The sequence below is a fragment of the Crocuta crocuta genome, unplaced genomic scaffold (genome assembly GCF_008692635.1).
Source record: "Crocuta crocuta isolate KB4526 unplaced genomic scaffold, BGI_CrCroc_1.0 scaffold128, whole genome shotgun sequence".
Classification (NCBI taxonomy): domain Eukaryota; kingdom Metazoa; phylum Chordata; class Mammalia; order Carnivora; family Hyaenidae; genus Crocuta; species Crocuta crocuta.
This window is the reverse complement of record NW_027532232.1, coordinates 513,574-585,662: the sequence shown is the minus strand read 5'-3', so window position 1 is coordinate 585,662 and position 72,089 is coordinate 513,574. Positions and strand designations below refer to the sequence as shown.

General features: G+C 40.8%; 3 protein-coding genes, 1 long non-coding RNA gene and 1 pseudogene across 4 annotated transcripts in view; all 5 read right to left on the bottom strand.

The window, feature by feature from the left end:
• Positions 1-7,024: 7,024 nt before the first annotated feature.
• On the bottom strand, positions 7,025-8,024 carry LOC144242962 (olfactory receptor-like protein OLF3). Its single transcript, XM_077777997.1, has one exon. The coding sequence runs from the start codon at positions 7,976-7,978 to the stop codon at positions 7,025-7,027; it is 954 nt and encodes a 317-aa protein (XP_077634123.1). The 5' UTR covers positions 7,979-8,024.
• Positions 8,025-23,977: 15,953 nt separating this feature from the next.
• LOC144242955 (olfactory receptor-like protein OLF3) lies at positions 23,978-66,947 on the bottom strand. Its single transcript, XM_077777989.1, has 3 exons — positions 66,899-66,947; positions 56,919-56,984; positions 23,978-25,213 (listed from the first exon to the last, which is right to left on the bottom strand). Exon 3 carries the CDS (start codon positions 25,189-25,191, stop codon positions 24,238-24,240), a length of 954 nt encoding a protein of 317 aa, XP_077634115.1. The 5' UTR covers positions 25,192-25,213; positions 56,919-56,984; positions 66,899-66,947; the 3' UTR covers positions 23,978-24,237.
• LOC144242997 (olfactory receptor-like protein OLF3) lies at positions 30,454-30,973 on the bottom strand (annotated as a pseudogene).
• Positions 44,418-45,505, bottom strand: LOC144242960 (olfactory receptor-like protein OLF3). Its single transcript, XM_077777996.1, has one exon. It carries the CDS (start codon positions 45,488-45,490, stop codon positions 44,537-44,539), a length of 954 nt encoding a protein of 317 aa, XP_077634122.1. The 5' UTR covers positions 45,491-45,505; the 3' UTR covers positions 44,418-44,536.
• A 2,187-nt stretch (positions 66,948-69,134) lies between the features above and the next one.
• The window catches only part of LOC144242943 (uncharacterized), a 4,644-nt gene continuing 1,689 nt past the window's right edge, over positions 69,135-72,089 (bottom strand). The window contains exon 3 of the long non-coding RNA XR_013338503.1: positions 69,135-69,239. This is a non-coding gene — a long non-coding RNA (uncharacterized LOC144242943). The remainder of the gene's footprint in view (positions 69,240-72,089) is intronic.

Here is a 72,089-nt window from a genome sequence, read left to right as displayed (position 1 = left end):
GTTCCAGTCTCCTTCAAAAGCTGATTTGCTTCTGATCCAAGAAATGAGTAGTACAAAGTCTATATATAGTTCATATAAACACTGATTTCACTGCAGCACATGCAGTGGGATATCAAGTCAATATCCACAATCATATAGGGAAATAACTTCTCTAATCAATGAACTATGTCATCAAGGCCTAATGTCTGGGTATCCAGTCTTGAAGCTTCTATTGTGATCACACCAGTGCAAACTACTCTTTATCTGTACCTTTGTTCTTCAAGACTCGGTGTTTTCCATATTTGTCCATTTTGGGCTTACCATTATAAGGCCAATCAGATTAGGGTGCCATGAATGCCAATTTCAAGAGCAGCCCAAGAGAAACTCTCCAGATGGTTTATCTACAGTGTAAACAATCTTGCACGTGGTCTTTATGACCCCATGTTTCCACTGACCCATGAACTACCTATGGTAGATTGAAATGCTGAATACAGCCTGTGGGATGACTTGATTGGAGAATCAAAGTGCTGGTCCATAGGTTTGGGGAGGACATACCTTTATCAGGTTATCTGTTCTTTTTTAAAAAGATTTTATTTTTAAAAAATCTCCACACCCAAAATGGGGCTCAAACTCATGATTCCAAGATCAAGAGTTACATGCTCTTTTGACTAAGCCAGTCAGGTGCCCCAAGTTAGCTGTTCTTTTGAGAAACAATTCTTACTTGCTATTGGGACCTAGCAGATCACAGGAATTCCTGGCTATGGGAAACCAGGTCACCATGAACTTGGAGCTGTCCATCAAAACTGGCTTTGAGGAACAAATCCTAAAGCAGTATATGTGAGACTAGCCTGAGCAGATCCTGAAGACTTAAGCAACTGTAATAAACAGTTGACTTATACTCCCATCATGCTTGTTCCTGTCATCCTGGCACTGAGCCGTCAACCCATAATATGGTCTTCTATGTAATCCCTATGACTATTTAACTGAGAAGGTGTGGCCCTAAAAGACCATGGGAAAAAGAGCTCTTCCTAAAGGGGAGAATTTTATATAGTACATTTCAGCATAAATTTGCATAGAAGAAAAATAATTGGAAGACAGGATTTAAAGGCACTGATTTAAAGGCCATGCATAATCTTCTACCTCAAAATAAAAGACAACTTTTGGAGGATTGGGACACAGAGCTTTAAGGAAGAAATAGGAATACACTTGTGTGTTCCATAGGATTTCTCATGACAAAGGAATTTCTCTGTTTCCATGTGGACAAGAATACTGGCCCACCTCAGGAATCAATCAGCTTCATTTCCCAAGCACACCAGTGTTCATGGTGATAATGAGGATGACTATCTATGGGTTAAACACATTGGATTTCATTTAGCCAAGACTAGTTCAATTACAACAATTACTGACTAGCCATCTTGCCTACAGCAGAACCAATCATAAACCTCCAGTAGAACACAGTTCTCAGACTGGGCTCTCTAAATTCCATTTTCCAGGGCCCCTGGGTGGCTCAGTCAGTCAAGTGTCTGACTTTGGCTCAGGTCATGATCTCGCGGTCCGTGGGTTTGCGCCCCACATCGGGCTCTGTGCTAACAGCTCAGAGCCTGCAGCTTGCTTTGGATTCTGTGTCTCCCTCTCTCTTTGCCCCTTCCTTTCTCATGCTCTGTCTCTCAAAAATAAATAAATGTTAAAAATTTTTTTAAAAATAATAAATTCCATTTCCCACCAAAAGGAACCAGTGCTTCTTGGAGAAATAATTCCAATTACAATGCAAGAAAGGCAAAATATGGGCCTGTGATATTGTATCACAGCAAAAATAAGGAGCTATTGAAGATACTAGAGACATGTGGGGAAAAAACTAGGTAGCCAATCTGAATACATTCTTTGGTAACCAGAGTAATGACCCCCTAAAGATACCCATGTCCTAACCTTCAGAATCTAGCATTCAGAACATGAATATGTTATTCACATTCACAGCCTTACATGTTAAAAGGAAACCATAGATGTATTTAGATCAAGGGGGGAGATTATCTTGGATAATCATGTGATCCCAGACAAGGGTCTGTATGGGAACAAGGAGAAAAATCTCAGAGTCAGGAGAAAGACATGTGAGGATAGAAGTACAATCAGAGTCAGAGAGAGGTTTAAAGGTGCTGACCCTTCAGGGTGGAAAAAATGGGTATGAGTCAAGGAGTGGAAGCTCCCATAGGAAGATGAAACAAGCAAGAAGTCAGATTCTTCTCAAGGCCTCCCGAAAAGGTCACAGCCCCTGGGCACCTAGATTTTGGCCTAGTAAAGCCCATTTCAGACTTTTGACTTCCAGAACTCTTAGATAATAATTTTGTGGGTTTTTTTACACTACAAAACTTGTGATTTGTTACCAAGAGGAAATTAGACTCCCGCTCAGTAAATATGGGATTATTTGAATGCCAATAAGGATAAAAATTGCAACAAATAACAACACAGCAAATAAGTTTACACTGATGAGTTCATCGTGATTTTTTTAAATATCTCTTTTGTTGTATTTTTTAAAAGTGGTAAAGAAAAGAAAAAAATAAAATGCTTTACGAACTATATCTCAGGAAGGTGAAATAATGGTGAGGAGGAAGTCTCTGTAAGTATTACAAATAATAAAGAGAAAGGAATGATAGAATATCGCCACCCTGACACCCCTAATAAATTAATGGAGAGAGATCAGTAGTTTTCTCCTAGGGGTGATATAGCCATCCCAGGGGACATACGGTAATATCTGGAGATTTTTCTGATTGTCAAAACTGAAAGTAGGTGGGAAGAGAGCACAACTACCATTTAGTGGGTAGGCGTCAGGAATGTTGAAAACTACCCTACAATGTAGAGAATAGTCCCCACAGGAAAAACTATCTAGCCCAAAATGTCAATAGACATTGAGAAACCCTGCTAATGAGAAACCCTGAGCTAGGCAATGCAATAATTGTAATAAACCCCAAAAAGAGAAACTGAATACTGTCCTTCTTGACAGAAGTACATGCCACCATCTGAAAAGTCTTGCCAGAAAAGGAAAATACATTTAAATCTGATCAAGCCTTCAGATCTAACAGGAGATACAAGGTCAATGGAACAATAAAAAACACACTTAAAAAAAATCCAAACTGCGTGGAAATGCAACTGGGAAAAACAGCATTGTTTTATTCAACAAATAATTCCAAGGGGAAAAAGGGAAACGTAGGATGAACCTAAAGATTAAGTGGTCTTCAGAGACATAGTAGAAAATGGCAAGGTACAGATCTCATTTGGATTCTTTTTGAACTATGTTTTATCTACATTAGGGTTTTGTTTGTTTTTTACAAAATACCTCAGTGATATTTTTATGGTTATTAAACAATGAACAGGATTTTAATTCTCAAATATTTTTTAGCATCCAAATTTTTTAAAGTTTTATTTAATGGCTTTATTATTTAGAACATCATCTTATTTTGCTCCTGAATCAACAGTACTCTCCTCCCTTATACTGAGAATGTCATTCATAAAGAGCCACTAATGAGGAATGTCTGTTGTCTCAAGGCATTCACTTATATTAATTGATGAGAATTTAAATTTCTGAGAAAAGACAATCTTAAGGGGGAAAAAGTCTACAAAATGTAAAAGATAGAAGTGAAACGTAACACCTGGGATATAAAACTATACTTGTCTCTTTCTACATATCTGAGAAGTCAGGTGTCAACCTTTCTTCTTCCTGAAAAATGAAGGTCTGGAAAACCCTTCAGGTGGACCCAAGCAAGCTAAGTTTCTGGATGAGAGCAAAGGGGTCACAGGATGGGAAGTGGGGGAAAGTCACACTAAGACCACACACTGGTCACAGAACTGAGAACAGCATCGTATATTCTCCTCCTTGAAATGTCCTGTGCTCAATTTGACTAAGTTCCTTCTTCTTTTATATCTCTTTCCTACAGTCTATATAGGATGTGTTCATAGTGGTCAATTTTTCAGCTGACTCCACAATTTACAGAATATTTAGAGAGGATAATGATATTTTAGAAGACGGATGAGATCCATATGGGAATTCCACAGTGGGAGAAGATTAAGTGTTTCTCTGAAATCTCTTTTAAATCAAGGGACTTGACATTTTTCTTTCCCTACTGCCACTATCTTGGTTCAGATTCCTCTAATGTTTCTTTTTTTTAAAGTTTATTTATTTGATTAAAGTTTATTTATTTATTTTTGAGAGAAAGCACGAGTGAGGGATGCACGGTGGTGGTGGGGAGAGAATCCCAAGCTGGCTTCCACTTTGTCAGCATGGAGCCTGATGCAGCGCTTGAATTCACAAACTGGAAGTTCATGACTTGAGCTGAAGATGGACACTTTACTGACTGAGCCACCCAGGCACCCCAGTTTACTTATGTGTTTTGAGAGAAAAGGGGAGGAGTAGAAAGAGGGAGAGAATCCCAAGCAGGTTCCACACCCTCAGTGCAGAGCCCAATGGGGCTTCAACCCATGAACCATCGGTTTATGACCTGAACTAAAAGCAAGAGTGAACCACCCAGGCAACCCCCTCGAACCCTGTGTAATGTTTCCATAGTGATTGTGAAGCAGTCCCCTAGCTAGTCTCCTCTGTTCCATTCTTTTCTTCCTCTGACTTGTTTGCCAGAGTGATATCTCAAGAATGTAATTTTCATCAAGTCATGTGCTGCCTTAAAAATCATTAATGGCTTGAATTTGGCATTCAGTGCCCTCCAAGGCCAGGCCCCTCTCCATCACCTGCCTTATCTTCACTGCTTTCTCATCTTCTCTTTCCTATAAGCCCAGCTTTGGGATACTTTTTAACTTTTGTGCTCTCTTCCAGCTCAGCACACTTCACAAGGTGCCCCTCTGCTTGGGTTGTTATTGGGATCACTAGTTCTCACTTTCTTGGTCTCCAACAGGACATTTTCTGGTCCTTGTATACAAGAAGTCCTCTGCAATCACCTCCAAAGTTTTATTCTCTGTGACCTTTCTCACCCTGCATTTTAATTTTAATACGCATTGTCATCCTTGCGATGCCATTATATCGTCAGGATTGACTCATATTGACCACTGTGTTTCAATGATTCAGTGTCACCGATCCACGGTAGATATTCCACTGACACACCTGACTATGCAACAAGGGAAATTTAGCCCCGTACCACTGACTTCTATTGGGACACACGCCAATTTTGAAAAATTTAGGATTGACTCTTTTAGGTAGATTCAGGGATGTCAAATAAGCTTTGGATTATATGAAACTTCAACTCTTCTTGGGCACTGAGATTGTGTGATAATGTGTTCACAAACGGGAGACGTGCGAATCCAAAGACTTAGAGAAGACACAGGAACAAAGGACTTAGAGTCTTCTTTAAGGGAGTGAGAAATGAGTTACTATCCATTCTTTCTCTTCATTCCCCTTCTTTCCCCACTGTACAATATTTCTTCCCCCTTCGGTTTCTTACTAAGGTGTTTTCTCAGAGAAGGGTCCAGTTCAGATATTCCACCTCACTAGTTTACAGAGGTCACCCAGGACCCGGATGCTTGTGGGAGGCGGGAAGGAAGAAGGTGTACAATACAGAGATGAGGGGGACACACTGCACAGCCGGCTCAACTAGCCTGATTCCCAAAATACATATTGAAATTGTCTTTATCGGGGCGCCTGGGTTGCTTAGTCGGTTAAGCGTCCGACTTTGGCTTAGGTCATGATCTCGCGGTTCGTGGGTTCAAGCCCCGCGTCGGGCTCTGTGTTGACTGCCAGCTCAGAGCCTGGAGCCTGTTTCAGAGTCTGTGCCTCCCTCTCTCTCTGACCCTCCCCTGCTCACGCTGTTTCTCTCTCCTAGAAATTAAAAAAAAAAAAAATTTTTTTTTAAGAAATTGTCTTTATCATTCGGTGGCTTTGGCTCAGGAATCTGTCCTTTCTAAGATTAACTACATCTTTTTTTTTTTTAATAGAGTAGAACATGTGCTGATAAGCAGCAATGTTAATAAACTTTTTTTTTAATATTTTTTATTTATTTCTAGGAGAGAGAGAGAGAGAGAGACAGCGTGAGCAGGGGAGGGTCAGAGAGAGAGGGAGTCACAGGTTGAAACAGGCTCCAGGCTCTGAGCTGACAGTCAGCACAGAGCCCGACGCGGGGCTCGAACCCACGAACCGCGAGATCATGACCCAAGCGAAAGTCGGACGCTTAACCGACTAAGCCACCCAGGCGCCCCATAAGATTAACTACATCTTTTATATTTTATATATGAATTCATTTTTATGTGTTTGTTGCTAAAGTCTAAAGAAGCTATGAATTTTTCAGAAAGTGGACAGTTTTAACATTTAAATGGTACCCCTTACATATGCAGTAAAATTCCTCTCAAACTGCTCATATGCTATCAAGCAGTACTCCAAACATGGCTTTTCCTTGGCTGGTACTAGTCTTGTACAAACACCTTTTGTTACATACCTATCACTGTAAAACAAGACCTTCAGCTGATGCTCCTCCACTGAGTGCCTCCAGCAGGCAGACAGGCTGCTGTGTGCACAGGAAGTGAGTCCAGCACAAAGTTATCCTAACAGCCTTGCTAGCACTCTCTTCTCAGAACAGCAATTCACACAGTTACTGGATGTGGCTTTATACATCACACATTATTATTGAGTCTAAAGTATGAAAATGTTTTAGTTCCCAGTGTAAACACAATTGCCTTGCACAAAATTTGGATAAATAAGAACCAGTAGACCAAGGTAAGATCCAGGATTATGTCCATGATTACAAACAATATGACGAATCAAAACAGTAAATGTTTCTTCTTATCACCCTCAGGCCACATGAATGGAGACCGAGGAGGTGTGGGAAGTTCTGTTACTGTAGTGCTTAACTCCACTGTACATGCTGCTGTGACATAAAAATACACCCTCAGCCCACACCCAAACCTAGCCACTCAACTGCCTACCCAGCATCACCAGGGCATGTATCAGCATCTCCTTCCTGGTTGCCAGGGCAATGCAGGTGATGCCTGCCGTATCTGAGTTAAGTGGGAGGAAACACAGGCAAAACTCCTTTCTCTAGGTGATGTACAGGATTCATCAAGTTGCCAGCTTCGACGTTAATCCAGAAAATTGCCCTAGTAGTTTCTGCCAGGCCCCCTTCACCTCCTTATTCCTTACGCTATAAATCATGGGATTCAACATGGGTGTCAAAACAGCATAGAAAAGAGAGATCAACTTCTCCTGAAGGACAGAGGGGTTGGAGCGGGGTTGGATGTAAGTGAAAATGGCCATGCCATAGCACAGGACAACCACTGTGAGGTGAGACGCACAGGTGTGGAAGGCTTTCTTTCTGCCCTCTGTGGACTGGATCTTCAGGATGGTGGAGATGATCCGGATGTAGGACAGGAGAACCAGGCAGAAGGGTGTCATCAGCAAGACGATGCTAGAAACCATGATCGCGATCTCATTGGAGGAGGTGTCCACACAGGCCAGTCTGATCACAGCTAGGAGTTCACAGGATATGTGATCAATATACTTGTTTGTGCACATGGGCAGCTGAAAGGTGATGATGGTCTGCATGAGAGAGTTGATTGAACCACTGGCCCAGGATGTGATGGCCAACCTCGTACAGAGCCCTCCATGCATGATGACCGAGTATCGCAGGGGGTCACACACAGCCACATAGCGGTCATAGGCCATCACTGCCAGTAGAGCAAACTCTATCCCACCCAAGCCCAGGGAGAAAAATAATTGGGCTGCACAGCTCACAAACGGGATTGCTTTATGTTCTGCAAGAAAATGCGCCAGCATCTGAGGAACAATGCTTGTGGCATAAGAGATGTCAACAAGGGAGAGGTTGGTGAGAAAGAAGTACATGGGGGTGTGGAGTCGGCTGTCCAGTCTGATCAGAAGAACAATAAGGAAGTTCCCCAGTACTGTCACCATGTATATGATCATGAAGAGGACAAAGAAGAAGACCTGTGTGTCCCAGTCACTGGACAGGCCGAGGAGAATAAACTCTCTCACCCATGTCTGGTTACCTGTTCCCATTCAAAATTGTGAAGATTATTAATCTGCAGAGAGAGTCAGAAACAACAGAAATGAATCCAAGAAGTATAAAGATAACTTTTTATGAGTTAATATTATATACAATTGGTCAGCCTTATCTAGATGTTTCAGACCATTTGTGGGCCAAGACGACAGGCTTTACTCCAACATAAATCTATTCTGTACCAGAGACAGTCCAGCACCTTTATAAAAAGATGTGAGGTGGTCTCAGAAATACCCAGTTAAATCCTCGAGATAATGCAGTGCAATTTTAGGAGCTCACAGCTTTACCAACTTACCTCAGACTGAGAGTCAGGGTAGCTTGGTAGGTGATAGTAGTGGGTAAAATGGCAAACAATGAAAAAAAAGTCTGAAAAGTTACAAAAANAATAGTTGGGAAGAGGGAGGGAGGCAAACCATGAGAGACTCTTGAATGATGAGAACAAACTGAGCGTTGATGGGGGTTGGGGGGGGTGATGGGCATGGAGGAGGGCACTTGGGGGGATGAGCACTGGGTGTTATATGGAAACCAACTTGACAATAGACTATTAAAAATTAAAAAATAAAATAATGAAGTTACAAAAACTACCTTAAATATATCAACTAGCTTCATCATGATAAAGAGGCAGGAACTCACTCTTTGGGAAGAAGCAGGGACAGTAGAAAGATCTAGAAGCAGAGAAGCTAGGTTTGCAATCTGATTACAGCTTTGTTACTATGGTTTAGTGACAAATTTTGTATACAAAAAAGGGTAATATTATACAACTCTCAAGTACTTTCAAGCTGAAATGTAGGTAACTTTGGAGAGAGAGATTTATGGACTGTACTGGTAATATTAGTTCCATAGTAGTCTGAATATTAGTAGTAACATGACCTCTACCTTGGAGTAGAGAGAATAGCAAACAGGATTTTCCTGTGATAACCTCCTCAAACTCAGACATGAATGAAATTGGAGGCATTCTTATTTGAACTGAGGGCTTTGGGATGACTGGTCATACTGAGGACTTGGGGACCCTTTGTCTTTTTTATAGCCTTGATCTCTTCAGTCTTCAGTGGGATGAGAAAGGAAAGGGAATTGTGATCATATCTTGTTCTTTTTGTTTTTCTCTTTTTAACTTGATGTTCTTAAGAATCTATCCTTTGCATATTGGCTCAAAATAGAGGAAATGAGAGTATGGGTATTTGGCTTTCAATTTATGAGAGAGAAAGGGGAGCAAATGTTCATCATTGACCAAGGCAGAGTAGAGCAGATGCACAAATATACATAGGTGTATGCCACAACGGGGTTTCTTTTGTGTTTCCTTTCATCCCAGAAGGGCTCTTTAAGTAGAATTATATTACAATATCAACTTTAAACATTAAACAATTTTTAATTTCTAATAGGATCGATTCATGCTCATTATTATTCCATGTCTGCCCATTCCCGAACTTTCCTTTCCTTGCAGCATACGTAATAAGAGGAAGTAAAGAATAAAGGCAGTTAGAGGACGTGAGGGCAAAAACAGAATCCATAGGGGTCTTGCCAGGGTCTGTGAGCAGGAGGGCAAGACTGTCTATGCCTCTGCTCTCTTACCTGATAAAGGATGAAACGAAAGCAAGCAGTTCTCCAAATGCCCATCTCTTTCATGGTTCAGCCACATCCATTTTTATAAACTCTGCTGACATCTTCCTCTAAACCCGATCTCCCTTTCAACTGTTCCTCCTCTTCAGCTCGATCATGATCTTTCCACCACCGCCCCTCACCTTACTTTCCTTCCATCATCTACTTACATCCATCATCAACAACATCTACTTGCCTCAAAGATGACATTCAAATTTAATTCTAAAATCTCAAGAAAAAGAAATCTCTTAGCTGTGTTGAGTTTGAACAAATCTCCAAGGGAAAGTAGACATTTCTTCTTCCATTCATTTGGCAAACATCTGTAAAGTGCCATTGCTGCTAGATGCTGGGATGTCAAAGTAAATAGTATGTTTCCCTACACTTAGAGCTCATGTGGATGACAAAGACACAGACGGATTGTCATCGCATCACTGTCCCCCATTGCAATTACAAGCGAACCAGAGAACAAGCCAGCCCATGACTCGCTCTGTGCCTCTCACCCACCCTGCACATCTCTCTACTACAGCCCTTGTCTAGTGACAAATGAAGGCCAGTATCGCATCTCACCACAGGTGCAAGTTTCAAGACTAACAGTTTCTGCTCTGAATCCGTTCCCTTTTGCTTCCTGGGACCTGAAATAAGCCACGCAGACACCCCTGAGGGTCATGGTTCTTCAATGGCACAGTGTGGATAATACTGGCCAGCTGAAAGGAAGCTAATACTAATGACTGAATTTGGGTAGGTATCCATTATTTGGTGATAATGGTGGATCTAGCCTTGATTTTATACTCTGTATCTCTTTCATCTATCTCTTTCAATAAGGATCTTATTCCTTCATCTCTTCCCTCTCTTTGCCAGACAGGGGTTTCTCTTGCTCTTCATTGACCACTTTTCCCTTGTTAAAAAAATATACAACTTCTCAATATGGGGAGAGAAACCTTTGCTATTTATCATTCTAATTATTTCCTCTTTCTCATCCAGAGTTCTCAAATGACTGATGTCCATTTGCTGGAATTATTTCCTCATAACATTCATCCTTTAAGCCGTCAAAATGTGTTTTTCACCTGTACTGAGCCATAGAAATTGTACTCTTAAAGGTCACTGGTAGCTTTCTAATTATCAAATACATGAGCTTTCATTTGATTTTCACTTTTAACATCACCTATTTTGTTCCTTCAAACTCTTGACTCTATCCTGTGCTGCTGTCCTGATTGGCTCCGATCTGTTATCTCTCATCTGCATTCTTGGAGGGGGTTTCTCCAAACTTTCCCACCCCACTGCCCTGAGAATATCATCAGTTCTGTGCTCACCAACTCACTCTTCTCTGTATTTTTCCCCTGAAGGGTTTGTAATTTCCAGCTAAAATAACTGTGATCAGCTGTGTGCAGTTCAGCCTCAATTCTACATTTACCCCCTGGACTCCCCTCCAGAAGGCCCAGATGCTTTCCCCAACAGCATGATAAATGTCTTATAAATGGCTCACCAAGGCCTCCACTCATCTTCCCTTACACAGGATCCTTCCTGACTCCCTCATTTCTATCAGTGCAACAAAAATTTTCCCACTCTCCAAAATCATCTTTCTGGACTTTTCCCTCATCCTCCCCACTCCATAAAAGAAATTCTTTCTTCATTTCCTTTATTACATATCCTCCATTTTCCCATAGTGTCGTTCACACTTACACTTGCCCTCATCACCCACCTCATGGAGTGCAGGGCGTCCTTGTAAGTTTCCCTGACTCCACCTCCTACCTGCTACACCCAAATTAATTAGGAGATACAAGTGTTTCCCCATCACTTCCCTCCACAAACAGATCGTGATGTCTACATGTCCACAGATCTAAGTTTTTCCTAGATGGGAGAATTGCCACATAATCCTCAATCTGGTCCTGTTCTATTTCTAACTTTTATTTTATTATCTCTAGCAGTTATTATCATACCGTGTGTTTTACAACAAAGTATTTTATTAAAATAAGCTGATTAAAATAATACTGAAATCGGGGCACCTTGGTGTCTCAGTCGATTGAGCATCTAACTTCAGCTCAGGTCATGATCTCACGGTCTGTGGGTTCGAGTCCCACATCAGGCTCTGTGCTGACCGCTCAGAGCCTGGAACTGTTTCAGATTCTGTGTCTCCCTCTCTCTCTGCCCCTCCCCTTCTCGCTCGCTCTCTCTCTCAAAAATAAATACACATTTAAATTTTTTTAAATAATACTGAATTAGCTTTCAGTGATACTTTAGCTGGTTATTTTAATCCACCAAAGGCTACTATTCATTCCCAAAGACCATTGCCTTATTTCAAAATCATTAATACCCAAATACACCTTTTGTCCACACTCATATAGTCCTTTTAGGGACTCACAGTAGAAAAAGAAAATAGAACAGCCTTTGGAAAGACAAGTGCAGGAGGAAACATGTGCTCATCAGGTGCTAAATTAACACAACCTGCAGTTAATACCATCACCTTATTACTTTGGGATCAGCTCCACTTAAATACAGCTGGGTTTCTATCATGGCCTAGGATGGGAAATGAACTCAGTGCCAGATGAGGGATTTCGGATCTTACCACTCCAATCAAGAAGCCAGAGCTTGGTCTTCTCAGATCTAACTAATTTATAGGATCTGTAGCTATCCCTAAATGCGCGTTTTTCACTGAAGTCAAAAAACAAAGGGGAAATGTGAGAATATTTGTTCCATTTGTCTGTATAAACAAGCCAACAAAAACCTTTTAGTACGAGGTTAGACAGGCAGCTGATGTCCAAAAGCAGTACTGAACAACAACCACAGTTAAGAGCCACATCTATTTAGTCCTTCCTCCTGCATGGTGTGTTTTGTGTTCTCTTCTGAGAATCTGTCCTACTTCTAGAGAATTTACCTTTTTTCCAGAATATTGATAATATTCTGTCAATAAACAACAGAATCCTTTTTTATGTATTTTCTCAACAAATCTCAAACCATTCTATGTTTTGAGCTATCATGGTCTGCTCACAAATAAATAATCCATGCTGTCTGCTCAGAATATAGTACTAAGGAATGACAGACCCCTTGGTTTATCTCCTTGGACTGGAGCACCATGAAGGAAGAAATCCATGCCTGTGTTTTATGAATTATGGTGGATGTAGGGTAATTACTGTGGCCATAAAAAATAGAGCACGCTATGTGACTTCGTATGAAAGATGCCTTAGAAATACTCTATGAAAAAATCTCTTTATAGTACTGTTACTAATGCCTGAAATCTGTTATTTTTATGGGTAGCATCTCCTTTGGATGACATATTTTAATCTTAAAAATATGAAATGGAAAGTTTAAAATATAAAGTAGCTAATCTTTTTGTGAACTGCCATATGAATGACCCTGACACTGAAGAAAAAGTCAAGATGGAGTATAGACAGCAACATCAAATTTTCCCAGTTAAAATATCACCTTTTTATACCTCAGCAAAAACTAGCTCCAAGTGCCTCCTCCCATTATCCAGTAATTATTAGTTGCACAAATATGAGGCCTAAAATGTTCTCTCCATGATAAAGAAATAAAAACATGGAGCAGGTGAACGAATTTCTCACACACCTTTTATGTGACACAATACACCTAATTTAAAAGTTAAATTTTAGCCAACCATTATGATCTTTTTAAAAATAAAATCTATTCATTGATTCCATGGAAACGGTTATTTTTTCTGTTATAAACGTCATGTAAATTGTAACAAGTTAAGTGTTATTTTTCAATCCTGTTCCACTTCTATCTCCTTAAATTCAATCACAGTTCTTTTTCTTACTGTTTCAATCTCCTACTACCTGGTGACATCTTTGGCTGAAAGTATATGACATCTGAGCAAGAAGATGAACAGTGAACAATTGAGTGCTTGCCAGTGTTAAAGCCAGGATTGGCCTTTATCTCCATGGGGCAGATAAAATTTGGCTTTTACTTATTCCTGCCTCCCCTCATCCGATTCTCACTTCTTACCTTTCATTTATAAGCCAAATAGTTTCATGTCAAATCTGTAACTCCCTACACCAAGGTCTGCCTTCCAATAAAATGGTCCATTCTCTAAGCTGCCCTTTCCTCTCCCTATCTTAAAAAGAATGTCAGCAAAGTCAAGGATTTAAGTCAAGCTAAATCCATTTCTAATGGTAAATTCTCAGGCAGTGATTTTTGGTAAAATTTGTAAACACATTTGGGAATCATGGAAGTGAGGCATCTCCAACTCATCTGTCATAATTTAAACTCTGACCAGTAGACCACCCAGATGGGAGCCCCTTCCATGTTTAGCTCCCTACAGCTTTGCAAGAGGCCTAAGAGGAAGGGTACCATCCCTCATCACAACATGTGCCTTCTCAACACAGAGTGCCCTACTGGCCTTTTACTACATCCTCCCATTTTCCTGCTCTACTAGAACTGATAAGGCCTTGGAGAACTATGAGCAACTGTTCATCAAGAAAAATGAGAAACTTGACCCAGAGACACAATCTAACAAGCACTAACAGAATTTTTACCATGCGTGTGCCACCCAGACCGGACTATTTCTTGTGGTTCTCTGGAGATGTCTTCAGTTGCCGCTGCTCACATTTTAAAATTAATTTTAATTGCATGTCGTTTCCATTGCAACTCTAAAATACTTGATTAAATTTTGTAACGATGGAAATATTCGAAGCTTCGCAAATGGGTGAAAGGTTTCACATGTCTCTTCTTCTCCCAACATTCATTACCAAATTTACATTCCTACGCTTGTGTGTAAACATTTAAAACTAAAAACATTTTCCAGATCTCTTGGCTGGCTGCTTCAATAAATTACCTTCTTCCTCTGCCCGTACATTAGGAAGAGCGAAGTACTGATTTGAACAGACTCAAGAGGTATATGGACAGTATAGAAGGATTCCTCAGAATCTCATTTCTTTCCAGAATTTTATTTCAGAACAATATTTCTTTCCAGTATTCATTGCCAATTCAAAGAGTGCATCAATGGACAAAACGTTGAATCAGTCTTAAAAAACCAATCTGAAACACAGTGAGGCTTATCGGTAAGCCTACTTATCCATATTGCCCCATTCATTACAACAATAATACTCTACAGAAAAGGGGGGAAACTCATAAGCTTTATCTTCTCTGAAAGTTTTTATGCATCACCTTTTTAAACAGTCCATTGAGTCTTAATCTTACTTGGCCTTTTTATTGGAGCTCTCTACAATTTTACTGTGACAGAAATCCTGAACACAGAAACAAGCACATGAGGATAAATCCCACAACCTACAGACATGTTTTGTCTCATGCTGATCAAAATAAGCCAGAATCATACATTTACATACTTGAATCATCTATAGAAGTAGCAAGTTATTTAGAGGAAGATCCAGTGGACCTAAGGCTAGACATTTGGATGCTGTATATATTTAATGCATCCATGATGGGCAGAAATATTTGCAACAACCTAACGTTTGGAACATAAAACTCAAGGACCAATTGGGAGGGTCCCAAAAAGCTTTTATATCCTCAGAAGGCAACCAGTTTTCTACTTCCCATCTGGATTTGGTGCCTGGCATTTCACATAATCAATAATTACTGAGCCTCAGTTTCTCTAATATGTGCGATCCCCAAATAACCTGGATGACATATGTTACCATGATTTCATTCGGTAAATGCTCAGCTTCTTTGTAGGTCTTGGCCCCAGTGGGAAGACTATGGCAGCACAATTCCCTCAGTATGTCGTGTCCCTGCAGGGCAATCCCTACAGCCCAATCTAGAGGAACTAACCCCAAAACTAAGGGTCAAGAGACCTCAGTTCCAGTCCCAGTTCACACTCTGAGTGCTGGAGGACTTTGAACAATCCACTTACTCATCTTACATTTCCATTTTCTAACACTGAAAGGGAAATCAAAATACCTGATATATACACACTTTGGGAAGATTGGGAAAAGAGATGTATTATCAATAATATTATTAATTTGTCTTTTTTGGAAATCTAATAAACTCCTACTACATGTTATTGAATGTAAAACATAACTATTATTTTACAGATCTGGGCTTTTCCCTTAGGTCCTCCCCAAATATGATGCAGAATTCATCCCTAGTATCTTCAGTTTCTAAATATGAATCATCCCCTTCTGCATCCCCACCTTTACATTCTCTCTTTCTCTCTGTCAGTATGTATATTCAGAATCAAGAACCTCTGGAGNCCCCAAATATGATGCAGAATTCATCCCTAGTATCTTCAGTTTCTAAATATGAATCATCCCCTTCTGCATCCCCACCTTTACATTCTCTCTTTCTCTGTCAGTATGTATATTCAGAATCAAGAACCTCTGGAACAGAAATGTATCTGAGCCTGCAGCTTCAGGAAGGCAGAGCCACTTTACTAAAGTTTTTTAATTTTTATTTATTTTGAGAGAGAGAGCGTGCATGCATGAGCAGGAGAGGGGCGGAGAGAGAGGGATGGAGAGAATCCCAAGCAGGTTCCATGGTGTCAGCAAGGAGCCCGATGCAGAGCTCGATCCCACAAAACCACGAGATCATGACCTAAGCTGAAATCAAGAGTCAGACACTCAACCAAATGAGCTGCCCAGGCACTCCCCACCCACAATTTATTATATTTGCCATACTATTTAGGATGAAAAGATTGGAGCATCCATGGGTCACATCCCTGATCCAAAGTCCTAACAAGTCAGATCTGTTCTACTACTGCCCGTCTAGACACCTCTGTATGCACCCACCCTCTGTTGGTGCCTCCATTAGAGCTCAAGAGTTGATTAGCGCCTGACATACAGATGTGTCCACTTTAGTCTAAGTTTATGTTGGTTTCTAAAGAATGCTTCCCTCCGGCAAAGTCATGGGCTACAGAGATGAAGAGTCCCAGACTCCTCAGGCCCCTGGCTACGGTCTTACCTGTGACTAGATTAGATGTGAGGGAAATAGCTGCTAGAAAATTCACAAATGCCCACAATTAGTGCCAATGCAAACCTAATAAGGTGCAGCGGTGTCTGCACCAGCAACATGGGTGCTGACAGACTCCCCTCAGCAGCTTTATGCATTAGAGCATCCATGGCAGACAGCGCTCCCAGTTCTGAAGGTCAGGGCCTCTATGCTGCCCTTCTTCTCCCCATAAAGCCTGTTCTTCTCTATCCTCTTCAAACTCCAAAAATCCCCTAAAGCCAAAGGTCATTCTAAAAAGCCAGAGATGCCAGCTTACTGAGGGTTCATAATATTCTCCTGTAGCCCAAACCTGACATTGAGCATTCATGTCCCCATGTTACTCAGCAGTGACTAGATCTACAACCACACCTAGTGGAAAAAAAAAAACAGTTATCCCCTTTGGCTCCAAGATACCCTTCATCTCTCCTTCTGAACACAGGAGCAGTGTCCTCACTCCCCTGACATGTGTGCAAAGAGCCCACTGGGCCTTTGCAGGGATGGGCGCACACCTGAGTACACCTCTCATGGTACTATTCAAGTTCCAAAACTAATAGCACTGTATAAAAAGATTGAATACTCCAAATAGGATCCACAAAAATAGAGTCTTAGGGTCTCCAGGGAGAAAAAATTAAGGGGATCCAAAATCATTAATAATCAATTTTCTATACCTCTTCAGATTGTTAGTATTTATTAAAATAAAAAACTGAATGCGATTTTGACAGAATGCCATCCCACTGCATCTCTGATCTTCGCTTCCGACATCTTGCTTCTTGTAGGGGACTCCTTTGTCCCTTCATCCTCCAAAGACCCAGTCACTCTCAGCACCACCATTTACAGATCCACGCACTTGCTCGCTGTCCATAACCACCTCAACGCTCACTCAGCCACCTGCTTATCTGCTCAACCTCCCACTTACGCGTCCCCCCAGCATCTACACACCACAGCATCTATTTCCCTGATGTCCAGTAATTACCTCCCACATCCTCTCATTTTACCAATGTGAGCGTCACCCTGCTTGTCTGCTCATTCCTTCTGCCATGTTATTATAACATCTAACACCACAGCACCCGTGACTTTGACAATGTTGCTGTGATAGAAAGGGACAATAGAGATGCTTAGATAGAAGCATTTAGAAAGGGAAAATAGAGATGCTTTCTCCTTCCTCACCTGAATTTCTGAACTCCCAAAGAACTGGCAGAATTGGTTGGATACTTTGAGGAAAGCTGGAAACATTCCATGGTTGAGAGAGTTGTAGTCACCATATCCAGAAGTTCACATCATGGCTGTTTCTCCACTCATCTGCAGACAACAAAGGAAACTCCAAATTCCAAGCATTGATAAGGACACCACAGCACTCTCAGTCACTCTGGCTCCAAAGCTTCCTTGCAATTCAACCTCCATCACTCAGCAAGTTAGATCAACTCTGACTCAAAACATGTGTAGTATGGATCCTTCCTTTCCATTGTTAATGCTGCTGACTTCTATCGTCTTAGTGTTTGTACCAAAGTCCCAAGTAATTCAGAGAATTTCAAAGTGATAGGCTTCGTTCTACCCAGGCTCACTGAATCACAAATTACGCAGGAAGATCAGCAAACTGTAGCTTAATGAGCCTTTCAGGTGTTTCAAATAGAATAAATTTGAGAACGCCTGGAACAATTTATTTGTAAACTACTGTCTCATTAATCCTTCATTGTAACACTTTAATTTACCATTACCCACTTCCCGAGTATTTGGTCTATATAGTCTCCAGTGACTTCAATGCCACATCTCAACCAACTTCATCTCTAGGGTCTGGCTAGGAACTGAAATAGTCCTTTCAAGAAGCATTTGTGATAGACATAATAATATATACTATCAACGCGTAGGCTTGGTTTGCAAGGTAAACATGATTATAACAAATTATTTGCTCCAAACACTATGCGTATAATTTGGGTAAGCTGCTTTCAGAGAAGCAGTTTATTTGACTTACATTCATTGGCTTAAAAATCATTATTTGCCATTTTATATTTTACCTGTAAATTATCACTCCCATCTCCCATTTATATTGTCTATTAAAATGCACCTTTAAAAGTGAGAATGCACCACTCTGGTGCAGGATTTTCTAGGGGCCTTACTCACCTGGGCCAGAACCTGGGAGGAAGACAAGCCAGCGACAATTGCTTTCACAAAGGCCTCAAGTTCGGCAGTGAGTTACTAGAAGCACAGAATGGCTGAAGCCACNTGACATACAATATCCATTTTCTTTCAGGCATATATCATAGTGAATCAATCTTTTCATATAATATGAAATGACCCACACAATAAATCCAGTTACCATTGAACAGAAGTATTACATTATTGATTTTCTTCCCTATGCCAAACACTACATCCTTATGACTTCTTTTATAGTTGAAAAGTTTGTACCTGTTAATGCCCTTCACCTACCCTCCAAGCCTTCCTGACTTTGGTAACCATCAGTTTGTTCCCTATATGAGTCTGTTTTTGTTTGTTCATTTGCCACGTTTTTTTAGATTCCAAATGTAAGTAAAATCATGGTATTTTTCTTTCTCTGACTTACTTTACCTAGCACAATACCCTCTAGTTCCATCCATGTTGTCACAAATGGCAAGATTTCATTCTTTTTTACGGTTGACTAACACCCATTGAGTGTATATATCATGTCTTCTTTACCATTCATCTATCCATGAACACGTAGGTAGCATCCATGTCTTGGCTATTATAAATAATGCTGCAATGACATAGGGGAGCATTTATCTCTTCAAACTTTTTGATTTCTTAGGATAAATACCCAGAAGTAGAACTGCTGGGTCATATGATATTTCTAGTTTTAAGTTTTTGAAAATTCTCCGTATTGTCTTTCATAGTGGCTGCACAAATTTATATTCCCACCAGCAGTGTGGGAGGGTTTCTGTTTTTCCACATCTTTTCCAGCACTTGTTATTTTCTGTCTTTCTGATAATAGCTAATCTGACCATTGTGAGGTGATATCTCACTGTGGTTTTGATTTGCATTTCCCTGATAATAAGTGATGTTGAACATCTTTTCATGTGCCTGTTTGACATCTTTTTTTCTTCTTTGATAAAATGTCCAATCAAATCTTCTGCCAGTTTTTATATGGGTTGTTTTTTTTATATTAAGTTGGATAAATTATTTATATACTTTTGGATATCAAACCCTTATCAGATGTATGATTGTAAATATTTTTCCCATTAAGTAGACTGTCTTTTTGTTTTGTTGATGGGTTCTTTTGATGTACAAAAGTAAACTAGAAAACTTCTGTTATTATTGTACTTTGTTATTATTGTACTTGCCTGAGGAGACTGATCCACAAAAATATTGCCAAAACCAATATAAAAGAGCTTGTTGAATTTGGAAGCATTCCTTCCACTCAATGCTTTGGGGATATTTTGAGTAGAGTAAGTACTAACTCTTTTTTAAATATTTGGTAGAATTCACCTGTGAAGCTGTCTGGCTCTGGAATTTTGGGGTTTTTTTTTAATAACACTAATTTTAATTACTTGTAATTGTCTATTCAGATTACTTATTTCTTTTTGATTCAGTCTTAGAAGATTGTGTTTCTAGGAATTACCCATTTCTTCTAGGTTTTCCAATTTGTTAGCATATAATTGTTTGTAGTAGTCTTTCGGGATCCTTTGCATTTCTGTGGGGTCAGTTGTAACTTGTCTTTCAATTCTGATTTAATTTATTTGAGTCCTCTTTTTTCTTGATGAGTCTGGTTAGAGGTTGATCAATTTTGTTTATCTTTTCAAAGAATCAGATTGTGGTTTCATTGATTTTTTTAACGCTTATTTATTTTTGAGAGACGGAGTGGGGGAGGGGAGAGATGAGGGACAGAGGATCCAAAGTGGTCTCTATACTGACAGCAGAGAACCCAATATGGAGCTCAAACTCATGGACCATGAGGTCATGACCTGGGCCAAAGTCAGATGCTTGACTGACTGAGACACCCAGGCACTTCTTCGTTTATATTTTTAATTGACTTTTTGTTTCTTTTTTTCTCTGATCCATATTATTTCCTTCCTTCTACTAACTTTGGGCTTTGTTGTTGTTCTTTTTCTAGTTCCTTTAGGTGTAAATTTAGATGGAGGGAGGGGTTCTTGTTTCTTTTTTTTTTTTTTTTTAATTTTTAATGTTTTTTATTTATTTCTAGGAGAGAGAGGGAGAGACAGCGTGAGCAGGGGAGGGTCAGAGAGAGAGGGAGCCACAGACTGAAGCAGGCTCCAGGCTCTGAGCTGGCAGTCAGCACAGAGCCCCACACGGGGCTCGAACCCACGAACCGCGAGATCATGACCTAAGCGAAAGTCGGATGCTTAACCGACTAAGCCACCCAGGCGCCCCTGAGGGATTCTTGTTTCTTAAGGTATACCTATATTGCTAAGAACTTCCCTCTTAGAACTGCTTTTGTTGCATCCCATTAATTTTGGAAAGTTGCACTTCCATTTTTATTTTTTGCAAGAAATTTTTTGTTTTCTTCTCTGATTTCTTCATTGACCCATTAGTTGTTTACGAGCATGCTGTTTAGTGTCCACATGTTTGTGTTTCTCCAGTTTTCTTGTAACTGATTTCTAATCTCACATTATAATCAGAAAAAAAATGTTTGACATTATTTAAATCTTTTTGAATTTAATAAGACTTGCTTTTTAATTAATTTTTTTTAATTTTTATTTTTTAAGTAGGCTCCACACCCAGCACAAAGCCCAAGGTGGCTTGAACTCACAACCCTGAGAACAAGACCTGTGCTGAAATCAAGACTTGGATTTCTAACTGAGCCACCCAGGCACTCCTATGAGTGAGGCTTGTTTTATGACCTAACACGTGATCTATACTGGAGGATGTTCCATGTGTACTTGAGAAGAATGTGTATTCTGCTGCTTGTGAGTAGAATGTTCTGTATGTATCTATTAAGTTCATATGGTCTAATATATTGTTTTAGGTCAATGCATCCTTATTGATTTTCTGTCTGGATGATCTATCCATTGATATAAGTGGGTTTTAGAGTCCCCTACTATTAGTGTATAAATGTTTTGATTTCTCCCTTTATGTCTATTAATATCGACCTTATATATTTAAGTGCTTCTGTTGGGAGCATAACTATTTACAGATGTTATAGTCTCTTCTTGGATCGACATCCTTATTATTATTTAATGTCCTTCTTTGTCTTTTGTTACAGTCTTGGTTTTAAAATCTATTTCTTTATATGACTATTACTAGAGCTTTCTTTTCATTCCATTTGCATGGAATCTCTTTTCCTATCCCATCATCTTTAGTCTGTATGTGCCCTTAGATTTGAGGTCAGTCTCTTGTAGGCAACATATAGATGGGTCTTGTTTTTTTTGTTTTTTTTGTTTTTATCTATTCAGCCACCCCATGTCCTTTGATTGGAGCATTTAGTAATTACTTTACATTTAAGGTATTTATTGATAGATATGTATGTGTTGCCATTTTGTTAATTATTTCCTGGTTGTTTATATCATACTTTTCAGCACCTTTTGTCTTCTGTTTGTCTCTTTCCTTGTGGTTTGATGGTTTTCTTCAGTGATATGTTTGGATTCCTTTCTCTTTATTCTTTGTGTATCTATTATAGGTAGTGGGTTTGTTGCTACCATGAGATATATATATGTATGTGTGTATATATGTATGTTTGTGTGTATATAAAATCAGTTGATAGCAAATTAACTCTGAACACATTCTAAACCAATTTTGAACACTGTTAAATCATGTAATTTGACTTGACTTTTCTCTTCCCCTTGCCACAAGTTTAGTTCAGATTCTTCTAATGTCTCTGTAGTATCACTGGAGCAGTCAGACTGCTGGACTTCTTGCCTCTAATCTCTTCTTCCTCTGAATCATTTTCAAGAATGATAATTCTCAAATGTAAGCTTTATCAGGCCCTAGTCCTGCTTAAAAATCTTTACTACATCCATAATGCTATTAAAGTTAAAAGACAGTTTGGCATTCGGTGATGAGACCCTTCTTTCCCTGCCTGTTTCATCCTTACTGCTTCCTCAACTTCTCTCCCCTGTAATTAAGCTTAAGGACATTTTTTAAGTCTTGTGCTTTCTTCCAGCTCTGCACCTTTCACTGGTTGTTACTTTGCTTGAGTTGTTATCAGTTCAATACCTTTTTATCTCTTTCCTGATTTCCACAAGGATCATTTCTGATCCTTTCATACAGGAAGACTTCAGCAATCACCCCCAAAGACTTACTCACTGAGAAACTTATCATACTGCATTTTAGTTGCTTCATCATCTATCATCCCTGCTATGTAGTTATATTATGATCAGCAATGATTCATATTGATTATTGTGTCTCAAAAACCATTCAAGGTTACCAACACATAGTAGACTCTTCATTAACTTTTCTTGAATTAACAACAGGAGAAATTTAACCCACTAGCACTGACATCTTTTGACAACCTGCCTATATCACACATTTAGGACCAGATTGTTTTAGAGTAAATTAAAATATCAAATGGGCTGTGGATTACATGAGACTCCAACCTTTGAACACTTAATTGTGTGATAATGTGTTCACCAATGGGAGAACTACAAATCTACTGACTTACAGAAGACACAGCAAGAAAAGACTATGAGCCTTCTTCAAGGGAGTGAGAAGATGAGTTACTATCACATTCTTTCCCTTCTCCCCCCTCCCTTACCCACTATACAATATTTCTTCACCTTCTTTTTCCTTATTGAGGAAATCCAGTCTCATATAGTCCACTTCTTAGTTTAAAAAAGATCAGCCAGGACCCTGCTGTGTGTGGGAAGAAGGATGGGAGAAGATGTTCAATATCTAGAGGAATACACCACACAGCTGACTCAACTATCCTGATTCCCAGAATACATATTGAAATTGTCTTACCTTTCACTGGCTTTGGCTCAGCAATCTGTCCTTTCTCAGATTAACTGTATCTTTCATATTTTATGCATTAATTAATATTTTACATGCTTATTATTTCTGAAGTCTCAAAAAAAAGGTTATGGATTTTTCAGAGATTGGACAGTTTTAACATTTAAATGGTACCCCTTATATATGCCATAAAATTCCTCTCAAACTGTTCATATGCTATCAAGCAGTATTCCAAACATGGCTTTTCCTTGACTGGTACTAGTCTTGTACGAACACCTTTCATTACACACCTATCACTGTAAAACAAGACCTTCAGCTGATGCTCCTCCACTGAGGTACCTCCAGCAGGCAGATGGGCTGCTGTGTGCACAGGAAGCGGGTCCGGCACAAAGCCATCCTAACAGCCTTGATAGCACTCTCTTCTCAGAACAGCGACTCACACTGTTATGGGAGGTAGATACATATGCTGTGAACTATTTTGAGACTAAAATATAAAATATGCTTTAGTTCTCAATGGAACCATAACTTTTATAAAATTTGGATGATTAAGAATTAGTGGCCACGATTAGGTCCATGAATACAATGTGACACATCAAAATAGCAAATTGTACTTTTTGTTTATTACTCTCAGGACATATGAATGGAGATTGAAGGAGGGTGGGAAGTTCTATTACCTCTGTGCTCAACTCCACTGTACATGCTGCTGTGACATAAAAATACACCCATAGCCCACACCCAGTCCAACTTCCAGCCTCCTACCCAGCATCACCAGGGCATGTGTCAGCATCTCCTTCCTGGTTGCCAGGGCAATGTAGGTGATGCCTGCCGTATCTGAGTTAAGTGGGAGGAAACACAGGCAAAGCTCCTTTCTCTAAGTGATGTTCAGGATTCATCAAGTTGCCAGTTTTGATGTTAATCCGGATAATTGTCCCAGTAGTTTCTGCCAGGCCCCCTTCACCTCCTTATTTCTTACACTGTAAATCGTGGGGTTCAGCACAGGCATCAGAATGGCATAGAAGACAGAAATCAGCTTCTCCTGAAGGACAGAGGGGTTGGAGCGGGGCTGGATGTAAGTGAAAATGGTCATGCCATAGCACAGGACAACCACTGTGAGGTGAGACGCACAGGTGTGGAAGGCTTTCTTTCTGCCCTCTGTGGACTGGATCTTCAAGATGGTGGAGATGATCCGGATGTAGGACAGGAGAACCAGGAAGAAGGGTGTCATCAGCAAGACGATGCTAGAAACCATGATCGCGATCTCATTGGAGGAGACGTCTACACAGGCCAACCTGATCACAGCTAGGATTTCACAAGATATGTGATCAATATACTTGTTTGTGCACATGGGCAGCTGAAAGGTGATGATGGTCTGCATGAGAGAGTTGATTGAACCACTGGCCCAGGATGTGATGGCCAACCTCGTACAGAGCCCTCCATGCATGATGACCGAGTATCGCAGGGGGTCACACACAGCCACATAGCGGTCATAGGCCATCACTGCCAGTAGAGCAAACTCTATCCCACCCAAGCCCAGGGAGAAAAATAACTGGGCTGCACAGCTCACAAATGGGATTGCTTTATGTTCTGTAAGAAAATTCACCAGCATCTGAGGAACAATGCTTGTGGCATAAGAGACGTCAACAAGGGAGAGGTTGGTGAGAAAGAAGTACATGGGGGTGTGGAGTCGGCTGTCCAGTCTGATCAGAAGAACAATGAGGAAGTTCCCCAGCACTGTCACCAAGTACATGATCAAGAAGAGGACAAAGAGGGAGACCCGTGTGTCCCAGTCACTGGACAGGCCGAGGAGAATAAACTCTCTTACCCACGTCTGGTTATCTGTGTCCATTAAAAAATGTAGGATTATTAACCTGCAGAAGGAGAGAGAAATAGCAGAAAATATTGAATTAAAGAACCATAAAAATAAATTCTTCAAAGATTGTTGTACACAAATATTGTATACAACCTGTCAGCCTTAGCCAGATGTTTCTGATCATGTGTGCACCACAATGACAAGTTTGATCCTAATATGCATTATATCTATTCTCCATAAGAGAGACAAGCCACTCCTTCAAAATGACAAGATAGCCTTAGTGATTTCATGGAGCCTAGAGATAATGCAGTGCAATTTTAGGAGCTCTGTGTCTTTTCAACTTGCCATAGTTTCCAAGGCAAGAGAGGATTAGAGTTTACAATGGGGGATGAAGTGATAGACAACAAAGACAAACGTGATTCAACCTTACATTATCTACTACGCCAAACATAATAAAAGGAATAAACAACAAAAAGAGAGAAAGACTCAGATGTGGCAGATGTATAGTACAAAACTGGCTACTGTCCCATGCACAGATCTGGAATTTGAGAAGCTGGAAATGAATCTTATGATATACCAGATATGTGATTTGGGTTAGAGACTTAAACTTTTACATACAAAATGTGATTACACTGCATAACCCACAGGTAGATTTAAGGTAATATAGATAACTTATAAGGAATTTCTACACTGTTACCAGTAGTTGGACTTCAGCAGGATTCAGCAGTAGGTATCACAACATGAACTCCTCCCCAGAAGAGACAGAGAAACAAATGTACTTTCCTTCACACCCCCTCCACCCTATACTCAGTGCGAGAGTAATCCTCCTAAAACACAAATTGAATCATACCACTTCCATGCACATACAGATTTGGGATATCTAACTGCCTACAGAATTAAGAACATCATGGATGGGGGAGTGTCCAAATACTCATTAAGGCGACGTGCTCTATCTTTTATTTTATTAATTTTAGCATTTCTTATTATCCGGGTGCTTTAGAGCAAAGTGTATTACTAAAGTATCTTGTTAATATTTAAACACCTTGCATGGCTATCTTAGCTAACTATTTTTAATCCATCAAAAGTATATTTATTTCTAAAGTCAATCGCCTTGATTTTTAAAATAATTTAAATTCAAAATAATTGATGTCCCAATATGACTGTTTTCTACAGGCAGAGTCTCCTTTTAGACCCCTGGTCAATTAAGAAAATAGAAATAGCATCTATGCTTATTTTTGTTTGTTTGTTTTGAGAGAGAGAGAGAGAGTTTGTGTGCACATGCATATGCATGCGGATGGGGGCAAAGAGAGAGAGAGAATGTCAAGCAGGTTCCACATCCAACGTGGAGCTCAATCTCATGACCCTGAGAATCACAACCTGAGCTGAAATCAAGAGTTGGATGCTCAACTGATGGAGCCTCCCATGCACCCCAAAAAAGCATCTATATTTTAAAAGCCCAATGAAGGAGGAGATATGGGTTGATCAGGTGATTTTACCACCTGCAGTGAAACCATTTCTATATTATTTTGGAACAGCTTTCAGCTAACTAGAGCTGAATTCCTAGTCTGTCCTCAGACACACAATGAAATAACGAATAGACAGTGCACTGCACATCTAAACATTCTGTGTTAGAAAAACATAGTTTAGTCTTCTCACCTCTAATGGATTTGGGGAATTTCATGCTATCCCCAAACTGTGCTAATTCATTGGTGTCCATAAGTAAGACAGACTTTTGAGATTATTTGTTCCATTTTTCTCAGTAAAAATGAGATGTCCAAATCCTTCTCATGTAGGACTAGGGACACAGCTCTTGTTTAAAGCCAGGTGTGAACAATTAACACAGGAACCATTCTGGTTAACTCCTCCTCCTGTACAAGACCATTTTGCGTTTTCTTCTCATTATGCACCTCATCTCTGGCTGCTCTTTGTGTACATATTTACTGTTCCTTTAATAAATGACAATAAATCAATAATAGCAAAATCCTGTTTTACCTCTTTTGGGTCATATCTTTCTCATACTCAGCAATCCTCCAACCACACCTATGTATGTCTGGAGATTTGTTTACCCAAAACTGAACAACGTATGCTGCCTGCTCAGAACATGGCATTAAAAAATGATATATTAGTGTAGTTCATCCCTTCGACATGAGCACTATGCAGGAAAAACTTTCAGATTCTTTTGCTCTATGAATTGTGCAGGGTAGGACAATTATTGAGACTATAACAAATAGAACACAAAACAATATGATATGAAGATGCCATTGAAATACTCTTTTACAAGTTTTCTCCTTCTTGACGCATCACGAAACTTTGAAACTCAAAAATAGCTATTTATCTCTTTTACAATGAAATTGNGATATATTAGTGTAGTTCATCCCTTCGACATGAGCACTATGCAGGAAAAACTTTCAGATTCTTTTGCTCTATGAATTGTGCAGGGTAGGACAATTATTGAGACTATAACAAATAGAACACAAAACAATATGATATGAAGATGCCATTGAAATACTCTTTTACAAGTTTTCTCCTTCTTGACGCATCACGAAACTTTGAAACTCCAATAATAGCTATTTATCTCTTTTACAATGAAATTGCTCTCTTTGTCGATTTTATACATGTAATTATTCTAAATGGGATTTTTAAAGCATGAATCACCTAACCTTATTGTGACCTTTAAAACAGGTCATATAGAACACAGCCTTACAGATGATCAGGAATGACACTGAAAATACACAAAAAATCAGGTCTGAGGCATGGATACAGACATCAACTCTTCATTATTAAAATAGAACTTTGACCCCAGTTAAGGTATCTTGATGTACCTTCTCCCATAATTCAATTATTAATATAAACAGCTAATAGAAGCAAATGTTCTCTCTATAGGACAGAGATATGCAAAAAAAAAAATTCTGAGACTCCTCACACATTTGATCTATCTTTTAAAATAAATTTTTAATGTTTATTNTCTTGATGTACCTTCTCCCATAATTCAATTATTAATATAAACAGCTAATAGAAGCAAATGTTCTCTCTATAGGACAGAGATATGCAAAAAAAAAAAAAAATTCTGAGACTCCTAACACATTTGATCTATCTTTTAAAATAAATTTTTAATGTTTATTTATTTATTTTGAGAGGGAGAGTGAGAGAGATAGAGCATGAGCAGGTGAAGGGCAGAGAAAGAGGGAGACATGGGATCTCAAGCAGTCTCCGCACTGACAGCGGAGAGTCCAAGGTGGGGCTTGAACTCACAAACTGTGAGATCATGACCTGAGCCAAAGTCGGACACTTAACCAACTGAGCCACCCAGGTGCCCCAATTTTATCTTAAAATAAGTGTTTAGAAAGCTCAACTTTAGCCAGTCATGTATTTTTTTTTTAATTTAAATAAAGAAAACTGTCCATTTCTTTGAAACCTATGTGGCATTATGCTTTGGGGAGCTAGCCAATCTTGGCTGGGACAACGGAAGTCCGGAACACAGAAGGAGAACACAGNATTTTTAATGTTTATTTATTTATTTTGAGAGGGAGAGTGAGAGAGATAGAGCATGAGCAGGTGAAGGGCAGAGAAAGAGGGAGACATGGGATCTCAAGCAGTCTCCGCACTGACAGCGGAGAGTNGTAAGTCTGGTGGACGCACCAATTCTGCCCTTTTGACTCCAGATGCCCCCACTTCTCCTTCTGGAGACAGAGGAGATGTGTTTCACTCCCCGGATGTACGTGCAGAGCCCACTGGGCTTCTGTGAGCACTGCCAGTAGGATGGACGTCCTAGTACATCCTCGTGGTGCTATTTAAGCTCCGAAATTAACAGCATCACATAAACAGACTTAAAATCTACATGTACAAAAAGCTGATGAAGGAAGTATTAGCAATTACTGAAAAAAAATAATTAAGATCATCCAGGATCTTGAACACAGAAGGGTGAACCTTCTACCCCTCTTCAAACTTTTTTTAAGTTTAATTTTGTGCTTTTAGAGATTGTAGACTTATATCTTGTTGAATGAAAGGGTACAGAAGTGACTTTTGTGCCCTTTGCCCAGTTTCCCCCAATGTTAACAACTTACAAAGCTATAGTGCAATATCATAAGATAACATGATTTTTAATAGGCTATAATTACATAAATTATTATGCGATTTAATGCGATACTGTGATATTACAGGATCACAAGATACTGGCATTGATATGGTCAAGGTACCTAATGTCCCATCACCACGAGAATCCATCATGTGGTCCTTTCACAGTCATGCCCACTGGTGTGCGACCCCTGCCCTCTCCTGGACTTCTGATCATCCCTACCTGTTCTCCATAATTTTGGCAATTGAAGAGTTAAATGTTAATAGAATCAAACAGAATATTGTTTCTGGGACTGGCTTTTTCACTCAGTGTAATCCTCTAGAGAGTCGTGCAGGGTGTTGGGTATATCAACAGTTCAATCCCTTTTACTGGGGATGAGTATTCTATGGTGTGTACATACCCTTTTTGCTTAATGATTCCCAGGTTGAAAGACATCCAGAACGTTTCTGTTCTGGAACTATTATCAACAAAGCTGTTATAAACACTCATATTTAGATTTTTGGATGAGTGTAGTGTTCATGTGAATAGGAAAAATGCCCAGGAGTACAATGGCAGCATTGCATGGTAGTTGTATAGTTAGGCGTGTTATTTTGTGGGGTGTTTTTTTTTTGTTTGTTTTCTGTTTTTATGAAACTACCAATCCGTTTTCCAAAATGTCTGCATCACTTTACATTCCTATCATCAATGTAAGGGTGTCCAGTTTGTCTTCCTCCTCGTCAACATTTGGTATTGTTGCTACTTTTATCTAATTTGCATTCTCCTAATGTTTATAAATGTTGAAAGTTTTTCTACGTGCTTATTTACCATCTGTCCATCTGCTTCAGTAAAATGGATCTTTATGTCCCTGGATTGTTTGTTTTTCTACTGTTGAACTTTGAGAATTCCTTGTGTACTCTAGAGACTAGTCCACAGTTGAATATGTGCTTTGCAAATATGTTCTTCAGCCTGTACCTTAACCTTTTATCTTCTTAACACAGTCTTTCTCAAGATAGAGTTTTATAAGCTTGGTGAAATTCAATTAATCATTTTTCATCTTATAACACATACTTGTGTCACATCTAAGAGAACTTTGCCAATCCCTAGATCACAACCTTATTCTCCTATGTTTTTTCTAAAAATATATAGACTTATATTTTATAAGCCTATAATTCTTTGGGGGGGGGTAGCTTTCATAAGGTGTGAGATGAAGCTATTCCCGGCATACAAATTATATACATGTTTTGTTAGGTGTTGCACAAAGTTATTTTGAGTTCTTGCATAAGTGTGTTTGTGGAGACACTGACCCAGGATGTGATGGCCAGCCTAGTACAGAGCCCTCCATGCATGATGACTGAGTATGGCAGAGGGTCACACACAGCCACATAGCAGTCATAGGCCTTCACTGCCTGTAGAACAGACTCAATCCCACCCAAGCCCAGGGAGAAAAATAATTGGGCTGCACAGCTCACAAACGGGATTGCTTTATGTTCTGCAAGAAAATGCGCCAGCATCTGAGGAACAATGCTTGTGGCATAAGAGACGTCAACAAGGGAGAGGTTGGTGAGAAAGAAGTACATGGGGGTGTGGAGTCGGCTGTCCAGTCTGATCAGAAGAACAATGAGGAAGGTCCCCCCCGCCCAGCACCATCACCAAGCACGTGATCAAGAAGAGGACAAAGAGGGAGACCTGTGTGGCCCAAACACTGGACAGGCCGAGGAGAATAAACCCTATGACATATGTCTGGTTTTCCATCCCATTAAACATTGTGATAATTATTAATCTGTAGAGAGAGTCAGATATAACAGAAGCTGCTGAATGAAAGAACCATAAAAGCAACTTCTTGTGAATACATATTGTACACCTCTGGCTAGGCTTAGTCTGAGGTTTCATATAATGCATGATCCCAAATGGCAGGTGTAATCCCAACAGGCGCTACATTCACTCTGCATCGGAGTCAGGCTGACACCTTCATTAAGGACATAAGGTGGTCTCAGGGAGACCCTGTGAAAGTCTGAAGATAATACCTTACAATTCCAGGAGCTCACATCTTACAAACTTAACCTCAGATTCCAGGGCCAGGAGAGGATGGTAGGTGATAATCACAGGTACAGTGATAAACGATGAAGAAAACTGGTTGGAGAGTTTTCATAAACTACCTGATTATATCAACTAGGACCATCATGATAACATGGGTGAACTTATTACAAAAGGAAATATTGGGAAAAGTCAGGTTCTTGTAGAAAGATCTCGAATCAGAGAACCTAGATTTAAAATCTGATTTTATTAAGCAACTCTGTTGTTTGGTTCAGTGACAAATTTTATGTATGAAGCAGATAATATTACATGACTCACAAGTACATTTAAGCGAAATGTAGGAAATGTATGGGGAATGCCCTTGTGAAATAGTAGTGACAGTATGCTGTAATAGTATGGGTATGAGCATTAACATGACCTAATTTAAAGTTAAATATTGGTCGACCTTTATGAACTACTTTTTAGAAAAAGAAATGTGGGATTCTTGCATGGTTCAGTTGACTAAGCCTCTGACTCTCGGTTTTGGCTCAGGTCATGATCTCACAGTTTGTGAGTTCAAGCCCAGCATAGGACTCTGTGCAGACAGCACAGACCCTGCTCGGGATTCTCTGTCTCCTTCACTCTCTGCTCCTTCCTCAGTCACACGAACTCTCTCTCTCAAAAATAAATAAATAAACATTAAAAAAAATTTTTTTAAAGGAAATGTAGGGGCACCTGGGTGGCTCAGTTGGTTAAGTGTCTGACTTCAGCTCAGGTCATGATCTCACGGTTTGTGAGTTCAAGCCCTGCATCAGGTTCTGTGCTGACAACTAAGAGCCTGCTTCAGATTCTGTGTCTCCTTCTTTCTCTGCTCCTCCTCAGCTCACAATAAGTCTCTGTCTCTCTCTGTCTCTCTCTCAAATATAAATAAACATTAAAAATTTTTTAAAAAGGAAATGTATTCACTGATTCCATGGATATATTTTCTGGATTATAAACTGATGTAAACTATAACAAGTGAAACATCAGTTTTCAAAATACTCTACTTCTATAAATTCAACCATAATAATTTTTCCTATGGTTTCCATCTCCTACCACCTAACAACATTTTCAGGTGAAAGTATATGTCGCCTGAACAAGAAGATGAACAGTGAAAAATTCAGACAGTGCTGCCTGCTGATTTTAAAACCAGGACTGGCTTTTATATCTATGGCGTAGATAGAATTTAGCCTTAGCTTGTTCCTGCCTCCCTTCATCTATGGCTGTCTTCAACACCTCATCTCTGAACAAATACCTTCACACCATCTCTGTAACTCCCTACCCCAAGGTCTGCCTTCCAGTAAAATGGCCCATGCTCTAAAACTGCCCTTTCCTCTGCCCATCTTAAAAAGAATGTCAGCAAAGTCAAGACCTTAAGTCAAATTGAATAGATTTCTATTGATAAATTCTGAGGCAGTAATTTTTGGTAAAATTTGTGAACACATGGTAGTTGGGAGTCATGGAAATGAGGCATCTCCAACTCATCTGTCAAAATTTACTTAAACTCTGACCAGAAGACCTCCCAGACGGGAGCTCCTTCCAAGAGTTTCCTACAACCCTGCAGGAGGCCTGAGAGGAAGGGTACCACCCCCAAGTAACAACATGGCCTTTCAAGGTAGTAAAGTATTGGCCTTCTACCACATCCTCCCCATATTCCTGCTCTAATAGAACTGAGAAGGTGTTGAACAACTACGAGCAACTACTCATCAAGTAAGACGAGAAACCCAACCCACAGAAAATCAAACAAGCAATTTTCACATAGTGACAGAATTTTCACTATGTTGGTTCTACATAGATGAGATTATTGCTGAACAGTTCCCCGGAAATGTCTTCAGTTTCTGTTGTTCCCATTTTAAAATCATTTTTAAAAATCTCTTTCAGAGGGTGGGGGGTTGGGTTAAATAGGTGATGGGGATTTAGGAGGGCACTTGTGATGAGCACTGACTGACCTGTGGAATCACTATATTGTACACCTGAAACTAGTATTACACTGTATGCAGACTACTGGAATTTAAAATTAAATTTAAATTTTTAAAAATCTCTTTTAATTTTTATTTATATTTGAGGGAGAGAGAGAGAGAGAGAGAGACAGTGCCTGAATGGGGGAGGGACACAGAGAGATGGAAACAAAATCCAAAGCAGGTTCAGGCTCTAAGCTGTCAGCACAGAGCCCGAGGCGGGGCTCAAACTTGTGATCCTCAAGATCATGACCTGATCTGAAGCCAGATGCTTAACCAACTGAGCCACCCTGGCTCCCCTAAAATCTTTTTAACAATGTTTTTATTGTTTGTTTATTTTTGACAGAGAGACAGAGCATGAGTGGGGGAGGAGCAGAGAGAGAGGGAGACAAAGAATTCAAAGCAGGCTCCAGGCTTTGAGCTGTCAGCACAGAGCCCAACGGGGGGCTGGAACTCACAAACCACAAGATCATGACCTGAGCTGAAATCGGATGCTTAACGACTGAGCCACCCAGGTGCCCCTAAATTCATTCTAATTGCATTTAGCTTCCATTGCTACTCTCTGGACAAACACTCCATACTCGATTAAACTTGCAAACCTGGAAGGGTTTAGGGTTTAACACAGGGTTACCTTTCTACTTGCAACATTCATTGCCACATCTTACTTGTCTACCCCAGTGAGCGCTTTATTCATTTAAAACTATCTTTTTCCACTTCTTTTGTCTGGCTGCTTCACTAAAGTATCTTCGACTTTTTTCATCTACATTATGAAGGGAGAATTCTTGATTTGAACAGACTCAGGAGGTATGCACACTACAGAAGTTTTCCTTAAAGAAGAATCCTTTCCAGAATTACATTTCAGAGTAATAATTCTTTCCACTTTTCATGCCAATTCAAAGACTGCAGAGATGGACAAAAACTTGAATCAGCTCCCCCCCCAAATCCAATCTGAAACATAGTGAGCCTTGAGAGTGAGCCCACTGCCCATAATTTCCTCCACGAATTACAGAAACGATGCCCTGTACCTATTCTCTGAAAGTCTATGCACATCTTTTGCAATCCTCCATCAAGTCTAAATCATATTGGCTTCCTATCTGGAGTCCTCTACAGTCTTAGCTCAGACAAATAAAGTCCTGAATACAAAAGCAGAGAACATGAAGGTGAGCCCTACAACCTACAGATGTGTTTTATCTAAGACTAGTTAAGAACCATAACTTCACACACTTGATTATCAATAGAAATGGCACTTTCATTTATAGGAAGATTCACCTGAGCTGTGGCTAAGAATTTAGCTGTTGTATATACTACATGTAGCCATTGTGAGCAGGAATATTGGTACCAACCTAATGTTTTCTGTTAATGGTTTTATATCCTCAGAAGGCAACCCGTTTTCTACTTCCCATCTGGATTTGGTGCCTGGCATTTCACATAGTCAGCAATTACTGAGCCTCAGTTTCTCGATATATGCGATCCTTAAACTACCTGGATGACCTGTTACCATGATTTCATTCGATAAATTCTCAGCTTCTTTGTAGGTCTTGGCCCCAGTGGGGAGAATATGACAGCACAATTCTCTCAGTCTGCCGTGTCCCCGCAGGGCAATCCCTACAGCCCAATCTAGAGGAACTAACCCCAAAAATAAGGGTCAAGAGACCTCAGTTCCAGTCCCAGTTCACACTGAGTGCTGGAGGACTTTGAACAATCCACTTACTCATCTTACATTTCCATTTTCCAACATTGAAAGGAAAATCACATTTCTTGGTAACATACACTTTGGGAAGATTGAGAAAAGAGATTTTTATTATCATTAATGATATTATTAATAATTTATCCTTTTTGGAAATTTAGTAAACTCCTACTACATGTTCATGACTGTCAGACCTATCATTTTACAAATCTGGGCTTTTCCCTTCGGTCCTCCCCAAATATGATGCAGAATTCATCCCTAGTCTCTTCAGTTTCTAAATGTGATTCATTCCCTTCTCCATCCCCACCTTTAACCTCTTCCTCATTGTCAGTATATCATGCAGAATAGAAATGTACCTGAGTCCCCAGGATCAGGAAGGCAGAAACATTTTACTACATTTGCCATCTGATTCAGGGTGACGAGATTAGAGCATCCGTATGTCACATGCCTGATCCAAAGTCCCTAACAAGTCAGATCTGTTCCACTTCTGCCCCTCTAGACACCTCTGTGGGCACCCACCCTCTGCTGGTGCCTCCATTATAGCTCTCAAGGATTGCTAGTGCCTGACATCCAGACATGTCCACTATAGTCTAAGTTTATGTCGCTTCCTAAAGAATGCTTCCCTCCAACCAAGTAATGGCCCAGAGAGATAAAGAGCCCCAGCCTCCTCGGGCTCCTAGCTAAGGTCTCACCTGGGACTAGTTTAGATTGTGAGGGGAACAGCTACTAGAACATTCCCAGGTGTCCCACAATTGTCCCACAATTGCATTGGCTCCAATGCAAACCTAATGAGGTGCAGCAGTGTCTGAACTAGCAACGTGGGGCTGACAGACTCCCCTCAGCAGCTTTATGCATTAGAGTGTCCATGGCTGACAGCACTCCCAGTTCTGAAGGTCAGGGCCTCTATGCTGCCCTTCTGCTCCCCATAAAGCCTGTTCTTCTTCATCCTCATCAACCACAGCAACCCCCTGAAGCTTCAGGTCATCCTGAAAAGCCAGAGATGCCAGATGTCTGAGCTTTTAGGATAGTCTCCTATAGCCCAAACCTGACATTAAGCACTCACACCCCATTTTCATTGAGCAGTGACTAGGTCTGCAACTAAACCTAGTGAGGGAAAAATGCAGTTATCCCCATTGGCTCTGGGATACCCTTGTCTCTCCTGACCACAGGAGCACGGACCTCACTCCCCTCACATGTGTGCAAAGAGCCCACTGGGCCTTTGCAGGGATGGGCGCACACCCGAGTACACCTCTCATGGTACTATTCAAGTTTTAAGAGTACTAACATCACATACAAAGGGTAAGATTAAAAAAAAAGTATGTAGAAAATCTTAAGCTTTACAGGGGAAAACAAGGAGAGGAAAATATTATCTGAAATTCTCAAGGCACAAATACAGAAGTGTTAGCTTTCTATACCTTTCCAAGTCTTTGATTTTTATGCATAGTTTAAATGTAAATATTCACAGAATGCCATCCCACTGCGTCTCTGATCTATGCTTCAGGCATCATGCTCCCTGTAAGGGACTCCTTTGTCCCTTCATCCTCCAGTTAAGTACCGAGTCATGCTCAGCACCACCATTTACAGATCCAAGCACTTACCCGCTGTCCATAACCACCTCGATGCTCACTCAGCCACCTGCTTATCCGCTCAGCCGCCCACTTATGCGTCCTCATCTCTTTCCCTATTGCCAGTAATTACCTCCCACAACCTCTCATTTCACCAACGTGAGCGTCACCCTGCTTATCCAGTCATTCATTCTGCCATGTCATTATAACCTCTGACACCACAGCACCCGTGACTTTGACAATGTTTCTGTGATAATCCAAGCAAGTGACAGGGAAAGCGATGCTTCTCCTTCCTCACCTGAATTTCTGAACTCTCGTCGATTGACAGAATTGGTTAGATATTTTCTCTGAGGGAAGTTGGAAAATTTCCATGGTTGAGAGAGGTGTTGTCACTGTATGCAGACGTTCACATCACTGCTGTTTTTCTCCACTCATCTGCAGACATCAAAGGGAAACTCCCAAATTCCAGGCTTTGGTAAGGACCCCACCGCACTCTCAGTCACCCCTGCTCCAAACCTAGGGGACCTTCCTAGTCATTCAATCTCCATCACTCAGTAAGTTATACCAACTCTGACTCAAAACATGTGTGGCATGGAGGCACCTGGGTGGCTCAGTTGGTTAAGCATCCCTCTCTTGGTTTTCGGCTCAGGTCATGATCTCACTGTTTGTTGAGTTCAAGGCCCAAGTCGGGCTCTGTGATGCTGGTGCAGACCCTGCTTGGGACTCTCTTTCTCCCTTTCTCTCTGCCTCTCTCCAGTTCATACTCTCTCTCTTTCTTTCTCTCTTTCTATCGCAAAATAAATAAACATTTTTTTAAATGTTTTATTTATTTCTAGGAGAGAGAGAGACAGCGTGAACAGGTGAGGGTCAGAGAGAGAGGGAGTCACAGACTGAAACAGGCTCCAGGCTCTGAGCTGGCAGTCAGCACAGAGCCCGACGCGGGGCTCGAACCCACGAACCGCGAGATCATGACCTAAGCCAAAGTCGGACGCTTAACCGACTAAGCCACCCAGGCGCCCCAAATAAACATTTTTAAAAACTGCGGCATGGATTCTTCCTTTCCATTCTTAATGCTGCTGACTTCTATTGTCTTAGNCCCCCCGCCCCCCCCCCATCCTACAACCCCTGCGTTTCTACAAAGAAGAAATGCTCTCTTCTTCCCAGGAAGGTCATCTCTAGGGTCTGGCTAGGAATTGAAATAGTTCTTTCAAGAAGCATTTGTGATAGACATAATAATATATACTATCAACGTGTAGGTTTGTTTGCAAGGTAAACATGAATATAACAAATTATTTGCTCCAAACGTTATGGATAAAATTTAGGTAAGCTGCTTTCAGAGAAGTAGTTTATTTGACTTAAGTTCCTTGGCTTAAAAATCGTTATTTGCCATTTTATATTTTACTTACCTATAAATTATCACTCACATCTCCCACTTATACTTTTCCTTTAAAACAGACCTTTAAAAGTAAGTGAGTATGACTACAGCTTCATAATATAGCTTGAAGTCCAGAATTATGATGCCTCCAGCTTCACGTTTCTGTTTCAGGATTGCTTTGGCAATTCAGGGTCTTTTGTGGTTTTATACAAATTTTAGGATTGTTTGTTCTAGCTCTGTAAAAAATGCTTGTGGTATTTTGATCGGGATTGTATTAAATGGGTAGAGTGCCTTGGGAAGTATAGACATTTTAACAATATTTGTTCTCCTAATCCATGAAGATGGAATGTTTTTTCATTTCTTTGTATCCTCTTGAACTTCTTTCATAAGTGTTCTATAGTTTTCAGAGCACAGCCCTTTTACCTCTTTGGTTAGGTTTATTCCTAGGAATCTTATGATTTTTGATGCAGTTGTAAACAGGACCAATTCCCTGATTTTTCTTTCTGCTACTTCATTATGGTAGACAAAAATGCAACAGATTTCTGCACATTGATTTTATATCCTACAACTTTGCTATATTTGTGTTCTAGTAATTTTTTGGTGTAGTCTTTTGGGTCTTCCACATAGAGTATCTTGTTGTCTGTGAATAGTGAAAGCTTGACTTCTTCCTTGCCGATTTGGATGCCTTTTATTTCTTTCTGTTGTCTGATTGCTATGTTAAATAGTAATGGTGAGGATGGATATCCCTTCATGTTCCTGACCTTAGAGGAAAGCTCTGTTTTTCCCCATTTAGGATGTTATTAGCTGTGGGTCTTTCATATATGACCATTATGATGTTGATGTATGTTCCCTCTATCGCTACTTTGTTGAGGGTTATCAAGATGAATGCTGTATTTTATCAAATGCTTTATCTGCATAGGAACATATGGTTCTTATGCTTTCTTTTATTAATGTGCTGTATCACGCCAATTGATTTGTGAATATTGGACCAGCCCTACAACCCAGGAATAAATTCAACTTGATTGTGCTGAATAAGTCTTTTAATGTACTGTTGGATTTGATTTGCTGATATCTTATTGAGAATTTTTGCTTCCATGTTCATCAGGGATAAGGCCTGGACTTCTCTTCTTCAGTGGGGTCTTCATTTAGTTTTTGAATTAAGGTAATGCTGACCTCAAATAATGAATTTGGAAATTTACCTTCCATTTCTATTTTTTGGAACAGTGTGAGAAGAATAGATTGATCCCAGGACCATGGGATCAAGAGTTGGATGCTTAACAGACTAACAGCCACCCAGGTGCCCCAACTCTACTTTAAGTGTCTAGTAGAATTCCCCTGGGAAGCCATCTGGACCTGGACTTTTGTTTGTTGGGAGATTTTTGGTTACTGATTCAATTTTTTTGCTGGTTATCAGTCTACTCAAATTTTCTATTTCTTCTTGTTTCAGTTTTGGTAGTTTGTATGTTTTTAGGAATTTATCCATTTCTTCCAGATTGCCTATTTTGTTGGCATATAATTTTTCATAATATTTTCTTATAATTGTTTGTATTTCCATGGTGTTGGTTGTGATCTCTCCTCTCTCATTTGTGATTTTATTTATTTGGGTCTTTTCTCTTTTCTTTTTGATAAGTACAGCTAGGGAGTTATCAATCTTATTAATTCGTGGAGCATCTGGCTGGCTCAGTCAGTGGAGCATGCAACTCTTGACCTCAGGGTTGTGAGTATGAACCCCACATTGGGTGTGGAGATTACTTAAAAATAAAATCTTTTTAGAAAATTTTCACTAATTCTTTCAAAGAACCAGCTCTTAGTTTCCTTGATCTTTTCTACTGTTTTTTGTTTGTTTTTCCTATATCTGCTCTAATCGTTATTATTTCTGCTCTAATCTTTATTATTTCCCTTCTTCTGCTGGCATTAGATCTTATTTGCTGTTCCTTTTATAGATCCTTTAGGTGTAAGGTTAAATTGTGTACTTAAGACTTTTCTGGCTTCTCCAGGTAGGCCTGTGTTGCTATGTACTTCCATCTTATTACCACCTTTGCCACATGCCAAAGGTTTTGGACTGTTGTGTTTTCACTATCACTTGCTCCCATATATATTTTTTAATTTTTCTGTTTAATCCATTCATTCTTTAGTCTACTAAATACAGAGCCTCCATGTATTTGTGGCCTTTCCAAATTTTTTCTTATGGTTGACTTCATATTTCATAATGTTGTGGTCTGAAAATATTCATGGTATGATCTCAGTCTTTTTGTACTTGTTGAGGCCTGATCTGTGACCCAGTATGTGATCTATTGTGGAGAATGTTCCATGTGCACTCAAAAAGAATGTGTATTTTGCTGCCTTAGGATGAAATATTCTGAATATATCTGTTGAGTCCATCTGGTCCGGTGAGTCATTCAAAGCCATTGTTTCCTTACTGATTTTCTGATTAGATGATCTGTCCATTGCTGTAGGTGGGGTGGTAAAGTCCCCTACATTATTATATTATTATCAATGAGTTTCTTTATATTTGTTATTAATTGACTTATATATTGGAGTGCTCCCAAGTTGGTGGCATAGACATTTACAATTGTTAGATATTCTTTTTTCTTTCTTTTTTTTTTCTTTTCTTTTTTTTTTTTTTTACAAATAGTTTATTGCAATTGTTAGATATTCTTGTTGGGTTGTCTCCTTAATTATGATATAGGGACCTTCTTCATCTCATTACAGTCTTTGGTTTAAAATCTAGTGTGTCTGGGGGCACCTGGGTGGCTTAGTCGGTTAAGCGTCCGACTTTCACTCAGGTCATGATCTCGCGGTTCGTGGGTTCGAGCCCCGCGTCGGGCTCTGTGCTGACTGCCAGCTCAGAGCCTGGAGCCTGTTTCAGTCTGTGACTCCCTCTCTCTCTGACCCTCCCCTGCTCACGATGTTTCTCTCTCTCTCTCTCTCCTAGAAATAAATAAAACATTAAAAAAAATAAAATAAAATAAAATAAAATCTAGTGTGTCTGATATGGGTATGACTACCCTGGCTTTCTTTTGACATCCATTACCATCATAGATGGTCCTCCATCCTCTCACTTTCAACCTGGAGGTGTCTTTAGGTCTAAAATAAGTCTCTTTTAAGCAGCATATAGAGAGATCTTGGGTTTTCTTAATCTATTCTGATATCCTGTGTATTTTTATTGGAGAAATTAGTTCATTTACATGCAGAGTAATTATTGACAGCCAAGAATTTAATGCCATTGTGTTACCTGTAAAGTGATTTGTTTCTGGAGATTTTCTGTCCCTTTCGAGTCTATGTTGCTTTTGTCTTTCTTCCCCACTCAAAGGTTTCTCTTTAGTACTTAATGCAGAGCTGGTTTAGTCATCATAAACTTGTTTAGTTTTTGTTGGTCTGAGAAATTCTTTACCTCTCCTTCTATTCTGAATGACAGCCTTGCTGGATAAAGTATTCTTGGTAGCATATTTTTCCTCTTCAGCACTTTGAATATATCATGCCACTCCTTCTGGCCTGCTAGGTTTCTGTGGAAAAATTTGTTGCTAACTTGATTTGTCTTCTCTTGTCAGTTAAGGATTTCTTGTCCCTTGCTACTTTCAGGATTCTTTCCTTACGTCTGTATTTTGCAGATTTTACTACACATAGATCAATGGAACAGAATAGAAAACCCAGAAATGTACCCACAACTATATGATTAACTAATATTCAACAAAGGTTAGTTGAATATCCAATGGGAAAGAAATAATCTCTTCAACAAATGGTGTTGGGAAAACTTGACAGCAACATGCAGAAGAATAAAACTGGACCACTTTCTTACCATACACAAAAATAAATTCAAAATGGAGGAAAGACCTAAATGTGAGACCGGAAACCATCAAAATTCTTAGAGGAGAACACAGGCAACAGCCTCTTTGACCTCAGCCATAGCAACTTGTTACCAGACACGTCTGCAGAGGCAAGGGAAACAAAAGTAAAAATGAACTATTGAGATTTCATCAAGATTAAAAGCTTCTGCACAGAAAGGAAACAAAATCAAAACTAAAAGACCACCTACTGAATAGAAGATATTCGCAAATGATGTATCTCATAATGGGGTAGTTTTGTTACTTGCCATTTTATATTTTACTTACATGTTAATTATCAATCGCATCTCCCATTAATACTTTGTCTTTGATAACACCTTTAAAAGTGAGAATGTACCACTCTGCTGCAGGATGTTTCTAGGGGCAAAGTGGGGAGGAAGACAAGGAATACATGGACACTCTCTGGTTACTTCGTGCTCAATTGTGCTATGGATCTAAAACTGCTCTAAAACACACAGTCTCCTTTAAAGGAAATAATATACAGTATTAGAGCTTATTCTAGTTTCCCGTTAGGCTAGGAAAAAAAAAAAAACATTGGTTTCCATCCTAAAACAAGAGAGGGTAAACTACAGAGGCATAATTATTCCTGAAATCACCAGAAAGCTGAGATGCAGAGCAACCCAATAGCATGAAATCTCAGGAAAGACCAGCACATGCAGACAGAGACAGAGACAGGATGTGAGCTCTTCCTCACCTGGGCCAGAGACCGGGAGGAAGACAATCCCATGGGAATTGCTTTCACGAAGGGCTCAAGTTCACAGTGGGTGACTAGAAGCACATAATGGTTGAGAGCGGCGGAGGGGGATGGGGGGACTGGGTGGCTCAGTCAGTTGAGCACCCACTCTTGATTTTGGCTCAGGTCATGATCTCAATGGTTCATGATTTCGAGCCCTGCATTGGGCTCTGTGCTGACAGTGCAGAGCTTACTTGGGATTCTCTCTCTCTCTCTCTCTCTGTCTCTCTCTCTCTCACGCTCTTACTCTAACTCTCCCCTGCTTGCTTTCTGGCTTTCTCCCTCTTTCTCTCTCAAAAATAAATAAATAAATAAACTTAAATTTAAAAACTTAAAAAAATAAAAAGAATGGCTGAAGCCAGNAGGCATATATCATAGTGAATCAATCTTTTCATATAATATGAAATGACCCACACAATAATTTCCTACTATTTTATGTAGGGCTGTCCATGGTGGTAAATTTTACACTTCACTCCATGATTTACATAATATTTAGACCAGGATAATGACATTTTAGAGGGATTATAGGGTCTACATAGGAACTGCAATCTGGGAGAAGATGTACTGTCCCTCTGCAATCTCTTTTACATCATGTGACTTGGCTTGACGTTTCTTCTTCATTCAGATTCCTCTAATGTCAACAGTATCCCTGGAGAGGTCAGCCAGCTGGTTCCCTGGCCTCTAATCTCGTTTTCCTCTGAATCATTGCCATAGCGATAATTCTAAAATGTAAATTTTATCAAGTCATATCCCTGCTTTAAAATATTTGCCAGCTCCACATTGCTATTGAGTAAAATTTAAATATAATTTGGCATTCAATGTCCTCTATGATCTGACCCTTCTTCACCTACCTGCTTCACCCTCACCATTTCCTCATCTTCTCTGCCCTGCAAGCATGGCTCCAGGGAATTTTTGAACTCTGTGTTCTTGTCCAGCTCTGTATTTTTCACTGGTTGCCCTCTGTTTCGGTTGTTATCATTTCGATAACTTGTACCCAGTTTCTTGATCTAAACAAGGACCTTATCTTGTCCTTTCATACAGGAAGACTTCTGCAATCACCCCAAAGTCTTATTCTTCTTGACTATTCCACCTCACTAGTATACAAAGACCAACTAGGGTCCTGCTGTGCATGGGAGGAGGGATAGGAGAAAGTGTTCAAAACGAAGACCAGAGGGAAACACTGCACGGCTATCCTGATTCACCCAACACATATACACTTGTCTTATCAAGCACTGGCTTTGGCTGAGGAATCTGTCCTAAGATTAACTACAATTTTTATATTTTATACATGATCTAAAATTTTTGTGGGCTATTTCTGTGTTTAAAGTCTAGGAAAAGAGTTAATCCTTATTTCAGAAATGGGATGGCTTTAACAGTTAAATGGTACCCTTGTATATGTAGTCAAACTCCTCTCAAACTCTGCACTGTCAGCCGGTGCCCCAGATGTGGCTTATCCTTGGCCAGTAGTAGCCTCATCCAAATACATTAGTTACATTCCTATCGCTGCAAAAGAAGACCTTCAGCTGATGCTCCTCACTGAGGTGCCTCCAGCAGGCGGACGGGCTGCTGTGTGCACAGGTAGGGGTCCAGCACAAAGCCATCCTAACAGCCTTGATAGCACTCTCTTCTCAGAACAGCGATTCACAGAGTTACTGGATGTGGGTACATATGCTGTGCAGTATTTTGAGTCTAATATGTGAAAATGCTCTTGTCCCCAATGGAAACACAATAACTTTATACAAAATTTGAACAAATAAGGACCAATGGCCCAAAGTAAAATTCATGAATAGGTCCACAATTACAAGCAATGTGACACATCAAAACAGCAAGCTGTACTTTTTGTTCATTACTCTTAGGACATATGAATAGAGATCGAAGAAGGGTGGGAAGTTCTATTACCTCAATGCTCCACTGTACATGATGCTGTGACATAAATGTACACCCACAGCCCACACCCAGCCCAACTTCCAGTCTCCTACCCAGCATCACCAGGGCATGTGTCAGCATCTCCTTCCTGGTTGCCAGGGCAATGCAGGTGATGCCTGCCGTATCTGAGTTAAGTGGGAGGAAACACAGGCAAAGCTCCTTTCTCTAAGTGATGTTCAGGATTCATCAAGTTGCCAGTTTTGATGTTAATCCAGATAATTGTCCCAGTAGTTTCTGCCAGGCCCCCTTCACCTCCTTATTCCTTACACTATAAATCGTGGGGTTCAGCACAGGCATCAGAATGGCATAGAAGACAGAAATCAGCTTCTCCTGAAGGACAGAGGGGTTGGAGCGGGGCTGGATGTAAGTGAAAATGGTCATGCCATAGCACAGGACAACCACTGTGAGGTGAGACGCACAGGTGTGGAAGGCTTTCTTTCTGCCCTCTGTGGACTGGATCTTCAAGATGGTGGAGATGATCCGGATGTAGGACAGGAGAACCAGGAAGAAGGGTGTCATCAGCAAGACGATGCTAGAAACCATGATCGCGATCTCATTGGAGGAGGTGTCCACACAGGCCAGTCTGACCACAGCTAGGAGTTCACAGGATATGTGATCAATATACTTGTTTGTGCACATGGGCAGCTGAAAGGTGATGATGGTCTGCATGAGAGAGTTGATTGAACCACTGGCCCAGGATGTGATGGCCAACCTCGTACAGAGCCCTCCATGCATGATGACCGAGTATCGCAGGGGGTCACACACAGCCACATAGCGGTCGTAGGCCATCACTGCCAGTAGAGCAAACTCTATCCCACCCAAGCCCAGGGAGAAAAATAACTGGGCTGCACAGCTCACAAATGGGATTGCTTTATGTTCTGTAAGAAAATTCACCAGCATCTGAGGAACAATGCTTGTGGCATAAGAGACGTCAACAAGGGAGAGGTTGGTGAGAAAGAAGTACATGGGGGTGTGGAGTCGGCTGTCCAGTCTGATCAGAAGAATAATGAGGAAGTTCCCCAGCACTGTCACCAAGTACATGATTAAGAAGAGGACAAAGAGGGAGACCCGTGTGTCCCAGTCACTGGACAGGCCGAGGAGAATAAACTCTCTCACCCATGTCTGGTTTTCTGTTTCCATTAAAAAATGTGAAGATTATTAGTCTGCAGAGAGTCAGAAAGAACAGAAGCTATTGAGTGAAAGAGCCATAAGAACAACTCCTTCTTAAAAGAATGCAATTTTAATGACATGCATAACTAGATATTTTCAATCATATGGGCCAAGATGATAATCTTGATCCACTGTATCTATTCTATGTACGAGAGGAAACTAGCACTTTCATAAGGATATGATGTGGACTCAGGGAGTCAGTTAAAGCCTGGAGATAAAGCAGTGCAAATTTTGGAAGTTCTGTGTCTCTCCCTCTTATTTGAGTTTCCAGGGCAGGGGAGAACTGTAGATGACCAGGGGAGGTAAAATAAGCAATGATAGTAAGCATGGGTCAACATTCAAGGACAACCCTCCATGTATCTAGTGCACAAAACATTTTGAAATGTATAAATAAATTATAAAAGAAAAAAGATTTTGAGGAGGCAGATACAGATTGCAAATAAGGCTGGTGTCTCATGGAAAAATCTGGAATAAAAAACCTTGAATGTGAATCCTGTTTTCATGAAGATTGCGTCAGACGTTTAAACTTTGACATACAAATGGGCAACGTTGCATAACATACAAGTATGTTTGAGCACAAGTGTGAGTCACTGTGGGGAAAGCACTTCATAACCTCTTCCTGGTAGTAGTACAGTACTCTGTTTATCAGTGTAAGTTGAAGCAGGAGCTCCACGCTGGGAGAAACAGAGGAACAAGAGCTGTGCTCTCCTCTCTTTTCCGATCCACAGTTTCAGACATAAAAAAAAGGAAGCAAAACCTTTAGTAGATTGAAATCTGCAAGGTGGGAAAATATGGCTCTTTTCAGAATTTGGTATCTTAGGTCTCTGAAAAAAGAAGGAGAGTGGTCACTTAATCCTGTTCTTTTTATTTTGCTACCCTTTTTTGCCTACTCGTTCTGACTTGCTCTTTTTATTTTTCACAACTCTAGCCCTTGTGTATGGTCTCAGTGAAAAGGACAGTACAGAAATGGCTGCTTTGGCTTTCTAGTATAACAAGAGGAAGAGAAAGCAAATCTATTAACTTTAGTTGACTCTTTAGCAGATCTGCATAGGAAGTAGACATTTGTTTTTGACTAACGTGGCGAATATCTCTAAGTGCCATCTTGGCCAGATGTTGAGATTTCAGGGGCAGTATTATACTTCCCCATGCTCCGGATGCTCAAGGGGAAGAAAAAGACACAGAAAAGATTGGCATTCCATCACCGTACCCCTGTTGCATGTGCGAGCTGCCTGGACAACAAGCCTGCCCATGACTCACTCTGCTCCTCTCGCCCACCCGGCACCTCTCCCTACTACAACTCTTGTCTTGTGGCAAATGATTGATAGTGTTGCATCCTAGAGAAAGTGGGACCTGGAGAGCCCAGAAGTTTTTACTTTAAATGTGTTCTCTTCTGCTTCCTGAAGGCTAGAGCAAGCTACTTAGATCTCTTAGCTTTATATTTTTTAATTTGTAAACTGTGGGAAATTTTTGCCAGCTGAAAGGATCATTGGTGAACTCAAATGTTTGGAAGATCTGCAGTCAGTCCAATAGTGACTGAATAGGCAGGTGCCCATCAGTTAGTGAGGACAGTTGGTCGACCTTTCATTTCACATTGATGACATTTGGGATCTTATTCTGCAATCATTCCCCTTTCTCCCAACCCGAGTTTCTCTTGCTTCTGGTTGATTCCTTTTCACTCATTATAAAAACCCAATTTGGGGGAGAGAATCTGTGCTACATAATTTACCATTCTGATTCTCTCTTCCTTTCACATCCAGAGTTCGGAAGCAATTGGTATCCACTTGCAGGGTTTATTTCCTCATAACATCCATCCTTTAGGCCATGAAGTCTGGTTTCCATCTTCACAAATCCATAGATGTTGCCCTCTTGAACACCACACATGGCTTTATTTTTTAAAATTTAATTAAAGTCTGTTACCATGCAGTGTTGTCTTGGTTTCAGGAATGGAACTCTTCGCTTTCTAATCATTGGATTGAGACAATTTATTCTACTTTACTCCTTTATTGTTTAAATACTTGAACTATTTGTTCTTCAAACTCTCAACATCCATGATGCTCTTCTGTCCTGGTTTTCTCCCAATCTAATGTTTTTGTCTGTAGTCTTGGCTACATATTTTAAGTTCTCCTGCTGCATTACTATAAGGATCTTCCAAGATTCTGTGAACAGAATAGGCTTTTCTCCCTACAGTTGTTCTTGGAGGACTGGTCTATAACTATAATCATTATCATCAATGTAGGATCTTCCACCTCAAGCCCACGATGATCTCCTAGACATCTGCAAAGTCCAGATGCTTCTCCAACAGCTTAATGAAGGATTCCAAAATATCCCACCAATGATTTAGCTCATCTCCCCACAACCTGTACGCCATCCTGACTCCTTTACCTCAAGCATTAGACTAAAATTCTCTCTCTCTCTCCCAGGACATCATGTTTAGTTTTTTCTTCTTCCTTACACCCCACAGAACAAATCCTCTTCTTTCATTGTTTATTTACGAATCTCTCACTTTTCCCTTCAACTTCATTCACACTAAAAATATACCACCACTGTGTTATCACCCTCCATCTGCTAAGTGCATAACTTCTTTTGAATCTCACTGATCCAGCCTGCACCCAGTCCTGTTCATACTTAAATAATTTTCATGGATACATCAGCTAATTACTTTTAACTCATCAAACAGTATGTATATTACAGAAGTCCGTTGCCTTTGTTTTAAATCATTTTTTAAATTTTAATGAATTGATATCCAAATATGTCTGCTTCCTACAATGATAGAGTCCATTTTTGGACACCTGATAGATTAAGAAAATAGAAACAGCATCTGTATTTATTACGTCTGAGTGGAAATTATCCTTTTTGTACATCGTTTGGATGTAATTATTCTAAATGGAATTTTTAAAACATAAATTACCTGACCATATTGTGAATTTTAAAATAAGTCACAGAAAAAACTGAGGCCCCTACAGATGGAGGAGGGTTCAGTAATGACACTGAAATTACAGGGAAGTTCCGGTCTGAGGTATGGATGGAGACATCAACTCTTTGTTGTTAAAAAAGGACTCTGATCCAGTTAAAGTACCTCCATGTGCCTTCCCCCATTATCCAGTTACTAATATAAACAGCAAACAGAAGCGAAATGTTTTCTCTATAGAACAAAGATATGCAATCAAAAAACAAGTTTTTAGATTCTCAACACAACACATTCTATATATATAACATAACATATTATATATTTAACTTAATATATCCAATTAGAAAGCTCAACTTTAGCCAATCATGTATTTAATGACAGGAAATCTGTCCATTTCCCTGAAATCTACCTGACCTTGTGTGTTCGGGAGCTAANAAGGCCCCAATCTAGGAAGCAGTGACTGGAGCTGCATGTAAGTCTGGTGGACGCACCAATTCTGCCTTTTGGGCTCCAGATGCCCCTACTTCCTTCTGGAGACAGAGATGTGCTTCACTCCCCGGATGTACGTGCAGAGCCCACTGGGCTTCTGTGAGCACTGCCAGTAGGATGGACGTCCTAGTACATCCTCGTGGTGCTATTTAAGCTCCGAAATTAACAGCATCACATAAACAGACTTAAAATCTACATGTACAAAAAACTAATGAAGGAAGTATTAGCAACTACTGATTAAAAAAAAAAAGGAAAATAATTAAGATCATCCAAGATCTTGCACACAGAAGGGTGAAACTTCTACCCCTCTTCAATCTTTTTTTTCAGGTTTATAAACAAATAACTGACAAACAAAATTGCAAAATTTTTAAAGTGCACTACATGATCATTTCATGTGTGTGTACATTGTGGAAGGATTGAAATTTTATTTTTAATTAAACATTGTAGTTTAATATCATTGTGAGTGTACATGCTATTGGAGGAAATAATATAGAAATATTCTTTGTAACTTTGCTCAGTGTCCCCCATAGTAAGGAACACCCTGCAAAGTTATACTGCCTGCCATAAGGTAACATAATATATAAGAGGATATAATCATATAAATATTAAATAATAATCATATGATATGTGAGGTGATATTATAATATCATAAGATATTGGCATTGATACAGTCAAGGAACAGAATGTTCCATCACCACAAGAATCCGTCATGTGGTCCTTCCATAACCACACCCACTTCTGGGCAGCCCCTTATATCATTTTACCCTCTCCTGGACCTCTGGTAATCACCAGCTGTTCTCCATATTTATCATTTTGGCAGTTCAAAAATTATATATAAATGGAATCATACAGTACATCCTTTCTATGACTGGCTTTTTCACTCAGCATAATTCTCTGGAGATTCATCCAGCTTTTGTCAATTATTCAATTCCTGAATAAAGACAGGAGATCTTTTCATAAATAATGAAATATATCAAAGCATAGATATGAGAAGCTCAGAGGATAAGTACAAAAGCAAGCAAATAAATAAAAACAACTAGAGATATCATAGCCCAACTGCTTGAAAGAAAAAAGGCGAAAATCTTGGAAGCAATGAAAAAACAGATACGTGCAGAAAAACAAAGATATGAATGAAAAGACTTCTCTTTAAAACTATGTAGGCTGGGGGTGCCTGGGTGGCTCAGTCAATTAAGTGTCTGACTTCAGTTCAGGTCATGATCTTGTGGTTCCTAAATTCAATCCCCACATTGGGCTCACTGTTGTCAGACTGGAACCCACTTCAGATCCTCTATCTCCCTCTCTCTCTCTGCCCCTCCATCCCCCCTCTCAAAAATGAATAAATATTTAAAATAAATAAAGAAAGAGAGGATGGGCCAACATGGTGGAGAAGTAGGGGATCTGTACTTCCTGTGCCTCTCAAACAAAGAAAGGCTGAATCCAAAGGACTCTGAACTCCAAGAGTCTGGGAGGAAAAGAGACTGAGTCTACCAGGGAGACAGTAGGAAGACAGGCCATAGGGTTACTTCAAGGAAGAAATCAATGCACAACTGGTGAAAGGTCCAAAACATCACTACAAGTAGGGAAAAAAAATAACCAAGGTCACAACAACATAGACCAAGTAACAAACTCCAAAAAACACCTCCTAAAAGGCCAGGCCCTAGACAGTGTATGACCCCCTTTAATAAAGCAGTGCTCACAGGTGCAGAGCATATAACAAGATTTAAAACTCATTACGGACAGAAAACTAGCCAAAATGATGAAATGGAAGAATTCTCCTCAAAAGAAATTCTAGGAAGAAATGACAGCTAAAGAATTGACCAAAACAGATGTAAGCAACATAACTGGAAAAGAATTCAAAATAAGTCGTAAGATTAATTGCTGGGCTTGAAAAAAGTGGAGAAGACAGCAGAGAATCTATTGCTGTAGAGATTAAGGAACTAAAAAATAGTTATGATGAATTTTAAAATGCTATAAGTGAGGTGCAAAATAATATGGCGGCAGCCACAGCACAGATTGAAGAGGCAGAGGGGAGAATAAGTGAATTAGAAGATAAAATTATGGAAAAAGAGGAAGCTGAGAAAAAGACAGGTTTAAAAAATCCAGGATCACAAGGGGAGAATTAGAGAACTAACTGACTGAATCAAATGGAACAATATCCATATCATAGAAATTCCAAAAGAAGAAGAGAGAGAGGGGGCCTGAAGGTACATTTGAACAAATCATAGCTAAGATCTTCCCAAATCTGGGGAGGAAAGAGACATTGAAATCCAAGAGGCACAGAGAACTCCCTTCAGATGTAACTTGAATCAATCTTCTGCATGACATATCATGGTGAAACTGGCAAAATACAAGGATAAGGAGAGAATTCTGAAAGCAGCTAGGCATAAACGGGCCTTAACATACAAAGAGAGACATATCAGGATGGTTGAAGACCTATCTACTGAAACTTGGCAGGCCAGAAAGGAATGGCAGGAAATCTTTAGTATGATGAACAGGAAAAATATGCAGCCAAGAATCCTTTATCCAGCATGCCTGTCATTCAGAATAGAAGGAGAGATAAAGGTTTTCCCAAACAAACAAAAACTGAAGGAATTCATCACCACTAAACCAGCCCGACAAGAGATCCTAAGGGGGACTCTTTGAGTGAAATGTAGCAAGGACCACAAAGTACCAGAGACATCACTACAACTATGAAAACTACAGAGAACACAATGACTCTAAACCCATATCTTTCAACAATAACACTGAATGTAAATGGACTGAATGCTCCAATCAAAAGACACAAGGTGGATTAAAGAATGGATTAAAAACAAAACAAAAACAAGATCCATCAATTTGCTGTCTACAGAGACTCATTTTAGACCTGAGGACACCTCCAGATTGAAAGTGAGGGGATGGAGAAATATCTATCATGGTACTGGAAGTCAAAAGAAAGCTGGAGTAGCCATACTTACATCGGACAAACTAGACTTTAAATTAAAGCCTGTAACAAGAGATAAAGAAGATCATTATATAATAATTACAGGGTCTAACCATCAGGAAGAGCTAACAATTATAAATGTATCTGCACTGAATTCAGAAACACCCAAATATATAAAACAATTAATCACGAACATAAGCAACCATACTGATAAGAATGTGGTAATTGCAAGGGACTTTAACACTCCACTTACAACAATGGACAGATCATCTAGACAGAAAATCAGTAAAGGAGCAATGGCCCTGAATGATACACTGGACCAGATGGACTTGACAGATATATTTAGAACTCCACATCCTAAGGCAGAAGACTATACTTTCTTCTCAAGTGCGCATGAAACTTTCTCCAAGATAGATCACATACTGGGTCACAAAACAGCCATCAATAAATATAAAAGAATTGAGATCATACCATGCATACTTTCAGATCACAATGCTATGAAACTTGAAATCAACCACGGGAAAAAGTCTGGAAAACCTCCAAAAGCATGGAGGTTATAGAACATCCTACTAAAGAATGAATGGGCCAACCAGGCAATTAGAGAAGAAATTTAAAAATACATAGAAACAAATGAAAATGAAAACACAACAATCCAAACCCTTTGGGATGCAGCAAAGGCAGTCCTAAGAGGAAAATAAATCGCAATACAAGCCTATCTCAAGAAACAAAAAAATTCCCAAATACAAAATCCAACAGCACACCTAAAGGAACTAGAAGCAGAACAGCAGAGATAACCCAAACCCAGCTGAAGAAGAGAAAAATAAATAAATAAATAAATAAATAAATAAATAAATAAATATCAGAACAGAAATAAACAATATAGAATAAAAAAAAACAGTTGAACAGATCAAAGAAACCGAGAGTTGGGTGTTTTTTTTTTAATGTTTTATTTATTTCTAGGAGAGAGACAGCGTGAGCAGGGGAGGGTCAGAGAGAGAGGGAGTCACAGACTCCGAAACAGGCTCCAGGCTCTGAGCTGGCAGTCAGCACAGAGCCCGACGCGGGGCTCGAACCCACGAACCGCGAGACCATGACCTAAGCGAAAGTCAGACGCTTAACCGACTAAGCCACCCGGGAGCCCCATCGAGAGTTGGTTTTTTGAAAAAATAAACAAAATCGATAAACCTCTAGACAGGCTTGTCAAAAGAAAAGAGAGAGCACCCAAATAGGCAAAATCATGAATGAAAATGAAGTTATTATAACCAGTCCCTCATAAATACAAGCAACTATCAGGGAATACTATGAAAAATTATATGCCAACAAACTGGACAACCTGGAAGAAGTGGACAAATTCTTAAACACACACACACTACCAACACTCAAACAGAAACAAACTGAAAATTTGAAAGACCCATAACTAGTGAAGACATTGAATTCGTTATCAAAAATCTCCCAACAAATAGGAGTCCTGGACCAGATGGCTTCCCTGGGGAATTCTACCAGACATTTAAAGCAGAGTTAATACCCATTCTTCTCAAACTGTTCCAAAAGTTAGAAATGGAAGAAAAACTTCTGGACTCATTCTATGAAGCCAGCATTACTTTGATTCTAAAACCAGAGACCCAGTAAAAAAAGAGAACTACAGGCCAAGTATCACTGATGAATATGGATGCAAAAATTCTCAACAAGATACTAGCAAACTGAATTCAATAGCAAATAAGAAGAATTATTCACCATGATCAAGTGGGATTCATTCCTGTCTGCAGGGCTGGTTCAATATTCGCAAATCAATCAATGTGATACATCACATTAGTAAAAGAAAAGACAGGAACCATATGATCCTATCAACAGATGCAGAAAAAGCATTTGACAAAATACAGCATCCTTTCTTAATAAAAACCTTCAAGAAAGCTGGGATAGAAAGAACATACTTATACACAGTTTTTGTTTGTTTGTTTGTATCTTTTAAGATTTTAAGTAGTCTCTACACCCAACACAGGGCTCGAACTCACAACCCCGAGAACAAGAGTCACATGCTTCACCACCAAAGCCAGCCAGCCATCCCCAGCCTACATAGTTTAAAAAAATTTTTTTAATTTCTTTATTTATGTAATATGCTTTAAAAATCAATTTCCAGAGCATCTGGGTGGCTCAGTCGGGTAAGTGGCCAACTCTCCATCTCAGCTCAGGTCTTGATCTCTGGGTCGTGAGTTCAATTAAAAATTTAAATTAAAATTAAAAAAATCAATTTTCAAAATCTTGGCTTTATCCCCACTGGCACTGTGGATTTAACAATGTTCCTTAACCTCTGTTTCCAGTGCCTCGTCTATGAAATAGGGCTAATAAAAGTGCTTTCCCCCATGAGTAACATTGAGCAATAAATTAGTTAACATGTGACAAGTGCTTCCTGCCTTTCCTTGTAAGAACTCAATCTCACAATTTTACTTGTATTGTTGATAAAAAGAAATAAGGAAACGCTCTAATACTTGAGGACTCACAAGTCTCATCACGCAAGACATCACTCAGAATAATCTGTTTAAGAGTCCGGATGTCTCCCACTGAGAAACAATATCTTGTGTGTTGGTCTGTTGTATATGCTGTAATCCAGAGGCTCTTAATGGAGGGGCAATTTTGTCTGCCAGGGGACATTTAGTTGTCTAGCGGGTTGAGGCCAAGGATGCTACCAAAAACCCTACACTGGACAGGACAGTCCCTTATGACAAAGTATTATATGGCCTAAAACATCAATAGCATCATAGTTGGGAAACTGCTCTAACCTATGACCAGCACCTGGTGCTCTTTCTTCCAGAGACAGAACAGTCACATCCAGGTTCCAAAAGGTAAGTCTGACAGGAGCATTTCTCATGGTTAGACCTGTCAAGTCACAAGTCATTTAAATCATTAAAATGATTTAAATGCCTCATTTCAAGATTAAGAATCTACCAAAATCCTTTACTTGCCTTTATACGCATGGAGAAAATAGATAAATCAAGGCTTTTTTGATTAAAAGATCTGTGTGTTCATAGATGTTGTAAGATTTTGCACATTAATTTAAGCACCACTATCCATGGTGACCAATTATCCTAAAGGCCCATAGAGATTAAATGTTGGGGTCCATAAGAGAAACAAGGCAACCTTGGATACCCAACTGTTCCCAAAAGGGCTTGTTTTACAGACAGATTTTAAGGATGTCTCTGTGGTTATTCAATACTGAATCAGATTTTTATTCTCAAACATTTTTCAGTGCTCAACTTTTAAAACGAGCTTCCTCTTAATGGCTTTAGTGTAGCATTTCCTCTTCCATTGCTCTGCATCAACAGCTCTTTCCTTTCTCCTGTGGGTCCGGAATGTCCTTCGTAAGCATCTATTAACTAGGAACGGCCGCAGTCTCCAGGCGGCTCACTAGCATGTAGTGGACTGGCACTGGCTGAGAAAATGCCACCCTGAAAAAATACGGCCTATGCAGCGAAGAAGGGGAAACCGGAAATTTAACAGAGGCTCACTCTCAACATTCCCGCTTTCTCAGAAGGAAGATTTGGATGACCCTCTGGGTGAAGAAAGGAAACAAGCTGTGGAGCTGGGGGAGGAGAGGGATCATGGGATGCAGGTGGACAAAGTCACTCTGGGACCAGACACCAGTCACACAAATGGGGCACAGCGTCTTCACGCATTCCCTCCTTGCTGTTGCCGCGCGCATTTGTATCTTTGACTAATTTTCTTCTTCCACGTCCTTTCCCTTACCGTTGTTTACAGGCCGTGTTTATGGTGTCCCATGTTTTGCACAGGTAGCAGACTATCCACACAGGACTTTGACATTCTAGAGGAAGGATGGAGTCAACACGGGTAGAAGAAAATACGTTGACGTGGGGCTGTCGAAATGTAAGCAATGATCTGTCATGGTTTTTTTTTTTTTTCAGCCAGTGTCCAAACCTTCCTTCTGTATTTGAGGTATCCGTCCCCAGGAGGCTAAAATGTTCCCAGCATCCCTTGCAGCAAGAACAGAAGGTGTGACCCAGGCCTTCTCACTCAGGTGCTTTTGTGGCAGATTTGGGACAAGGACTTGTGATACAAAGAGGGAGGAAATGCCCAGAAATAAATGTACTGAGGGGCTCCTGAGTGGCTCAGTCGGTTAAGCGTCCGACTTTGGCTCAGGTCATGATCTCACAGTTCGTGGGTTCCAGCACCACACTGGGCTCTGTGCTGACAGCTAGCGCAGAGCCTGGAGCCTGTTTCAGATTCTGTGTCTCCCTCTCTCTCTGACCCTCCCCTGCTCACACCGTCTCTCTCTCCGAAATAAATCAAACATTTTTAAAATTAAAAATAAAAAAAGAAAAGAAATAAATGTGCTGAGGCCGGCCCTTGAGGCAGAGCAAATAAGGCTTCTAGAATCAGCAGTGACTAACAGGGCACTAGGGATATCTGTCCGGGCCCAGGAAAGATTGCGGGGTATCTGCAAGGGACCAGTTCTGCAGAATGATTTTTGACCATTTTTCATGATGCTGGTCAACTCTACACCTGATTTCAGAGATTTTTGTGAGCTATTTAGAACCCTTTAATAACTGTGTTTCCTGCTTACATTACCCCAACTTTTCCTCTACTGCTTACAACTATCATCACTGGATGATCATATATGGAAACTCGGTAAATAATAGGAATAGTACAATGAGTGGGGTCTTTTCTTCTTTCCACTTTTCTGTTTCACTCTCCTAACAGACGAAGGGGGGAAAAATGGGCTTTCATTTTTGTTTGCTCATCTGCTTTTTCTTTTAAAAGCCTGGCTCCGACTATAACCACAGGGAGGAGACCCCCCAAAGAATGGTCGCAAAGATTAACTCTGGAAATTTCAAGGCACTCACCTCAACTCGCTCTCCGACGGTCACCTGTTTTGCACAAAGATGATAGCTTTGCCCTATAAAAGCATGACTCACCACAGAGAATCAGGAAAAGCACTTCAAACTGTCTGTCAGCAATTGCCTCTCTGGACAGCTCTCAAAGCCAGCCATCTGTCCCTGCCAAGGTCAGCTTTCCTCGCTTAAGCATTTAGAGCTAATTGAAAGGATGTATTTGGTTTGCTTTCCTACCTTTATTCTCGGGGAAAATCTTTAGGGTTTCCTTCTCCGTCAATCCTCTCAGGTCTTCTTCCCTACCTGAAACCCAGAGGGAAGTTTGTTAGGTTTGTAGAGACATGCCGTTCCTCAAATCATGAAAGCACCCTAACTACTTCTTTCCAGTTGTAAAGGCTTCTGGTTTTCTATTTCCCTTTTGAAGAAATGAGACGCACCTCCCTTCCTTTTATCGTATGGATTTTTCTGACTATCCCTGATTTTAAAGTTCATTGGCATCTAAGAACACTTCTCAAAAACCGTTGGGATTAGTAACCCACAACTTCTGCCAATACTTTATGACAGTGAAAGCGAAACATTTTAGCATTACATTCAAAGACCATTAAAATTTTTTTTAATTCTTAACTTTGAGAGACAGACACAGGGCACAAGCGGGGGAGGGGCAGAGAAAGAGAGAGGGAGACAGAGAATCCAAGCAGGCTCCAGGCTCTGAGCTCTCAGCGCAAAGCCCGAGGGGGGTCTAGAGTCTATGACCTGTGGGATCGTGACCTGAGCCAAAGTCGGACGCTTAACCCGCCGAGCCACCCAAGGGCCCCTCAAATACTATTTTTAAAGGGCAGATTCAGTTTTAGCTCCCCAGTTCTTCTAAGAACAGAAACTCCTGGAAGTACATCTATAAACCTTAATGATCTGGCACAATTACAATCAGCAAAATAACCATAATAGGCAAACTGTACATCCACGCGACGGGCAGCAGGGAAGTTTTTCCTGAAAAATGGGCCTGTGAGCTGATACTGAAAATATAGGCAGCAGTTAATATGATATATGTGGGGAGGGTGCGCTGGGGACGGGGGAAGAGAACAAGAATTTAGTTTCCGGGAAAGCGAAGTATCTCTATACAGCTCCGATTGTGGGAGGTATCACAGAGCTGTGTGCTACCAGAGGAGCCTGGATAGGTGGGTAAAACCAAAACTTATAGGCCATAGAAATCTTTAGTCTCTCATGATCAAAAAGGCCATGATTATAGGTGCCTGGCCGCAGTGTGGGGAAAGGGTTGTTCAATACAGGAATAGATCTGGGGCCAACCAGGTCAGAGGTGAGGCCGTCCTTGGGGAGAACGGACAACAGGCTGGAGGAGAGCCACGCAGTGGGAATGAATTTGAAATCTAGGAGGTGAAAGTGACATTGTTTAATTGTGCATAAACTTGAGGCTTGCTGGCAAATCCTTTGAGTTCTTGGTTCTTATCTTGGGTGCTGGTGCACACCACTGCCTCCCTCATGGCTCGACCTCCTCTCTCTCTTTCTCTCAGTTCCTGCTATCCTCTGGCCACGCTCGGCACTTTTCTACCTAACAGATGTCCACCTGGGCTGCTCTCTTGACCAAGACCCTCTTCTCCAAATACCCACATGGCTCATCCCCATCTCCGTCAAAGTTCTGCCCAAATATGGCGTTCTCTCTGAGACAACCAAGATCTTCCTTCCTTCCACACAACTGATATTCCTACTTTATTATTTCCTATAGACTAATCATCTTAGAACACCCCTTAAAATTAATATGTTCTTTTCTTATTATCATATTCATTATGTCTCTTCTCAGTAGGGTGTAAGCACCAGGAGGAAGAAGATTTTAGTCTGCTTCGCTCACTGATCTATCACCAGCTCCTAGAAAATACATAGGACATGTAAATGCACAATCAGTAGTTGATGAAGGAATGAATAAATAAAGGAAGAAGGAATTTCTTAATTATCACCATTGTCCTGGCAATGAGACCCACCAAATACCAAAGACATCTTTCTTTACATTCTTGTCTCATCTGAACTTGGCTGGGTATGCTTGTTTCCATGGGGCTGATTTTTATACATAGCAAAGCCAGGTGCCTATGTTTTCTGAATGAAAATGAAATGAACATAAATTCTGCAGCTTGTCAGCTCTGCTAAATCCTTTAATCCACAGCTTGAGAAACATGGTACTAAAGAATATCCTATAAGGAGAATTAAGGTCAAAATGCAAGTCCATTCATGAGTTAAGTCATCCTAACTATCACTTTAAACACGCATATGTTTAGGTACTACCTTACAAAAACCACATCATCTTGATTTTCATGGTCAAAAACGGGACACATTTGGAAGTTGTAGCCTCTAGATTCTAGAATATAAATATTGACCAAATTACTCATCATTTGCCTATAACTAATTATCCTGAACATTCTAACTTAATAATCATGACCTGAGTCAAAGTCAGACACTTAACTGACTGAGCCACCCAGGCGCCCCTACATTACTTTTTAAAAATGAGACTTAACTTTTATACAATAAAATGTATAGATGTGAGTGCTTCGTGCTGTGAGTTTTGACATATATACCCATATACCCTCCACCCAAACAAGATATAAAATATTTCTAGAAACTCCCTTTGTGCCTCGTGCCCCTTTATAGCCAATACACTCCCACAAAGGCAGCCAATTTCTGACCTTTATCAGCATAGATATTAGTCTTCCTATTCTTGCGGTTCATTAAAGTGGAACCTTCTGTATCTATTCTTTTGGGTCTCACTTTTTGCACTCATCACCTAACATATATGTTTATTTTTAAAAAAAAAAATTTCTTTTCCGTCCCTTCTCAATACAACAGGGACTCGTGTTTGTTCAGTGATGTATTCCTGGTGCCCAGAGCAGGGCCTTGCACATAGAAAGTGTACAGAATCATAAGGATATGCCGTTAGGTTAGGGTGCATGGCTATAAAGGGGTAGCTTAAGGGAAGCTTTGCGGTGGTAGAGCAGTTCTATACCTTGGTTGTGGTGCTTACACAAATCTACACATGTGATACAAGGGCATAGAACTACACACACACACACACACACACAGACACACAGACACACACCGGAGTGCATATAAAACTGATGAAATCTGAGCAAGCTCTGTGGCTTGTACCAATGTCTGTTTCCTGACCGTGACACTGCACTATAATTATGCAAGATGTCACTATTCGGGAAAACTAGGTGAAGGGTACACAAGAATCCCCTGTTCGTTTTTGTTTGGTTCTTTTTTTACAACTCCCTGTTGATCTGTAACTATTTCAAACTAAAAAGTTTTTTAAATTGTTGAATGATTTGATTGTTTCAGCACAATATGCAGCCACATTTTTAAAACTAGAGGTTTCAAAAGGCAGAAAATATTTAATAATGTTAAGAGTAGCTTCCTTTGGATCTTGTGCTGATGGCAGATTTATTTTTGTTTATCTAAATGTTTAAATTCCTCTTGGAAAAAAATGTAACTTTAGACTTTCGTTTTTGTTTTTGTGGTTTTTTTTTGTCCTTTAGATATTGAGTCCTTGCCAAAGAAAGAGGCTTTCAAATAACCCTTGAAATGGAAAGATATCAACCCTGCCTCACTCCCAGCCCCCTAAGCCAGGCCCCTAGCTTGCCCTACGGTAAGAACAAGTCCCTGGAACACAGTGAGCCGTGTGCATAGCTAGCGAAGCTGCTATGGGCTGAATATATCAGTGGTCTCTTTCTAACCAGCCTTTGAAAGCTGCTTGATGCCTTCGGCCACTGGAGAGTCGGATTGTCTTGCTTGGCCTTGGACAAGCTCATTGGAAAGAACAGATGTGGTTTGTCGTTTTTAGGTAGTTTGCCTAAAGGAAATATTTTCTCCCTGCCCCTCCCAGCTGAAAACAGAAAGAGAAGTTTTGTGGGCATGTAAGGGCACACTGCTCCTAACGCTATTGGAAAGCCATGCCTATGACTCATTCTTTCCATTCCTAGAAGGCAGCTCAGCTTTACAAATCGCACTAATTTATTTTATTTTATTATTTTGGTGGTGGGGGGTGTTCTTTTTGCTAATTTTTAAAAATTTAAATCCAAGTTAGTTAACATAGAGTGTAATAATTTTGGGAAAAGAATTTAGTGATTCATCACTTACATATAACACTCAGGGCTCTTATTAATTTAATGCAAAACAACCTCCTGCCTTCCCTTCTCTGCTCCTCAATCCCATAGCCCCTGGGCAATGATTTTCAGGTTTTGGGAACCAGCAGCCCCCGATTGTGCAAAATGTCACTGGTAGCACTTTAGTGAGAAAGCTGTGTTAGAACCAACAGCTAAGAAAGAATTTGATCCTTTAAAAGGAAAAAAAAAGTACATTTAGCAAGACTAAAAGNTTTGTGTTTATTTTTGTGTATGGTGTGAGAAAATGATGTCGTTTCATTCTTCTGCATGTTGCTGTCCACTTCTCCCAGCCCCATCTGTTAAAGAGGCTGTCTTTTTTCCATTGGAATCTCTTTCCTGCTTTGTCAAAGATTAATTAGTTGGTCGTACATTTCTGGATCCAATTCTGAGTTCTAAAAGATTGTTAAGTGGTTTTGTCATTTCTTTTCACATGGCTCTGTAAACTGCCAGACCCTGGGGGCTCCACAAGCTGCATCTATAAATCTTTTTGAACCAGGGGTACCTCCACCACAAAGCTCCAGCCTTTGGGCCTCCAGTGGAGCCCAGAAGGAAGGAAGGAGGCTTCTATGGACAATAATTCTCCTTTTAAGTCTCTTTTCCTACTTTACAAACTCCAAGCTATTTATCTGTCTCCTTATCACTTCTCTGAGATAACCTCCTTTTAAGCATGTTTTGAGCTGAAACAGTAGCACAGACGGGGGAGTTTTGTCCTCTAAGAGTTTCTAGAATATGCAAGTTCCAGATGAGAGAGCAGGAAGACCTTCTCTGGGGCACCGTGGTACGCAGTGCGTGCGGCTGGAATGGTGGATCTTCGTGAGCTCCTGAGGCACTAGAAGCTAAAGACTCTGTGAGCCCAAAGGGGGCCACACTTCCCTTGGGGAGTATTATTCTTGTGCCTTATTCCTCATCTCAAAATTTCACAGTCCTGACACATTCCTTTTGTCTTTAGCCGTGTGGAAAGGGAACTGTCTCTCTTCATTCCCATGACATGCAAAGTGAGGTGCAGGGAAGAACGAGGGTTACTTGGCGTCACACAAGGAATTGACCACAGAGCACAGGCCCACTGCCCAGGGTTCTCACCTTCATCTGCTCTTTCCGTTGCATGACCCCTGGAGCTGAGCACACTGCCCACCCGTTCTACACGTTGGGGGCACAGGCAAGGGCCATCCACCAGCTGGCACTCACACACTCGGCACCCAGGCTTGGGTGCAGGCTCGATTCATGATGGCACATGCAGACACAGCCCTTCCTCTCCCATCCGCTTTCGCCATCCCCCTCTCCTTACCCTCCCATCAGCATAAGACTAAGAAGGGCACCTGAGTGGCTCAGTCACTTAAGCATCTGACTCTTGATTTTGGCTCAGGTCATGATCTCATGGTTTGTGAGTCTGAGCCCCACATCGGGTTCTGCACTGACAGGTAGGAACCTGCTTGGGATTCTCTCTCTCTTCCTCTCTCTCTGACCCTTTTCCTCTCTTGCATGAGTGCTCTCTCTTTCTCCCTCTCTCTCTCAAAATAAACAAACATTTTTTAAGGAGCTAAGAGAAATGCTCTAAATAATCAAAGAAAAAAGGCTAACGTGGCACGAGAATGGTGCCAATACTGAGAAAGCAGGTCAGTGGTCTTGCATGTGCCATCGCTCCTACATGTGAGAGAGGTGAATTCATGGGGTTATAAGATGAATGCACTAAATTAGAACAGCATCAGAGGCCTGTCTTACAGGGGAGCTATATGAGAGACTTTTGCCAAAGAAACTGCTTGGCAGACATCACTTCAATCAAGTAATGAGCATGAACATCATTTGTAATGGAGTAAGTTGAAATCATGTGACATCTGATAGCATGAGGAACCCGGCGTCACTTCTGTGATACTCTGGCCAAAATGCATAACCTAAAACTAATGACGAGCAAAGAGCAAGAGAAATTCAAGTTGAGGATGTACAAAGTAAGTGGCTGTAGTTGTCAAACATGTCAAGGTCTGAAGGTGAAGGAAAGACTGAAGAAGACTAAAACAATGACAAATATAACACGTGTGACTCTTTGGAGCGGGCACTGTCAAATCTTTCAGGGGGATCACGGGGTCTCCAAAGGTCAGGGAGGTTGTGGGATCCGTAATGAGTCAGGTAAGATTCTGACTCAAATGTCCAACATGTTTGTATCAAAATCACCCAACTGGCCATTAAGACACATTGTTTAACTTCAACATGGAAGTGTAGTCCCTCTAGGAGAGTGAAGCTGGTGATTTCATGCCCATCGAGTTTTCATAGATAACGAAAGTTGACGCATCCTTTCCACCTCACCCCCCCCCTCCCGCCCCCAGGACCAAGTGGGGTTTGCTGTCTCAAGGCTCTCTGCCTTTAAAAGAGAAGAGCCATAGGGACGCCTGGGTGGCTTAGTCGGTTAAGCGTCCGACTTTCGCTTAGGTCATGATCTCGCGGTTCGTGGGTTCGAGCCCCGCGTCGGGCTCTGTGCNTGTCAGCTCGTGGTCATCCTCCGAGATGCGAGCTAGGGTCCACCATGCAGCCTCAGCTGCTCTGTCCTGAGTCTCCTAATTCTCCCTGGCGCTGCCTTCCCCGTCCACCACTTCAGTCACACAGCTGTTTGCTAGCAAACAGCTCCAGGCGGCTCTCAGGTGGCTTTTGTAAGAAGAGCCAGGAGTCAAGCCTGACCCTGTGCTTGGCTGAACCAGCCCCATATTTTCAGGGTCTTTGTTATTGCCTCACAGAAAACGTTTTGTAATCTCATTATATAATTAGAACTTTTTACTCATTCTCTGATAGTCAGAAATCTGGCATGCATTTTCTCAGCCCTCTCTACCTTTCCAAAGACTCAAGGACCAGCACTCAATAATGCACTGAGTTACCGCTTTCACAGCTTCCAATTCACGCATCACCTTTGGATTCTACCTGCCATAAGTCCTTTGTCTCTCAGCCTCCGAGTGGATCTGCTCCATAGTTTAAGCTCCTCCTTACTTTGGCCCTGCCTTTTCTGCACCTCATGTCCACCCTTGACTTTCCAGACTTGGTGGAAAGACATGGATGTGATCCCACATAGATGTGTGGCTTCTTCTGTTTCCCATCAGAGCCCCAAAGCCCGGGATGTTGGAAATGAAACCAGCAAATCCCATTCTGTTTGGATTTATCTTATTACCCGTCAATCTAATGTCATCTTCCAAAAATAATCTACTTTCCCCCCAAAATACATTAATTGATATGGACTTGTTCCCAGCAGCACACATGCCCCACCCTGCTATGAGCTACCTGGCATCTTTCACAACACAGAGTAACTCTGACTGTGACTGAGCCATCAGTTTTAAATTACAGACTTCATCTTTAGAAATGAGACCACGGGGCACCTGGGTGGCTCAGTCAGATAAGCGTCTGACTTTGGCTGAGGTTGTGATCTCACAGTTCGTGGGTTCAAGACACATGTCAGGCTCTGTGCTGACAGCTCGGAGCCTGGAGCCTGCTTCAGATCCTGTGTCTCCCTCTCTCTCTAACCCTCCCTGACTCATGTTCTCTTTCTCTCTCTCTCTCAAAAATAAACATTAAAAATTTTTTTTTACAGAAATGAGACCACAGCATCCTCTCTTCCCCTAGAACACATTTTAGGTACCATTACCACTTTCTCAGGGTCTACTTCAGCTTCTTGAAACTATTTTTCTAACAGTTTAGCAACCATGCCCTTGGCTCAGCTCTACGACCTGATGGCATTGAAACCCTGGAGGGCAACAGACAGCAACAGGGCAGGCTTCGTGCTGTCCAATCCAACACACACTCAGAATCCCAGAGAAAGACCAATCATGTCTCATCGCAAGTGTATGTGATAGATTCTAAACCATGCAGACATTTTGGAGCAACTTCTTTTTTATACTCAACCTGTTTTCAAACTCCATCCATGAGCACAGGGCTTTAATCCTATTTTCTCAAGGGCTACCCTAAGCATGTGTCTGCAACCAGCAGCAAACTTTCTTCCTGGGTCTTCTCCCTCTTTGCCAGCTCTTTGGGCCGTTCCCCAAGCTGCCCACCGCAAGTCCTCTGTGCCCCGTCTAGCCATTTTTCTTGTTCCATTCAGCTTCCCTACTTATTCCGAGGCTGAATTGGGAAGGGGTAATGGGAGGGAAAAGGAAAGGTGGTGAGATCCTCACCAGACTGACCTCGGCAAGGACTGTCTAGAAGATATATGGACTTATAAACTGCAGGGACTAAGTTTAAGCTGGTAAATCTTTCTAAACTCCCCACGCCTTGGCTTATATTTTGAAAATATGCCCCTCTCTCACTGAGGGCTCTATATGGATGGCGATCCAGGAAGGAAAAAAAAGGAGAGAAAAACCCGTTCTCTTACACATACTTTAATCTGTACCAAAAAGGATGTCAGTCAACATGTGCAGATTCTCCATAATGTTTGGAAAAGAAGATACCGAGTGCATCAGAAGTTCAGATCGGTACATGCATTTCCAGGGACTGGGAGTATAACTGTATACAACATTTATACAGTATAATTTGTCACTATGTATCAAAACCCCTCTAATTGCTTGTTTCAATTCTCCTTCTAGGAATCCATCTTATAATCAGAAATGCAGATCAAGAGGTAAATAAAACAGGGGCGCCTGGGTGGCTCAGTTGGATGAGCATCCGACTTCAGCTCAGGTCATGATCTCACAGTTCATGAGTTCAAGCCCCATGTTGAGCTCTGTGCTGACAGCTCAGAGCCTGGAGCCTGCTTTGGATTCTGTGTCCCTCCTCTCTCGGCCCCTCCCCTGCTCATGCACTGTCTCTCTCTCTCTCTCTCTCTCTCAAGATAAACATTAAAAACAAAAGAGGTAAGTAAAATAGATATTTTTAACACAATTATTGTGACTACCACAGTTCTGGAACAATCTAATTTCCAAAATGGAAAATGACCAAATACAATTTCAGTAAATGAGTTAAGATGTTGTTACACAGCCATTAAAAAACTATGTTTCAATGTATGTGTATATAGTAAAATGTTCAAGATGTAAATCATGGGTAAAAGAATACAACATGGAAGTGTATACAAAATACAAAATAATCCCAATTTTATAAATACCTAAATATATGTACATATATAGACAGATACTATATAGATACAGATATATAATAATTGATCAGAATGTTAACTAGAGTTATTCTAATATTGGGATTATATATCGGTGATATTTTTGTATTGTTTTTGGTATTTCCTCATTTTCTTTTTTTTAAATTTATTTTTGAGGGAGAAAGGGCACACACAAGTGGGGGAGGGGCAAAGAGTGGAACAGAGAGAATCCCAAGCAGGCTTCTCACTGTCAGCACAGAGCCCAACCAGGGACTCAAATGCATGAATAGTGAGATCATGATCTGAGCTGAAATCAAGAGTCAGATGCTTAACCAACTGAGACACCCAGGAACCTCTCCGCATTTTTTAAAATATTTATTTTAGAGAGACAGAGAGAACATGTTTATGAGAGTGGGGGAGAAGCGCAGACACACACACAGAGAATCTTAAGCAGGCTCTGTGCTCAGTTCCTTAGAATAAAGCCTGACATGGGGCTTGATCCCACAACCCTGGGATCATGATCTGAGCTGAAAACAAGAGTTGAACACTCAACTGACTGGGCCGTCCAGGTACTCTCTTCATTTTCTATAGTAAACATCCAGGAGTTTTATAATCATAAACAATGTTATTTTAACATAAATACGTGAAAATATTGGCAAAAGTTTGTCCATGCCTCCTAGATCTTATAAAGTTAACACAGCTATGGTACAAAACCTTGCAAAGTCAGTATATGAAAAAAATCCACAGATCAATGTGTCCCAAAGTTGGTATTCCAAAGAAGTCTGACCCATATATTTTAATAAACATCACAGGGGAAAACGTTTCCTTTTTAAGTGAATATGAAAAGTGTTGCATGAAATCAATTGAAGGAGTATTATTTACTGCAGGAGTGCTCAGAGCCTCCATGCTGATATGACTTTGAACTTGCAAAAACGTATGTAAACATGGCACACATGTAAACTTTGTACTCAAAGTTATTTGAGTAGTTCACTTACCAGTATGTTCCTGACCACGGTTCCACAGAATAAAAATCTAAGACTGCTGATTAGATGAAGTTCATTTAAAAAAAGGATCAAAACTCCTAAAAAAGGAAGGATTAGTAATTTTAACGCCTTAATGGAAACATAACTTACCATAATTGAGTGCATACATTCTATGAATGCAAGAAGTTAAAATCTGAAAATCTACTGGATCAATAAAAAAAAAGAAATTTAGTAAGACGCTTTGTTCCTTCCAGATTTTATATATTTTGGCACACTAGAAATACAAGTATATTTCCTTAACATGGTATTATCTCTTCACTTTAAGAGCTAACATCTTGTTTAATAAGTTTAAAAACGAAAAGATCAGTAGCATCCATGGCTAGTTGGAAAATGTAGTGAAAAAAATGATATTTTAGGTGAACAAAATAAACAGGCTATAAATAGAATTTACATCAGTGTCCCAAGTCAAAACCTCACATAATCATGGTGTTTACATACCTGGCTTTTTGTTTGACTTCTTTAGCCTTGCTGCACTTGCCATTAGAAGTCATCAGTCCCGTTGGGAGACTGCACCATTTGTTAAGGATTTTTTCGGGGCACCTGTGTGGCTCAGTCGGTGAGCGTCCGACTTCGGCTCAGGTCATGATCTTGCGATTTGTGGGTTCGAGCCCCTCATCCAGCTCTGTGCTGACAGCTCAGAGCCTGGAGCCTGCTTCAGATTCTGTGTCTCCCTTTTTCTGCCCCTCCCCTGCTCACGCTCGCTCTCTCTTTCAATAATGCATAACAATTAAAAAAAAAAAGAAAAAGAAAAAAAGGATCTTTTTCAGTAGTCCAATGGGTAGCCAGCTTAGTGGGGATGTTTATTTTTCTATCCACAGCACATAAAACAGGGGTGGTGGGGTTTTGTTTGCTTTTGGCAGTAGCAGAGGGTGAGGACAGACCCCAGTACCTTCTAGATAGAGAGAGATCACTATGAGCATCGCCTGGCCGTCGCTAGACCTCCCCTGGACTTGCAGGTCAGATGGAGGCCCTCGTGGGTTAGGGACAGAACTGGCGGTTAGCTCAGGGGGTGTGAGTGGGTTGAGAAAAGAGGCTTTTCTCACACCCAACGGTCCGTTAGTCTCTTGTCTATCAGAATGCATGAACCTCGGTCAGCCTCCAGCCTCTCTGGCACTTGCAGCCTAGCACCCAGCCTCTGGGGTAAAAAATAAAATGAGGACAAGACATCTGGCTGCTGGTGGGGTGGGAGGCTTCTGATGCCCCTGGCTCCATTGGGGCCCCCTAGTGTCTTCAAGAAATGGGAACTTCCTCCATGAATGGCCAACCTAAATCCAACTAGCCCAAGCGTTATACACCTGAAATCCAGGCCCCAGACCAGAGGGAATGGGGCCCTAGGAGGAGGCTAGCTGAAGGAAATGGGTGGCCTTGGGGGGCTCCCTTGCCCCCTGGCTCTGTTAGCGTCATCACTGAGAAACATCTGTAAGCCAAGAAGTGTCCATGAGTGTCCCCTACGAGTGTCCAGGCCTCTGTCAGATCTATAAAGACTGGTTTCCGGATCCTTTCAAATAGATTATTTTTCTTCCTTTATAAGGATGTTACTGTGTTTTGTTTTTCTTTCTCCAAGCCACCCTATTTAAATTTCCTACATGGGATTTAAAGAGAGACAGACAGAGAGAGAAAGAGACTACAGAGTTAGGGTGGGGAGGCTATATATTTCAGTGACCAGGAGGAAAAAAAGAAAAGGCGTATGCATTTTTTTCAAGTTAATGTAAAAATTGAACATTTGAAAATTCTATAATGGGAAGTTGGTAAAATCATTCCAGGAACATGCTGGTTAGCCTAAACGCTTACTTCCTTTAGAGGGCAGACACCAGAACTTCTATGCAAAGAGGAGGCTAGATCACAAAATTCCCTTCCATCAGTATCTAATGAAATTAAATTTAAAAACGTTGTAAGAGCATAAAAAATATATTTCTTAGTATAAAGCAAAGAAGGAATGGGGCATAACAACATTCCATGAAACCTAAACGTGAATAGAATTTAACAAATGCATGACATTTACTGAGCCCTTCTATGTACGGGGCTCTCTTCAAACTATGTCTTATGTAAGAATGGATATTTGAAGCCAGAATGTTTGGTTCCAAATCCTCTGCAAAAAAATAAAAAAACAATAAAATAATAATAATAAGATTCTGGTTCATCTTAGAATGATACTTAACCACTCTCCCCTACTCACTCTGCCAAGAGGTCATCCATAGCCTGAGAAATAGTACTGCGGTTAGTTGGCAAAATGCTAAGAATTCTTGCTGTTGCTAGCCGGTCCTGAGATAGTGGGCAGGTGAGGTGGGTAACTCTGGAAAAAGAGAGAAAAATCCTTCAAGGTTGAAACACCTCTCTGCATCCAACATGGTCTTCACAGAGATCAAAGAAACCTACGGCACTCACAGCTTCCTGGGGTTCAAAACTGCTGCACCCCAAGAAGATATACCCAGTCAAATGCAGAAAACGGTGGCTGAGAACACTTTGCAATATTTCAGATAACCCTGTTGTGGAGACATATTTACCTGAGCAATTCTTTGGCCTCTTAGTTGAATTCAAGTTCACTTAAAAGTGACACTGCTGTATACCAGTGGCGCCTGGGTGGCTTAGTTGGTTAAGGGTCTGACTCTTGATATCAATAAGCTCAGGTTCATGAGTTTGAGCCCTGCATCAGGCTCCATGCTGACAGGGCGGAGCCTGTTTGGCATTCTTTCTCTCCCCTTTTCTCTCTCTGCTTCCTCCATGCTCTCCTCTCTCTCTCTCTCAAGTTAAATAAATTAACAACAACAAACAAGTGACACTGCTGTGGCCTGAATGTTTGTGACCCCAGAACTCATAGGTTGCAATCCCAACCTAACCTCGTGTTGATAATATGTGCAGAGAGAGCCTTGGGGAGGTAACGGGTCACGAGGGTGGACTCTTCCTGAAGGGGATTAGGGTCCTTGAAAAGGGAAGAAGAAATCCAAGGTCTCTCTGTTTGCCATGTGAGGACATGGTGAGAAGATACCAGCTATGAAGGGAAAGAGGCTTCGCGAGGTACCAATTCTGTTTGCAGCTTGATCTTGCACTTCCTGGCCTCCAGCACACTGAGAAAAGTATTTGTTTTTCAAGTCATCCAGCTATGATAGTTTCATTATAGCAAAGTGACTGGGACCAGTTAAACACCTTTTAATGTTTATTTCTGAGACAGAGAGAGAGAGAGAGAGAGAGAGAGAGAGAGACACTGAGTGTGAGCGGGCAAGGGGTAGAGAAAGAGGGAGACACAGAATCCAAACAGGCTCCAGAGTCCTAGCTGTCAGCACAGAGCCTGACGTGGAGCCCACAACCTGAGCCGAAGTCAGTCACTTAACCAACAGAGCCACCCAGGTGCCCCTAAAGACCTTTTAAATTAAAAATAGCACATGCAGTGTATATCCTTTCTTTTTTCTTTTATTTCCATCTATTGATGAACTGTATTGCTTTCATAAAAATAAGGAAGTTGTCCTACAAACAGAAGGTAGCACTTAACCATTCTTTAAAAAGAAAAATTAGGCNGGGCGCCCCAAGCATCTGACTCTTGATTTCAGCTCAGGTCATGATCTCATGGTCGTGAGATCCAGCCCGAGTCAGGCTCTGCTCTTGACAGTGAGGAGCCTGCTTGGGATTCTCTCTCCCCCTCCTTCTCTGCCCCTCCCCCACTTGTGTTCCTGCACACAGGCTCTCTCTCTCTTTCAAAATAAATAAGGAAAACTTAAAAAAATAATAATAATTTTCCCTCTTAGGCAGTCTTCCCTCAGTTTTCCCCCATCGTTCCACTGTTCCGATTTTGATTATACTTATTTCTCAGTGAAGTTCCTAAGACTCTGAACAAACTTGATTTCTAAACACAAAATGTTCTCAGCAACACCTTTAAAAGTGTCCTCCTTTGCACTTGTGTTTGTAATAATTCCGTTTTAAAATCTGATTTTAGTCCCTATTAAAACCCACGAGGAGGGACATATGAGGAAGCAAGGAAGAAAATGGGAAGGGAAGGGATCAACCATAAGGGCCCTCCAGATCTGAGCCAGTTTATTTTCCTGGAGGCTTTTATCACACACTACGGTGAAGAGTTACAGTCAGTGCACTTAAGTGTCCCCCTCCCACCCTAGAAGTCCCTTTGTTATGCAACGTAGAGCTTTTGGGGTGTCGGCGAGAAAAAGAGGCTTGGAGAAACCCTCAGGGGGTGAGGCCTGCCCCGTGTTCACCCTCCAGCTCTGTAAATAAAGAAAAGCCCCAGGGAGTCGTATCGACCACAGGCAGAGCCCGGTGGAGGCTGGAAGCAGCTGAAACAGCAGCAAATTCCAAATGAACAACCCCGGGGGGTGCGGGGTGGGGTGGAGGGGGAGACAGGGCCGGTGCGGCCGGCAAACCTCCTCCACCCAAGACCGCAGGGACCTCGGCCTGCAAATTCCCGGCCAGTGGGGGCCCGGCTGTTCCGCTCAGCTTCTCTCCTCCCACAGCTGCCGCCCTGCCCCCCGCCCAGACCCCTCGGCCCTCCTCCTCTGACGTCACCGCGTTGGGCCTGGGAAGGGAGGCCTGGGTGAGGGTCTGGAGAGGGGCGGAGAGAGACCGGGAACGAGTACTGACAGCCGTGCATGAAGAATGCCGTGTCTCTGGGACACCTGGGTGGCTCAGTGGACTGAGCCTCCGACTTGGGCTCAGGGCATCATCTCCCGGTTGGTGAGTCCCAGCCCCACGCGGGGCTCTGTGCTGACAGCTCAGAGCCTGGAGCCTGCTTCAGATTCTGCGTCTCCCTCTCTCTCTGTCCCTCCCCTGCTCACACAGACAGACAGACAGACACACACACACACACACACACACACACACACACACACTCTCTCTCTCTCTCTCTCTCTCAAAAATGAATAAACATTTAAAATAATAATAATAATAATAAAATAATGTGTCTCACACGTTATCACATGTGTTACAACAACCCTGAAAAGCACCGACGTTAAGTGGCAGTAAGAGCACACAGCCAAGTGTCCTGTGGGTAAGGTGTTCTACCCCCTACACTTCCTACCTGTAAAGAGAGGAAATTACCTGGGGGACAGAGGCGAACAAATGCAGAAGAGAGAAGAAGAGAAAGAGAAATACTGTAAGCACAAAAAGGGAGGTGGGATTCAGAACTGAGAGTGGCCTGCTG

Excerpts from the sequence above, each read along its gene's own strand:
- LOC144242962 (XM_077777997.1), bottom strand. The coding sequence starts at position 7,978 with ATGGGAACAGGTAACCAGACATGGGTGAGAGAGTTTATTCTCCTCGGC.
- LOC144242955 (XM_077777989.1), bottom strand. The coding sequence starts at position 25,191 with ATGGACACAGATAACCAGACGTGGGTAAGAGAGTTTATTCTCCTCGGC.
- LOC144242960 (XM_077777996.1), bottom strand. The coding sequence starts at position 45,490 with ATGGAAACAGAAAACCAGACATGGGTGAGAGAGTTTATTCTCCTCGGC.